The sequence below is a fragment of the Arachis stenosperma genome, chromosome 4 (genome assembly GCF_014773155.1).
Source record: "Arachis stenosperma cultivar V10309 chromosome 4, arast.V10309.gnm1.PFL2, whole genome shotgun sequence".
Lineage (NCBI taxonomy): Eukaryota > Viridiplantae > Streptophyta > Magnoliopsida > Fabales > Fabaceae > Arachis > Arachis stenosperma.
Genome location: NC_080380.1, coordinates 2,848,454 through 2,920,542, shown reverse-complemented (window position 1 = coordinate 2,920,542; position 72,089 = coordinate 2,848,454). Strand labels below are relative to the sequence as shown.

Here is a 72,089-nt window from a genome sequence, read left to right as displayed (position 1 = left end):
CCGGTCAAAAAAGGTCAAACTGGTGGTTAATCGGTGAATCGGCTGAACCGAACCGATTTTTTATAAGACCGGTTCACTCCTCCAAGTCAAAACGGCGCCGTTTACCAAAAAAAAAACAAAACAGCGCATAACACCTCCCACCCCACCCCTTTCTCTCTCTCACCCAGCGCATAACACCTCCCCCCACAATACCCTCACTCAGCAGAAGGTGAGAAAACCCTAATCTTCTCTTGGAATCGAAGAACAGCCACCACCCATAATTCTCTCTTCTCCTTGAAGAATAGCCACTTCCCACCATTCCACTTCAGAGCTAAAACTCATCGCCGAACCCTTCTCTCCCTCCTCTCTCTCTCTCGCCATCTCTGTCCGAGCTCTCTCTGTCGCTGCTCCTCGCCGTGGGTCGTCGCCGCTTCTCTGCTCCTCGCCGTGGGCCGTGGGTCGCCGCTTTTCTACTCCTCGCTGTGGGTCGTTGCTGCTTCTCCCCTCCTCCCCGTGCGTCGTTTCTGCTTCTCCCCTCCTCTTCGTTTCTGCTTCTCTGCTCCGCACTGTGTCTCGCCGTCGTTGCTTCTCTTCGCGTGGAGTTTCTAGTCTCTGCTACAACCCTCTCAGGTCTCAAGTCTCTTCTTCTCTGCTTCAAGCCTTCAACCCTCTCAGGTCCCAAGTTTCAGTCTCTAACTCTCCCTGATTCTATCTCCCTGACTCTATAACTTTGAAATTTGAAATTTATTCTGAACATGCATATGATGTATTATTGATGATTCTGCTGGATTTTTGAGATATTAATGTTTTGAATTTTTATTTGAATTCAGTCCGTTGATCTTGAATTAATTCTGCTGAGATTGAGTTATAAATTCAATTGTATAATTTATTTATTCTGCTGAGATTGATTTTTAAATCCAATATTTTATATTTGTTTTGGTGAATTGTTGTTTTGCTGTTATTGATTCAAAATCAAAACAGTGCCACAATTCTGCATTGAAATTACTATATGGCTTCCTATGATTTGGTTGAGTATGATTCTTAGGTTGGGTACCTGTTTTGGATGTTCTGAAGAGTGACTTGATTGATTTACAGAAGTTCACATATGGGGGAGTTAATTTTTTTAAAAATTTTATATTTAATTAAACCGGTTGAACCCCGGTTGAACCAATAAACTATTAAACCAGTTACTTAACCGGTTCAATGACCGGTCCGGTTCTCGCAATCTTGGTTTTTATTTGTTGTGCATCTGTTATACTGAGTTACATATTTTTTAAACACATCTATATTTGGATAATCCCTCAACTACCTTTAGTTATTTCATTGTTAGATCACACATAATATGCTCAACAACCTGTATCTATGATAAAATAGTGTTGAAGTTTCTGGTGTTTTCATGATAGGTTGAATGGTTGATCTAAATAGAGCAGGGCACCTTTGCTTGAGATAGTTTCCGAGCCTTATATAAAAACCGGTATTGAAGTAGTAGAGCATGCAACAGAAATACAGAGATTGGTTCGGTATTTGGGAGTGATCAATGGCAATATGTAAGAAGGATCTCTTCGTTTTGATCTCTTTGTTACATTATTATACTCCTTGCAATTGAAATAAATTTTGTGATCTTAGCCATCGTGATTTTTTTTTAAATAAATTGGTTTGGGGGTGCAAAGTGGAGGAGCAACTTGGATCCGTTGATTTCAAAGTATAAACATGATGGTATTCTTCATTTACCATCTAATTAAGTTTTATTTATTTTAAAAGATGACAGTCTATATTTACATAGACTTTTTATTCAAATTTTATGTTTTCTTAGAGTTTAAGGATAGACATGGGATGCACCCTATACATGTAATCAACTTATATGTTAACCATGCATTGGACATCAATTTATATAGTATTAATGATAATAGAGTTGAAGACTTAAATTCAGCTGAGTATGTTTTCTTATTTTAGTTCACTCTTTTTCTTTTAGAAAAACTTTCTCTATACTAACAGTTCGTGAGTGTCTTCAGTATCTAAATCTACTACCAGCAAAAGTACATAATTCAAGGTGTAAATTTCAATTCACTTCTTAATTATTTTACTAATGTCAATCTTAGTACATGTACTATCTAAATATCTTACTAGATATAGCAAATTTTTCTTCTCTATATAAGGATCTAATTAAATAAGAAGCTAATTAATTTTTTATTTCAATGCAGTCCCCCAAACATATATCACCAACGTAGAAAGTGCAAATGTATGGACCACTCGCAAATTAACTTTTTCATACTAAGCATAATATGTATTTGTGTGGACTTGGCATTTATACATATATTTTTTCCCTCTAATTTTGGTTAACTTAATTATGACTTGATGCCTAAAAGATTGAAAGTCTCAATATTTATTCTTAAGCTTTTGAATATCACAAATTGTATTGCAGGGTCAGCAGGCAGTACACTAAAATTTTGGGATTTAGAATCCTTTGAACTGATTGGATCTACTAAACAAGAGGTTTCTCATTTAGTGTCGTGTGAGTCATGGTGTTAGCAATAGCAATTATTGGTGGGTTTGAATTGTGCAGTTTCTCTCTTTTAAATGTTCTTATTGTGCATTATTTTCTTTTTTCAGGTTCACCCCATGATGTACAAGCACACATATAGTAGAGGTCATGGTTCTCTATGAATTTTGGTAGATATTTTTGCTTAATGTTTCTTTTATGGTTCCTTTTTTATATGTTAATTTTACTAAAATTATTTGAGATCTGATTTCTAACAACCAGAACTTACTAATAATAGAAATGGGCACATTACCAGACAGCAAAGTTGCAAAGGCTTCTCGATAGTGCAATATGAAGACAAGATCCATGGGTGTGAAGAATTCCACTAAGAAAACTATTAGAAGGAATCACAAATAAGTGGTAATTCGTTTTTCCAATTAATCTACTGATAGTTGTCATTTACTTATGGGGTTTTTCTTAGGCTTTAGTATGAGATTGGGTTCTATTTTGATGTGAAGTATTTCGAGCACATTGCTTGATAGTAAGTTTGATGATGTTGATAAGTTCCTTTCTGCATTCGCAAGGATTGATGAGAATGAACATTAAACCTATATCTACATTAATTTGAATAAACAAGTAAGTTTCCTAAGATTCCTTAGTGGTGTCACTTTGTGTATGTTCTATTATGTTGTCATTAATTATTCATTTTAATTATCCCTGTCTAAATATTTTATATCTGATTTGGTTAGTAACCATGGTACCAAGACTATAAATGTCCTCATGAAGGAACCGTAGATCATTCTAGATTATCAAGGGAAAAAAATGCATGAAGAAAATCTTTTGATATCTCATTCATACATAAGCAAGATTCTACTTTTTAAAGAGGAAAAGTAAACAGAACGAAGAACAAATAAAACACAGAATTTAACAGTTTTTAGTTTCTTTTTCCTCACTTGAGAGCAGATGCATGAAACAGGACATAGTTGAACTTATTAATAAAATTAACAGATCCTCCATTACCATTCAGTTTATTAATAAGATTTGAAGAATCACCAATGGGGCCACTATTTTATTTGTGGGTGAGTTCGTTCTGGTTTGTTTCCTTCTTAGACTAATGGTATGTATCAATTGCTTCGCAACATTAGTATTTTATATTCTTCTTTCAGTGGTTATGTTTTAGTTCGATGAGGTGGATTTAACTAGCGCAAAGTTTGAATATTTATGGTTTGTTGAGATGGTGAATTTGTCTCTCTGTCTTGAAAAATTTATATGTTTGGCAAATATATGCATTTAAACCATTTTTACAATTTTTCTTTCGAAAGTCTCTGTTCCTATAGAATTAAGATAGTTCTTTCTTAGACTTTTTCATTTATGAGAATCTATTGTTCTACATAATAAGAGTTTAGAAATCAACTATTTTGCATTGCGTGCATTGTGCATCCTGTTTTCTAGAAAAATAACTATTTATATTTCTTAAATGATTTAGGGCCATGAACTTCTCAAAAAACTTGCTTATGTGACTGATAAATTTGATAGGAAATCCCTCGAACAATTACGTGAGTAAGAAGATTCAGTACTTCGTTGTACTTAATGTTCTAGCTCTTTTTTTTCCTTTGTACTTAGTGTTCAATGCTTTTTTTCTTTTTCATTTTCGTTGATGTGCCTTCTCCTGCTTATTTGCTTTTCAAAGAGTTGGGTACTGATTTTTCTATATATTATGACTTATTTTTTTTTATTTGAGGGATATAATTTTGCTTTTAAAATATTGGGTTGCCATTGTTTGATTGAGTTCTTTGTTTGTTACAGAGGATTCTGCACCACAATTCCTAATGATTTTAGATTCAGAAAAATTAAGCTCTCTTTCCCATACATTTTTTTATCCACTTAGTCATTTATCAATTTATTCTATGGTTGAAATCATAATTGTGAATTTCTGACACCTGATAGTGGATTTTGTATACTTTATTCTCTAATTGGTTTCCTTTATATTAATGGTATGTATCAATTGCTTCACAACATTAGTATTTGGTATTCTTCTTTCAGTTGTTATGTTTTAGTTGGATGAGGTGGATCTGACTGGTGCAAAGTTTGAATATTTATGGTTTGGAGTGCATATTTTTTATTTTTTTTTTTAAAAATCATGAAGCTTTTTATTATTTGCTGCTTTAGCTTTCATTATTGTATATTCACGCTCAAACTACACAAACTATATCTTTTCCAGCTAATTTTTGTTGAGATAGTGAATTGTCTCTTATCTTGAAAAATTTATGTTTGGCAAATATATGTATTTAAACCATTTTTTCAATTTTTCTTTTGAAAGCCTCTATTCCTATAGAATTAAGATAGTTGTTTCTTAGACTCTTCCATTTATGTGAACCTATTATTCTACATAATAAAAATTTAAAGATCAACCATTTTGCATTGCGTGCAATGTGCATCCTGTTTTTTAAAAAAATAGCTATTCATATTTCTTAAATGATTGAGTTATAAAGTTTTCAAAAAACTTGCTTATGTGATATATAATATTCTATGCTCTTTTGAATGTCCATAATTGTATTTCTTTTATTATCATTATTATTTTGAATGCTGCTCTATTAATGTAATTTATAATTATACATGACTTTTGTGGTATTATGTAGTATATGAGGTTGGTCATTGGTGACAGTGCCGTTGCAATGTTAGACGATCTTAATAGTAGGAAATGGCTCTTCCTCTGTGATGTGTGTTATTATTATTATCTATGGGATGATGATTATTAACAAATTTTAGGGTCAAACATATGGGTCTATAATTGTAGACAGCATGTTTTTACATACTGACAACTTTATGTAAAGTAGTCCCTTCCAAAAGTAAAAATCAAAATCAAAATTAAGGGTATTAGTTTAGAATAATTATTCAAGGCAAAAGGTACAATCATAAATGTTGTTTGTAGACAAATTTAGTTGATTATGTATAATTTTAAAATTTATTTAATATGTAATTTTAGATATTTATATTTTTCTATAAATTTGTTACTTTTTTGTAGAAATTATTTTTGAATACTTATTCACTTTAGTTTACAATTTTCCTATCATGTATTTATGGTAATTAAACGATAATCTTAATCTTAATTTATATGTTTTTATAATTTTTTAAAAAATAAAATTAAATCATTTTATTCTTACGATCTAATTTAAAATATAAAATTTATATTTAATTAGTTAAACCCTAAACCCTAAACTTAACATATCCGTCCATTGCACGGGCACTTTGCTAGTATTATTAAAGGGCAATGCTATGAGAGTTAAGGTTCTTGAATCACACTCTTGATACTGAAATTGCTATCCATCTATGATGTCAGAATCCGGAATCTGTCGCTCAGACCAAAAAAAGAAAGAGCAATGCTATGATGTAGATAATCAGTTTTCTCTACACCAGCACCTGGAGAAGGTATGTAGAGGGTTCTCGTAATGAACACGTGGTAATCATAATAGTTAGACTTTGCAAAGGTTCCCCATAATACATGTAAAATATGATTTTCGTGGAGAACTCTTTTGGGTAACCAACATTTAATTACTCAATTTATTATTAATTATTAATTTTAATTTCTTAAATTATTATTAATTAATAATTATTTATATTTTATTTTTTAAAGATATAAAATTAATAATTATTAATTATAATTGTTTATATCTGACTTAATTGACTAGAAATTATTTATCTATATTTTTTTAGATTATATTTTTATACTATTAAAGATGTGAGATAAAAATTAATGATATAATTTAAAAAAGATAATGATAAAAAATGGCAAAAATAGCAATTTCTTTTATTTTTTTCTATTACGTATCATGTTTTTATTTATTTTTTATTATAGAGTTTAATTAACATATTTTTAAAATACTTGTTAAATTTTTAATATATTTATTTTATAATCATTTTATTTTATAATCATTAAATTAAAGTATTTAAGATATATGTTAGTGTTTTAATGGTTATCTGAAACGTTGATTTGTTTTTAACGTGAAGTTTAGATTCCTTAGTTTAGCAAGGATTTTAAGCAGATTTTTAGTAGAGTAGAACGTAAGTTATACCTGGGTTCCAGTGTATTTATAATAGAGCTGTTAACCACTTTTGTTGGAGTCATTCTATTTTTTCTGATAGATAATTATTTCTTTTATCTTGAAAATCTATTAAGATCTTTCTTCCAAGTGGTGTAGTGAACTTTTTGTCTTGTTGGGAAATGGATCCTCTTCATTTTTTTCATTGGAGACAATAAAGTGTGATCTTCTCACCTTTAATTCTATAAGTGGGACCAGAAATAAATAAGAGAGAGAACAATGAACGGTAAGATTAAACACTGGATACCATTTAGTTTCTTTTCCACGGGAACGGAGCGGATCCACTCTCATCTTGTTGAGTCTGATTTTTATTTATTGGACCAAAATATGAACAGTTAGTTAAAGTTAAAAACTTAAAATTCACGTATAATTGTCTGGATGTAAAATTATTAGATCATAATTTAATTAAATCTATCAAATTATTTAACGATTTTAAACTATCCATTTTATATAACAATAATTACATATAAGTCTTTGTCATTAGCTAAACCCATTATAAACAATAATCTTCATTTTTTACTAAAAAAATACTTTGCAATATAATTTTAGTACTTACATTAGGTCCATTTCATGGCACTTTCCTTTTTTTTTTTCAGGAACAATTACTTAACAGAAATAATATAATTATTATTATATAGGTTTTTCATAAAGCGGAAAGAGAAAACATTTTGAAAAAGTTCCCCTTTTTTTTTCCTTGAAGAGCAAAAGAAAGCAAGCATCGTTTGCCCATTGGAATTTTTTCGCTACATTTTCCAATATTTTCTTTTTCGCTTCAATCGTTTAATTCGTCACCTCCTCTTTTTGTTGTTGTTGTTGTATTACTTGTATGTAGTATTGTGTAATTTATTTATAAATGATCTTTTTATGTTAACAATTTTCTGTACTTGATTCATTATCTTTCTAATTAAGTATTTATTTGGCTCAGAGATCAAATAAATGTCAATTAAATGCTTAAATTCGCTTTTTTTTTTATGGGTATAAGACATGTCTTGAGATGATCCAAGATACCAGTTTATATCATGTTATAGATTGTATTGAAAATTTGAAATTGTTACATTTTTTGCTTATCTACTGACCAATTTATTCCTTAGGATCGCTGATTGTGATTCTAGCAAAAATTTTACATTTTTCACATTTTTTTTTTGAAAAATAAATACACCTGATTAAACAGGGCTATGTAGCCTCTTTTCTCAAATGTCATCTCATCTGAATATCTAATCTAATGGCCCTATGAGTTTATGACTCTACTCACTAGCTTATCTCCCTCGGCCCGCTCGCTATTTTAAACTCTTATTTTTATTCTATGATGGCCTCTTCTATGCCTTTAATTGAAATTGAATTAGAAATCGGATATGCAAATTTCACCTTTTCACTTTATGGATGCGCAATCCCATCCTCTTTGCATACAGGATATAAATTGAAAATGAGTTATGCAAACAAATAATAATTAATTTGGTAGATGATTTTTATTGGGTACATAGTTTTTTTTTCTCTAATTAAAAATATTAAAATAAACTACTAAAATTGTCTTTAATTTTTAAAGAGCACAACAAAAATAATTAGATCATTATTTAAAAAATACATTAAAAAATTAAACCAAAATTCGATCTCAATAATTTTTAATCTTTTTTAAAGTATTTTTTAATTAACAAAAAAATTGTAAAAAAAATTTATTTGGTGTGATCACTGAATTTTAAGCATAAAATGTGATTTTTTGAATCATATTTGTAAAAAACATATTAAAATAAATTTTACTTGTATAATTCTTTTTATCGTGGTTAAAATAAATTTTCTTTAATTAATTAATTTTATTAAATTTAAATTTTTATTCTTTTGACCCAATGATATTTGTAGAAAAACCAACAAAAACCATTTACAAACATACGCATAAAATCATACAATTTTATTTGATGGTAATCAGTGGCTAAAAAAAAGAGGATTGAATCTTAGCCCTTTTTTCGTTGAATATTGATTTCTGATTTTTCAAGGAACTTCAGGAGGTATTTCTGCTTTTTGGTCTCGTGTCGAGTTGAGAGACTTTTGTTTTGTCTCGTACCGAATTGAGAGATATTTTTGTTTTTGTCTCTTGATAAACAGAAACAGAGAAAGGAGTAGGGAAGAAGAATTAACACCAGATATATCCTGGTTCAGCCATTAGGTGCAATGTGGCCTACATCCAGTCTCCATCACAACAATGATGGAATTTCATTATGTTATCACAACATTACAAACACCAATTTTTTCCTAGGAACTATCCATTTCTATTTGGGACAAATCCAAATTCTACACCCAATCTGAATTTGACTAGGACTCAAAACTGCAAAGTGCTAACCCAACTTGTAAGGGAATCCCCACAGGATTATGGCACACAACAAAAAGATGTACAAAGAAATTCTGAGACATCTATAACTTTTCCTCTAATATTGATCACTGTCTTTTTTCTCTCACGGGCTTTTTCTTACAAACTTCACCATGTTTAACTTTTACCATGAGACTCAAACAGATAATACTAAGAAAAAAAAATAAAATGAACACCATTGAAGGAGAAGAACTCATAAAGCTTCAGGGTAGCTATGAGAACTATGTGCTTACTCTCTTTGATCTCAACCCTTGGCCGTTCACCCTTATTATAGAAGGGGAAGCTTCCAAGGTTGAAACCGGTTCAATCAAGCAACTTCTTCTCTAACCAAAAACAGCAGCGGTTCGGACAAAGAGAAGAGAGAGAAAAAACCAAAAATCAACATGCATGTATCTCTCTCAACCCTTTTCATTAAGGTCCTTCCATCTGAACCCTTGATCTTGTCTTTGGCTCCAAGAAAGAATTTGGAATCCTTGATGATCTTCTGACCCAGGACAGCTTCTTGTCTTCCATTTTTGCTTCTTCTTACGTGTAGCTCAGCGGCTATCTTCTTTCTTTGATGAACAAAAATAGAACTAAACTTCTTTACCTCAGATTTGCTTCTTCACCGAGGCAGATTTTTTTTTTCTTGGCATTAAAATCTTGAGGCCATCTTCCAAAATCTTTCCTTCTGAAGTAAAGATCTTCCTTTCTTTTTCATAGCTTTTTTTTCGTAAGCTTTTTCTGATAACTTCTACAATCTTCTTCTCTGATGGATGTGACCGAAAGACAAGAGAGAGGAGAGAGAAGAGAGAAGCTTTCAATGCACAATAAACTCAATTTAATTTTGAGTTTCGGTTACCAAGGAGTGCATTTAACCAAATTGAATTTTGAATTCCAATAATAACGGGAGTAAGTAACTCAGGCATGCTTTGAGAACCTTTGGGTTCCTTTCCTTGATCCTTCAATATTGGTCTATGGACTTGTGATATGGGCCACTTTCATTTCAACATAAAGCCACTTATGTTTAAATTAATTTTTGCACAAAGCTTAAATTCAAATAATAAGTTGGGCTTATGTTACTTCTCGCCCAATAGGAAATCTGCACAATAACAAATATATCAACCAAACAATTGAAAATAATTTAAGATTACATAAAATTAAAATTGCTGAGACTGAAAATTAATGTATTATGTATAAATATATGCTAACATGCTTCTTAATTCATTTTTTTGGTAATTATCAGTGTAAAAATAATTGAAATCAAATTAGTAAGAGATAAATTGCCAATAATAGGAATGCTTTATTTTTTTATTTATCTTTTTTTTATTTGTTACAACTCTTTCACTTTATTAGTATTCTTAAAAACTAATTTTCTTTTTTATTATGCAATTTCAATCTAAATATTGTGATTTCATTTATATATATATATATTGTCTAAACATAGAAAGAAACAAAGCAAACACTATCCTATATCCGAGCGGATGATTTGCTGGAGATCAGCACAAGGCTCAGATCAAATAACATGATTAGAGTTACTCTTGGCACCATATCTAGCCATCTAATCCGCAGCTCTATTTGCTTCTCGGGACACCCACTCAACGTGAACAAGCCAAGGACGAGATAAAATCTCATGAATCTTGTGAACCAAATCTGTTACTTCAGATGAATACCAACTTGTAAGCTCATGCATGATGGGCATCATGTCAAGGCAATCCGTTTCACATATAATATCCCTCAAACCGCAATCCCAAACTAAAACCAACCCCCTCCAAGCAGCAAATAATTCACATTTAATAATAGACCAGGGGGGAATGCTTCCAGAGCAGCCCGAGATCCAATCTCCCTTAGAATCTCTAATAATACACCCAAATCCCGCTAAATTTGAATCTAGATACAAGCTTGCATCACAATTGACTTTAAAACTATTGCCTACCGGTGGTTCCCAACGCAGGAAATTTCGGAGAGACCTAAAGGCATTGTTTCGATTCCTGTAAACCTGTAAGTCCTTGGCGGTAATTCTGGCCAAGGCAACAACCTTGTGATCTGTCAAAGGGTTGTCAGTAATGAATATGTCATTGCATCTTTGTTTCCATACCCACCAAAGCCCTAAACCAAAAGACGCCTCATTGTTAGCCAAGGCCTTCCAAAACCACTCTTCAAGAGCAGTACCTGCCGTCGAGTCCAGGATACTAGGATCCAACATATGCCAAATTGCCTTTGATCGTTCACAGTCTCTAAGACAATGCTCCATAGTCTCCTACGCCTTGTTACATCTCTTACACATATCTGAAAAAGCTAAATGCCGTTTGAATTGAAAGGTCTCAGTTGGTAGAGCATCATGTAAGCCAAGCCATATAGTAAATTTGAACTTCTCCGAAATGTTTGTATTCCACAACCAGTTTCAGTTACTATTGGCATTCCAATTTAATGTTTTCTCTAATAACCATCTATAACCATCCTTTGCACTATACTTTTTTGTTGCTGCAGGCCACCACTCCGACTGTGGCTCCAACTCAGTCGAACTAGGATATCTCGGACCACAAATAAACTGCTTAATCTCATGTGGAATAGGCGTGGTAAGACTATCAACCTCCCAAGACACCCCTTTTCACAAGTCAGCCACTATGAAATCTGATTCAGAAATATGTACATAAGGAACAAAGTTGCAAAGCTTACCAAAAGACTATTATTGATATTTATACTTTTATAGGCACTAAAACACATAAAACTCTCGAACTTTAAATTCCGCACAAAAAATTCAACAAAATACTAAATAAAAATATTTCTACAAATATAATTGGGTCAAAAGAATAAAAATTTTAAATATTATAAAATTCAATAATTACAAAAAATTTCTTATTTAACAATAATAAAAAAAACATCCAAGTGAAATTCAAATTTTAAAATATCATATGTATATAAAATTTTGATTTAATTTGATAATATTTGAAAATTTTATTAAATTTTAATAATTATTTTTAATTATGTCAATGAGTAGATTTTGAAGCCAATGAGCTATAATATTCAAATGGCATAGTCTCTTTATGCTCATTTAGAGGTTAGTCTCAAATTCTCAATCCTATCTTTGGTATAAAAAAATAGATTTTGAAAAAAAAATTATTTCAAATAGGGGATTAACCTAATGTCATCCACTCATCCTTAGCCAACATTTGTTACAACTTACAACACACTCTTCATAAGTTCTATCATCTGACACTGACTTGTTCTTCCTTATAAACTTCTTAATTTCACAACTTATGTAAGAATATATAAATTAGTCCTTGGAGGGAGAATACAAGAATAATACCCGTGTCTCTGTTGAGCCTAATGTATCCAAGCAAAAAAAGTTAAGATCACTAACTAAAGAAGTGAGAAAGCAAATATGTCTGACAGAACCTTTAATTATGGTGAATATATAAAATTCAATAATTATAGAAAATTTTTTATTTAACAATAATTAAAAAAATCAAAATGAAATTCAAATTTTAAAACACCATATATATATAATTTTAATTTAATTTGAGTTTCAATCCTATCTTTGATAAAAAAAAAAGAGTGAGAGAGTAGATTTTGAAAAAAAAAAAATTTCAAGAGGGGATTAATCTAATGTCATCCTTAGCCACCATTTTTTACGCCTCCATAAAACTCAACTAAATATAAACCTAATCTACAATGTTACAACACACTCTTCATAAGTTCTATCATTTGAGACTAACTTGTTCTTTCTTATAAACTTCTTCATTCAACAACTTATGTAAGAATATATAAATTAGTCCATGGAGGGAGAATACAAGAATAATACCGGTGTCTCTATTGAGCCTAATGTATCCAAGCAAAATAAATTAAGATCAGTGGTTAAAGAAGTGAGAAAGCAAATATGTCTGGCAGGACCTTTAATTATGGTGAACCTTCTTAATTTCGCCATTGAGCTTATTTCCGTAATGTTTGTGGGTCATGTCAGCGAGTTGGCTCTCTCCGGCGTTGTCATGGCCACCTTCTTTTCTTGGCATTGGTTTAGTTGTCAGTTCCTTTTATATCTCTTAACATTCTTTTTACGGTTTCACTAATCGAATTTTTCTCCTCTTCTTTTCCTTTATAATTTGAATTTATTAAAAAATATCAAATAAATATAATCCGAACTGAACCATCCCAATATTTTGTTCGGTGTTAGTTATGAAAATATTTCAACACCAAACCCGATTACTCCTCTTCATTGCATGGAAACTAGAAGCGATTACTAATTCATTGCCAACTGTTTCTATTGAATCGACTAACCTTGTGTTCAACTCTTTGTTGGTTTCATATAATGACAGATGGGAATGGCAAGTGGCTTGGATACCTTTTATGGCCAATTGTATGGAGTAGGACAGCATGGCATGTTAGGCGTACACGTTCAGAAAGCCATGCTTAATAAAATTTCTTAATGGTGAGGCTAAAATATTTTAATTTTAATACAAAAATTTCTAAATTTTGCTATTAAAATTTTTTAAGATTCTGAATTTGATAACCATTTTTGTACTTAATAGTTGAATTTTTAATTAATAAAATTTAATTAATACTTTCTTAAAATAATTGAATTGTCATTTATTTCATTTTGGTTTGTTTATTTCTTTGAAAAAAATTACATAAAATTAAAATTGCTAAGACTGAAAATTAATGTATTATGTTTAAATATATGTTAATGTGCTTCTTAATTCATTTTTTTTTTGTAATTATCAGTGTAAAAACAATTGAAATCAAATTAGTAAGAGAAAATTTTCCAATAATAGTAATACTTTATTTTTTCTATTTGTCTTTTTTTTTTAATTTTATTTGTCACAACTCTTTCACTTTATTAGTATTCTTAAAAACTAATTTTCTTTTTTATTATGCAATTTCAATCTAAATATTGTGATTTCATTTTAATATTATATTTAAAATAGACTATCATTGATATTTATACTTTTATAGGCACTAAAACACATAAAACTCTCGAACTTTAAATTCCATACAAAAAATTCAACAAAATACTAAATAAAAATATTTCTACAAATATAATTGGGTCAAAAGAATAAAATTTTTTAAATATTATAAAATTCAATAATTACAAAAAAAATTTATTTAACAATAATAAAAAAAACATCCAAATGAAATTGAAATTTTAAAACACAATATTTATATATGATTTTAATTTAATTCGAGTCTCAATCCTATCTTTGATAAAAAAAAGAGTAGATTTTGAAAAAAAATTATTTTAAATTGGGGATTAACCTAATGTCATCCTTAGCCACTATTTTTTATGCCTCCATAAAACTCAACTAAATATAAACCTAATCTATTGTGTTACAACACACTCTTCATAAGTTCTATCATCTGAGACTAACTTGTTCTTCCTTATAAACTTCTTAATTCCACAACTTATGCAAAAATAAGTTAAGATCAGTCATCAAAGAAGTGAGAAAGCAAATATGTCTGGCAGGACCTTTAATTATGGTGAACCTTCTTAATTTCGCCATTGAGCTTATTTCCGTAATGTTTGTGGGTCATGTCAGCGAGTTGGCTCTCTCCGGCGTTTCCATGGCCACCTCCTTTTCTTCTGTCACTGACATTGGTTTAATGGTCAGTTCCTTTTATATCTCTTAACACTCTTTTTACGGTTTCACTAATCGGATTTTTCTCCTCTTCTTTTCTTTTATAATTTGAATTTATTAAAAAATATCAAATAAATATTATCCGAACTGAACCATCCCAATATTTTGTTGGGTGTTAGTTATAAAAATATTTCAACACCAAACCCGATTACTCCCCTCCATGGCATGGAAACTAGAAGCGATTACTAATTCATTGCCAACTATTTCTATTGAATCGACTAACCTTGTGTTCAACACCTTGTTGGTTTCATATGATGACAGATGGGAATGGCAAGTGCCTTGGATACCTTTTGTGGCCAATCATATGAACCAGGACAGCATGGCATGTTAGGCGTACACGTTCAGAAAGTCATGCTTGTTCTTATCATCTTATGCGTACCATCTCTATTATTTGGGCAAACACAAAATCCATATTGATTTTATTTGGCCAAGATCACGAAATCTCCACAAAAGTAGGAAGATATGCTCAGTTAATCATTCCATACCTTTTTGCCTCTAGTGTTCTTCAGTGTCAGACTAGATTTCTACAGATACAGAACATTGGAGTTTCAATGATGCTCAGCTCTGGAGTAGCTACTGCACTGCATGCTGCTTTGTGTTGGGCGTTAGTGTTAAAATATGACTTAGGGAGTAGAGGAGCTGCCATATCAAATTGTATATCGTATTGGGTGAATGTGTTGATACTTGCGTTATATATTAAGTTTTCTCCAAAATGTTCACAAACTTGGACGGGTTTTCAGTGGAGGCATTCCATGACATTCCTTCTTTTTTGAAACTTGCTATTCCTTCTGCTGTTATGGTTTGGTAAGTTTCTACTAACTGTTGCTTTTCTCACCGTTATACTGTTCGAGATCCTCTACTAATGAGTTTTTGTTTGGTTCCCATTGTGCTGAGCAGCTTGGAACTGTGGTAGTTTGAATTGATGGTTCTCCTATCTGGTCGTCTTCCAAATCCAAAGTTGCAAACATCAGTGCTTTCTATTTGGTTAGTTCCACATTTGATGTAGTTCTCACAATTCTTAGCTATCAGCACTTTACATGTTATTGTGGATATTATTATTTGCACCTATATTAATTAATGTTACAGTGTGAATACAGCATTAACTATTTGGATGATCCCGTTTGAATTAAGTGGAGCTATAAGGTAACTTAATTACTGTTACGTGCTTATGAATATTTAGAATTCTGTGACAACAAATGTCGAGATCAAAGTAACAATTGTAATTGCATAATTGTTTGTTTGTGTTACAGTACTCGTGTATCTAACAAACTTGGAGCTGGTAATCCTTGGTCTGCACGTTTAGCAGTGCGTGTAGTGGTAGTAGCAGCCATTATTGAGGGTATCCTGATTGCAACATTGATGATAATGATACGCAACGTTTGGGGCCATGTTTACAGTAACAACGTACAAGTGGTTCGACAGGTGGAATTTATGCTGTCAACCACTTATTCAAACTCTAAGTTTGACAAACGTCAATTCAAACAAACACTAAATCACCTATGCAGGTGCTTTGTTTACTAATAACATTAATGGCTTCTACCACAGCCTGAATCGCGTTCCAAGTTTCCTACTCATATTCAATCATCTTAAACCTTCTTCTTTGATTACACTAACTAATATTTATTTACTTCAATAGTGTTCTCCATTATTAATTTTCTGTAAAACCATCTCTTTTAAATTTGGTGTAAATTTAAATTACAATAACTTAAAAAAGACTTACAAATATTTTACATACACCAAGCTTCAAAATATTATAATTCTTAAAATCACTTGAAATTTATTATAAACTCTTTTTCATTTCCTTCAAGTTTTTCGAGAAAAAAAAAACATGTCTATATAAAAGATAAAGTTGTACATAAGGATATGGGTTTCATTAAAATATGTAGTGTTTGATCATTAAAATATGGAGTAGTTTTTCGGTGGACTGAGCAATAATTCGGACTTTTTTTTTGTAGTATGAGTTTGTATTAAAATATTTTTTTAGTGAAATGTGGGTGTAGTGTAGCCCATGTTACAAAGTCCCAAAAAAATTTTCATAAAAAAAAAAAACAGTCATTAAATAGTTGGTCCAACTAAACCAACTTGAACCGGTCTACAAATACATTAAATTTTGGGTTAAAACTTGCATTTTCAACAATTGTTGTACGGATGTCATCTCAACCCTTCATTTGGAATCTTATTTTATGGTCCTTCAAAGTCTTGAAAATACTTTTCCTACCAAAGACATTATCTTGTTTCGAAGAGAAAACCATTTATCATTTAAAAGTTTATGTGGCTGGTTAGTATTTTTTTAGAGCCCCTCTATTTAATTTGCACTCATTTAAAAGATAGGCAAAAAAAGAAAGAAAGAGCCGCTCTATATAAGTTTCACTCACTTCTCTTCCGTTCTCACACCATCTCTTTCTTTTTCTTAGACTCTTCATCATTCATTTCATAATAAAAAAGAAAAAATATTAGGATCTTCAAAATGCACGTATTAATACTGAAGTGGTTTTTTCTAATCATCTTCTTAGGCACATTAACAATTTTCGTTTTAAGATCTAAATTTCATAGGCTAGGAATAGTTTTACAAAATACTAAAACACAATATCATGATCATGTTGTTAACATGTCTTGCACTCAAATATTAGACCATTTCAATTATAAACCCGAAAGTTACATCACTTTTCAACAAAGATATGTGATAGATTTTAAGAATTGGGATGGTTCTAAATCGGGGACATCCATTTTTTTTATGGTTTAATGACAAAGCTTCTTTTGAAGATGGAATCGACGTGGCCGGATTTCTCAAAGACAACACTCTTTGTTTCGGTGCTCTTCTTTTATACATTGAGGTAGAAAAGAAGAGCCCAATTAATTATTATCTCAATGTATAAAAGAAGAGCACCGAAACAAAGAACGTTGTCTTTGAGAAATCTAGCTGCGATTCGCCATTAAACCATATAAAAATGGGTGCCTTCGATTTAGAACCATCAAAATTCTTAAAATCTATCACATATTTTTATTGAGATGTGATATAACTTTTGGGTTTATAATTGAAATTGTCTAATTTTTGAATGTAAGACATGTTAACAATATGATCATGATACTGTATTTTAAAATTTTGCAAAACTATTCCAAACCTAGGAAATTTAGATCCTAACACATAAATTGTTAATGTGTCTAAGATGATTGAAAAAAACCACTTAAATATTAATGCGTGCATTTTGAAGATCCTAATATCTTTTCTTTTTTCTTATCAAATGAAGGATGAAGAGCCTAAAGAAAATAGATGTATAGAAAAACTGAGAGATGGTGCGAGAAGTGAAGAGAAGTGGCTGAAACTTATATAGTTATATGATTATAATAGTTATATGATTATAAGTTCCATTCTTTCTTTCTTTCTTTTTTTTGTCTATCTTTCAAATGCGTGCAAATTAAATGAAGAGCTCTTAAAAAGGAAATGATACTAAGCAGCCAGCAAGTTAAATGATAAATGGTCTTTTTAGGTAATCAGCCAATGCCATCTGCAATAATTTTATGGCAGAATTTTGGTTCACAGCCATCTGCAATAAAAAACTACGTGTTTCTCACACTGAAATTATGTAAATATATATAAGAAGAACACAACAAAAGAAAGTGTTTCCCCGATCAACCTTAATGCTTGAGCAACTTCCTTCATCAGATCCTTATCAGCAGGGACCCTCCCTTTTAGCACCATTTTTATTTTATCTTTTGGTCATCTACTCTGTAAAGAATACACAGAAGATTACCAACTTCATAATATACAGTTATGAAAACAGAAAGCCAATAATAAGGAAAATTAAATGATACAAAAAATTGATTTACATCTTTCTATGTTTCTTCTTGTGATTCTCCAACTCTGCTTTCTTAAAAGATAGCTTCACTCTGTTCTCTGAATCAGCAACCATGATATCCTTCTCCCGATTGACATCCTTAATCTTTTGTTCAATACTATATATAGCTCACTTTGCTTTTGACGTATATTTACTTCAAATTCTCTCAGATAGTGGGTTTGTCTTCCTCTCGACATCTATTCACTGCAAGCATCACTTCATAAAACTTGCTGGTGTCTAAAATTAAGGTAATGAGCTACTGAACAGTTCAAACAACAGGCTAAACTCACCAAATTTCTTTCTCTTTCATCAATGTGAGAAATGTTTACATTGGAAATTTGAAGTTCGAGTGAATCACGCTCATTTTCTGTTTCCTCAATGCGTCTAACAATGCCATTCTGCATATATAACAAAATCTTAATATCATAAACGAGTTGGCATCTGACCATGCATTTAAATGTCAAAGATTGATCTCTGATTTAGCGCTTTTTTGAGCCTCAGTATTTTTCCATCGGTTATTGCCATTCATGTAGCAGTCCCATGCCATCTTGAGTTTATTGTCATTTGTTTTCTGCACAAAAGAATCCAAAAATATAAAATAAGATACTCAATTCACCATAATTTAGAAGCTCCAGGAATATTTTAGAATATCTGATGTTACTGACATCTTCAACATTGATGATGTTTTATAAGTGTTGAAATATTGAAAATGATTTAGAAGCTTTGTCAATCAAGAGAAGCACATCAAATTAAAAAAATCAATTCATTAGTGAATAACTGAACAGACAGAATAAAGTACAAAAAAAACTAGGATAACATTTCCTGCTAACAAAAGCACCAAGGAAAAATACACGTCGTGCACCTAAGCATGCCATTCTCTCTGTACATCCAGCAAAGAAATCCGTTATAATAGTTGCTAGCCAAGTATGACAATGAAGCCAACAAGATCAATTAACTAACCAGCATCAATTATTCTCTCAAATTCTGTCATTTCTATCAAAACATTATCATAAGTACCTAAAAGCAAAGATGTAATTAGCGAAGGAGGACAGAAAACACACCTTTTTATCTTGGAGGTCCTTCTCAAGATCTAAAGCCCTTGATTTTAAATGATTGACGGTCAGGTTGGTAGCAACCTCATCAGTGAAGGGTGACTCTGGAAGAGGCCCTAAATTATGCTCCGCAAAAAGATTTTTAATACACAAATCACGGTCATTCTTCAACGACATGTGAGCCTGTAGTTCAAAGTAGAGAAAATTACAATAATGTTCCACACAACCGGATAGCTGTGTAAACACAACTTTTCATCAATTATTTACTCCAGCTTCAGTTTGAAGCTTGCTGATCTCCCAGATGGAATCATTGATAGTCTGCTTAAGGAAAGAACTTTTAGTGTCAATGTCATTCAATTCTCTCTCCAATTTGCTTATTTTTGTTTGTAAAATTCCAATCCTTTCTTCAAACTTTGTCTTCCATTCCATCAACTCTTCATCAGTGTCTAATCAATGTAAGAACCAGAAGTATAAAAAAACTTACTGTGAAGTAAACTAGTGGGCAATAGATAAAAAAGCACATAGAAATATAGAATGAAACTAAAACTAGATGAAAACTAAGAGGAAATGGTAACACATATACAACAATGGCCAGCACCTTCATTATCCTCGGTAAGAGCTGCATATTGTTTCTGTTGTTCCCCAAACAGAGTGCTTCTTTGAGCAGTTTTAGTTGAGATTTGGTCCTGCAGCTTTCGCAAAACTTTCAGTGTTTTCTCTGCATGATGTATTTTATCATCATCCACATCTTTAATGCTTCCTTCCAACTCCTGTAACTGACATTTTAGAGATTCTGTACTCTCCTGATCTTGGGCAATGCTTTCACGAAGCTGTAAGAAGATAAAAGAAAATAGTTATAATCAGATTTTTTTTTTCTTTCTTTTACTTTTTTGGGAAACTGTGGTCTATTTTATATTTATAGTAGTCAAAATGGCAGAACTTCTCTACATTTCTGTTTGAAGACACATGGAAAAGAAGACAACAGCACTGCCTGGAGAGATGAATGCCCTCCAAACAATAATACATCGTTGCAGCAACTGAGCAGCACATGAATGCAAGAACTCAGAAGAATTAAAATTGTTTTTTTTGTGTCTTACATTTATGATCCAAAAAAATAGGGAGAATAACGCAGTTTATGTCCAAGATCATCAGAAAAAATTAAAAAAATAAAATAAAATAAAATAAAATAAAAAAAGAAAAAGGGAAGACAATTTGCAAATTTTCATCTGCAGAGATGTCAAATTTTAGAAAAGGAAAGTGACCTTATAAGCTGCATCTTTCAATGTTTGAAGATTCTCAAGTTTAAGCTTGAAAGTCTTTATCTCTTGAGCTTGTTCCTTGTGAAGCTTCTTTATAACCTCCAGTGCCTTTGTATATCTGCTCAGTAATATTAATATGTTATCAACTCTAAGTCACAAACACTAGCATTTCCTTGAATTGTTTTATGTAAAGTACCGCATCAGTTTCTGCAAACTCAACCTAACATGGCTCAATAAGGAATGTGTGTGTGTGTGTTTGTCCCTTTTTTTTTTTTTGTGGTCAAGCAGAGTCCTCTGCACATGTAATGGAGTATTATCAGCTATGTGATTTAAACCATAGATGATTGAAGGTTGCTTCATACTTATGATAGTAAGATTCTTCTGAGGCAATTTTACAATGTAGCGACAGCTGATTTCATGTACTACCTACTTGAGCAACATGGAAGACAACTTGAATTTCATAATGATGAGAAATTTGGTAATTTGGGTGGGCAGAATGCATTGACCAAACACAATATGTAAAAGACAAGTTAAACGAATTATACAAAGCTCACAAAAGTTGAAAATCCAAAGTAGATCTGTGATGTGTAACCCTTTTCATACAAAAGATTAATAAAAGAGGAATTGTATAGTAACACAAATGATACCGAGTTGCAGAAAAGATGTCGTCAAACTTTTTCTTCAATGTGGAAGGATCCTGCAGTGGCCAATTCGCTTCATCTTGATGAACAAATATAACATTTTCTAAAATGGCCTTAGAAACACCCATGAGCGCAGGAATTTCCTTATCCATGTCTGCACATCTATAGCTAAGGCAAACTTTCTGACAAAGCAAACCAAGTAAGTCAAGTTAATACGACAAGCAAAAAAAGAGACAATTTGGCAATCACAAGCCAGAAGCAAACCCTAGATTCAAACTATATTACGTTAATAAAGTAAACCAAAACACTTAGTCTCTCATTCATTGGATTAATAAAACACTTTCATTAACCTACTTCCTATACTGGTTATAAACACAACATATTGCTTTTGTATTGTTTCCACATCTCAACATTTTCACAATACCGTTAAAACTAACGTTGAAATCAAGAAAATGGAACCTATCTTGTGGTTGAAGTTGAAGAATAAAGTTGACAATGTATCTCCCCATTATGAGGATTAATAGTTTGAAGTACACTCTCAATTGCCTTGTATTCCATCTTCGACGCCTTTTGTGTGAGCTGAAAGGACCTTATGCAAACCACGTCTTTTCCCGCTGCTGTCTTAAATCGGAGGTTAATCTGGTCCTTCGTTTCAGTTTCACCAGCAACCTTCCAAAACAAGTTCCAAAATACTAATCAATTAGTAGTAGCCATAGCAGTATCCTTATGTTTTGTAAAATATAACGAGTCAACTTAACATGATCCTAAATCCCTAAGTGATAAGTATACTACAACAAGTCTTAAGAGAGGAACCTTGGGGTCATGAATGAAACTGTGACCAGACCTTGCATTAGGAGGCAACTCGCCAGTGCAAGAAAGCTTCAAGCACTCGATGATTGTCTGCATAAAACGAATGAAAATGGCGTATTATAGTAAGAAGTTAGGGTTATGAAAAAGAAAAAGAGAAAAGGGAGGGAATGAAAATCGTACGGTTTTTCCAGCACCGTTGGGGCCAACGATTAGGGTTAACTGGTTAAGGGTCTGAAGAAGGTGATGATGTTCTTGTTCTCTGGGTCGAAGCTCCGAATGCCTTTGATCAGCATCTTATCAACGATACTCATGGTTAAGAGTTAGAGAGCGGGGAAATGGCCGGCACTCAAAACAAAAGCAAAGTAATAACTAAGGTTCAGAAAGCGGTGGGGCTTCGAACCGCTCTCGCAACGGTTCAATCGGTTCAACCGTTAAAATGTGATTTAATTAGAATAGTTAAATTATAATAAAATAATATATAATATTTATAACAATATATAATAGCAAAATCTATTTTGGTGTCTAATTTTTTTCCAATTTTACCTTTTTTAATAATCTATCCCACTATATGTCAGTTATTCTACGTTAAAAACTTTTACTATTTCATCTTTTCTCTTATTACATACAATCACGTTCTCTCTTATCTCATTAATTCACATCCACGGAACTTCAATCATTATCTTTTACCTCCCTTACTATCTATCATCTCATATTATTGTTACTGCATAATCAAAAAAACATTTTTTTAATCCATCTTCTCTTGCATCTTTCTTATTTCACTTGAATATACTGTAAAACCTAATATAATTTACCTGAAAAAAGTTAAGTACTTTTTTTTATTTTATAATCATTTTATATTTTGAGATTCAAAATTTTGTATTTTTTTTTATTCGAGGCTTATTTTTATGTTTTATTTTAGTTTTATTAATAAAAAAATATTAATATTAGTTTTAATATTTAACCTTTAGGATAAATAAAAAGATGAGATTTTTTATATAAATTAGATGATTGAAAAACTATTTATTATAAAAAAAGTTAAGTCTATTTCTTGGCTATAGAAATATATATAATTCACTCTTGGATTTAATCAAAATAAATATATGTTTATTTAATTTTTTAAATTTTACATCAATTATTAAAATCATGATGATATAATAGATGTACTCCAATAAAAAATAAAAAACGGTAAAAATGGTAAGAAAGAGAATTAAAAACGGAGGAAGAAAGAGAGAACAAGCTAATATAAGAATGGTGGTGAAGCATATGTAGATAGATAATGGTAAGAAAAAGAAACAATGAAACTAAAAATTAAAAATTAAAAATTCTAAAAGAATAATAAAACTAAAGATAATTTAAAATGTTGAATATAAAATTATAAGAAATAAAATTTTTTTAGCTATTAAAATTATGCGAAAGAAATAGTGATTTAAATATAAATTTTTATAAATTTATATCTTCATTGTTATACATAGTAACAATGTAATAATTTTAGTATTATATCTAAATTAATTTAAATCCAATTATTCTATATATTTAAAAAATTAAATAACTTATAAATTTTTTTATTTTTTATTTTATACAAAACTTTTGAATCCTCGATATCTTAAATTTTTTTTAAAATGATAAAATATGACTTATCAAGTAAGTATGAAAATAATTTTTTAACAAATCTTTAACAACTCAAAAGTTAATATAGTGGATATGTATGAATCAAAGTGATAAAGAAAAATGAGAGCTGCGATAATAATATGGTGATAATTGATTGTAATTGGGGTTAATAGAAGAAGAAAATAAGGAAGGACAATAAAACAAGGCAACATAATAATGGCGGTGAGACAATAATAATTATACAATGATAAGAAAAAATAATAATGTATAATATGATGAGATGATATAATCAAAATAAAAATTAATAATTTTAAAATAATAATGAAATTTAAGATAATTAAAAATGTTTAATATAAAATTAAAAAAATAATTTTTATCTATTAGAATTGTATATTTTCTAAAAGAATGTTTTGAATATGAATATAATAAATTTATAAATTTATTTCAAATTAAATAAGATTAAGAAAATAAGTAAATTTAATATATAAATAACTAATTTGTAAATAATATTAATAAATTTTTATCTTAATTTTGTTACACATACTAATAACATAATTTTTTTTATTTTTTTAATTTAAATTTATTTATCTTATACTTTTTACATATATTAAATAATTTAAAATATTTTATTTGTTCATAATTTATTTTTTAATTATTGATATTAAATTTATAATTTTAAAAACAAAAATATAAAAATATTTTTTAACCCAATAAAAAAACAATTCAACAAGCACTCGCTAATAAAATTATAAATAAAATACAAAAATATGAATATATTTTAGTATAAATTTTAAAAGGAGAGTTATGTAGTGACCAAGAATGTGGTGTATAAGAGTGGCCAAAGGTTGATTGACCTATGAAAAAAAGACAGCTGGCAACATGATTGACTGTTTTTACTGATGATAATCATTAATGATGCGATTAGTCAGGGTGTAGTTTCCCAGATGGGCCCAAACTGCAGGAACCGGAGCCCCAACCATAAGACCCGATCCGGCGAAAGAAGAACGCCTCGATCTCCGCTATGCGACCGAGCATCCTCGCCAGTTTCAATCCCGCCACTGCTGCCTTCGGCTGTTTGCTTCTTCACCGTCGGCGCCTTCTCCTGGATCTTTATCGGCGATGCCTTTGTTCCGCCTGAATCACCCACTCGATCTCGACTTGCTGGGAGCGCCAAGACAGAAGCTTGACGCCTTCTCCTTTGAGGTTCATCAGCGATTTTGGAGTCTGGTTGTTGCTCTCTGTTTTGTCAACGGTGCTAAACATCTCCATCATTTGTTGTAAATCTCATAGTTGTCCCGTCCTCTCCGACACCGAGGAATACCTCTTCTGCTCCTCTCAGGAACATAACTCTTGAACGCAGGTGACGATCGCTGTGGCTCCTCTCCGGCATGGCTTCCGCCGACGACTGCATGCCAGAAATCACCCATTGCCTTTCGCGACTTAGCCACCAACGACACATGGAACACTAGTTCATCCTCGATGATTCTCACTACTACTTTTTCAATATTGCATTTCTTCTCCATCCAATCGTGCTTTTAACTACCACAATCTTGCTGTCTTTGAAAGTTGGAAATTTACAGATTTGTCTCAATGATTTGTCTTATGTTTTAACTTGTTAATAACTATTATTTAAGGAAAATTCTGTAATGTTGAAGAAAGATTCCTCAACACATGCTGAAGCTTATGTGTCAAAAGATGAAGGAAAACGCGTGTCCGTCAAGAATGATGGCTTGGCCTGAACCGTTGCATTTGGTGCTGGCAACTGCAGCACTGTTGCTTTTCAGAAACTGTCTCAACTTGATAGATGTTTAGATAATCATTAAGAAAGGCTAATTAATTAAGTTTACAAAAGTAAATTTTTTTGGAATGTAATATTTGGTTTTTGGTGGAGTTGTGTTATTGGGCAGCTGGGCCTTGGAAGTTGGTTTTTTGGTGGGTTGTGGAAAGTGACAAAAACCCCATTTATATAATCATGGGCTCCGCAAAATATATGGAGGTTACATTATCCTAACAAAACTAATGGGCCTTAGTAGGAAAAAATAATGGAATTGAAATTCTTATGTGAAATAATTAAGTTTTAACTAATTTATTAATAATTATAAACACTAATTATGTGTATACTTAATTAATAATTTATATTATTATTTTAAACGATAGACAGGATTAAATAATTTAATTATCTATTGAAGAAAGTGAATAATTTATTCATGTTTAACTTATTAATAATTATAACAATTAATTTTTATAAATAGGTATATCTTTATTTAATAAAAAATTTATATTAATGATTTATATTCATTATTTAAGTAATAATTAATATACATAATTATACTATATCAAAATTAAATATTTTTGTTAGTGTTAAGTTAAATTATAGTTAATAAAATTTATTTACATAATAAAGTTAAGTTAAATATTTTTGTAAACGGATGAAAGTTGAACTTTATTAGTGGAATAATCATGCTAATACGTTTTTCGCAAAGATGCTATTTGTGTAGCTACATTATCCTGATTACTAAGATTGAATTATTCTACCTTCGGATGCATTCAAGTTACTTACTTTTCAAAAGCTATAAATTAGTAAACCAACTAGAGATACGGTTGGAGTTTAGGATTGATGAGAAAGGGTTTATGGTAGAGAGTTGGACAAACATGGTTAAACTTTGACGGTGTACGATTTAGGAGTTATATTTTAGAGTTAGTAGGTTTTGTAAGTTACATTTTGAAATTTATAGTTTACATTAAGGTTGTGAGAACCGGACCGGTCAATAAACCGGTGAGATCACTAGTTCAATATGTAACACCCTAATACTTTTAAACTTTGTTAAGCTTTATTGGATTATATTTAGTAGCTGATATTCAAAATCTTGCGAAAATTTTCTTTTAAAACAAATGTGAAATATTTATATAAAATAATTTATAAATAAAAATATTGAATAATTAGTTTTTATTAGAATAGTTACTAGTTGAAAAATATAAGTGGATTTGAAAATACTAACATGAAAAATCGGTGTGCTAAACTATGAAGGCACAACAATGACAAGCTTTACTCATACCAAATAAAAAGGAAACATCATAGTTACAATTGCAATCAGTCAATAAGCATAAAATAAGACACATAGGAAATCCTAATTCCCTTATTTTGTTTAACTATGGCTAAAACAATCACATATTCTTCCTTCCTAAGGTAAACGCTTAATGTTTTGTATCTACGTCCTCGACAGCTTGCTCCCACTAGTGCACCTGTCTTTTCACCTCAACTGTATTGCTTCATACTGCATCGTTCCTAAAGATGGTACGGAGAGAGGGGTGAGAAACAAAAGTTTCTCAGTAGTTTATCTATATGACGTCATCGTATCCATCCACAGCCACTCCGAGTTTTAAAATAAAAACAGTGATAATGCAATGTTATTCAATTATTATTTTCAAAAGTCCTTGTTAGTCGAAGTGGTGTGACTTTTAGATGCTTCTCATTTACTTATGCTATGACATGTGCGATGCATACAAAATGCCTATAGCGTTAAAACATTTAAATGTATCTAAACTCATAAACCTTTGTTTAATGTTCTCATAGGCCACAAAGCAAGACAAAATAAATAATAAATAAGAGAAGAATACTAACATTGGCATAAATAAGTCAAGTAGAATAGATCTAAATAAAAATAAAGATCTTAAACAATATCATCCATCAAATAAAAAGGAACTTTGGATAAAAGAAAGATCTTTGAATGCAATAATAAACATAATCATAAATAAATAAAAAGATAAAAGAAGAACAATCATGATCACACTTTTCATTGTACTTTTCATTACTTTTTCTCGTGGCTTTTATGGAAGGTATTGAGCTCAAACCGGTATAAAAATGGGAGTCCCTTTCTGTTCCGAGGGTTACCTGAAACTATAGGTTGATCTCGGACGAAATCTTCTGTACTGGTCGGTGCTGACGTGTCCGGCTGGTGGGAGACGGCCGGAGCGGTCGTATCCGACTTGTTGACTGGCAGCACTGCTGATCCTTCGTCACCGGAGGGGGGGTACCTGCAAGAGACTCCGATGCTTAAGTTAGCATGGGTATTAAACAGGTTTTTAGTAGAATCAGAGTATGAGTTATATCTGGGTGCTCCAGTGTATTTATAATGGTGAGAAGTGACCTTTATCTTATCTTATCTTATCTTTGGGTGAGGTCAGCTTATCTTCAACGGAACCGCCCTTCTCTCTGTGGGCTTGGGCTGCCTTTGGATTGAGCAGTTTGTTCCTTAAGTTGGGCCCTTTTTGGGCTTTCCTGTCGATTTGGCCGACCTCTTTTGTAAAGAGGTCGAATAGTCTGACCTGAAGAGGTCGGTCGCTTTGTCTCTAATCATCCCAGGTCGGACAGCTCGACCCAGGGTGAGGGTATGAACACCTTCCCTTACCAAAGGTTCTTATCCCAAATGTTTTGGCGATCACCTTCCCTTACCAAAGGATCATCTCGATTGATCACCCTCCCTTACCGAGGGATCACCTCGATATCTTGTCTTTGGGAGTCACCTTTCCTTACCGAAGGATCATTCCCTCAGTTTAATTTACAATCAAGGTTATTTAGACATACACAAGAAGGAAGTCATATCAACAAATATATATTATTATATAAAATTGATGGGATAGTCCCCTTCCCTTACCGAAGGTTCTTATCCCAAAGGTTTGCCGATCACCTTCCCTTACCGAAGGATCATCTCGATTATCTTGTCTTTGGGGGTCACCTTCCCTTACCAAAGGATCATTCCCTCAGTTCTTTAATGCACATGAGATTGTTATTATAATGCATAACGTGTATGAATAAAAGAGACATTATATCATGATGTGCAATGCTAACATATATATTCAAAAACAGTTAAGATATGACATATAAAAATTAGCACAAAACCCCCTACCTCGAGTGAAGTTCCGCTAGGTATTCCGATGCAAATAGATGCGGTTTGTTAGTGAAGAGAAACTTGTTTTATGGCTAGACTTTGTGTATACTAGAATGTTTTTTATAGAAAAAGGGAATAGAATGAGAAAGGAAGGATCAAATAGCTCTCAGGTATGTGCAGATTATGTTAGGAGGCATTTAGGTGAAATCTTCAATTTGGATCGTCACTTTGTGAGTCCTATAACTTTTTCTACATTTGGAATTTGGAATTAGCTATTAGAGACAAATTTATAGAGAATTGAATTATATTTAAAACAAATCTTAAACGAAGTTAATCAGATAACCACAACTTGAGATATTTCTGAAATACTGTTAGTATATCAGGCTGGCTGATAAGAGCGCGATTTTCTACTCTGAATTTGTAACCGATTTATCTACCTAATTTAATTTGAATTTGATTTTATACTGAACTTAAGGAATAGAGCTTGTATTCTTATCTTTTCATATAACTATATATCATTCAAATCTAATAAATATAGAATTAATTATAACTATATTTTAAAAGGTTGTTTGTTGTCGGTTGGAGATTTACTACCACTAGTGCTTTCATATTTTTAAATTTTAAATTCAAATCATAAATCATTACTACTTTAATTAATTAATTAGTTATTAAAAATGAATTGATTCAAAAAGTTAGGATGTTACACAATGGTTCACTGGTTCGACCAGAGTTTAACCGTGATTCGACCGGAGTTCAACCGGGGTACAACTGGTTTAATTAAATATTAAATAAAATTATTAAAAAATCTATATATAATTTTGAATATATAAATTCAATAATTTCTACCTTAATAAAATTCAAAATTTCACAATTTCACATCATAAATTATCCATAATTTAATATTAAAAGTTCACAAACAACTTCAATCATCAATGTTCATAGCAAAAAAACAACCATATCCCCAAGGCATGACCCAAATTGTTTTCATTTACACAACAACATGCAACGATCATATCAATCAAAATCAAAGTTTTATTACTCAACGTGAAGCATAGTTCACTTGAGTTGCAACTATTCATAACTAAATATGCATTAACAAACATGTTGAATAATGTGAAACGCATGTGAAGGATCATCAGGAACAATAATGATAATAATAATCATAAGGAGCAGCATGTAAAGAGGATCAAAAAAGGGTTAAAAAGAACAAGGTCAGCTACTATTAGAATTAGACCAATAATTAATGTTCCAATTTGCACCCAGGTCAAAAGTAGGGCTTTGCCACCTCTTTTTCCACTCAAGAAAAAAAGATTAGAGAGGTAAAAAAATAAAAAAAAAAATTCAGAGTACTCATAAGTTTGTTTAGTTTGATCCTCCTTATTAGTCCTCAGAGTTCTTCTCAAATAAATTTTCTTAGAATGTAAATTCTGACTTTTGTATAATCATATGGAATGTGCATTCCCTTGTGATGTCACTATCCCAACGCATCCGCTTTATGTCTTCCCCATCTAATCTAGCGACATCTTCATATTCACCCAAATCCTCGTCTGCCACATCCTGACACCCATGTCCTCCGGGTTCGATTCCACATCAGCCTCGTTGTCAGTACCCAGGAGCTCACCATTCCCATCACTTAAAGACACCTCCATCTACAAGTAACTAATATACAATTAACTTCTACATCAAAACTATACTAATAACAACTTCCACTTACAACTATTCAAACTATATATTAATTGGTCTCCTCAAACGTAATAATTTTTAAGTAACACTCTTTCCTTCATTCCGCCATCTCAAATGTTCTCTCCAACAAGTAGTTCAATGTGTCTTTAGCTGTGTGCAACTTTAGCACAACATCATGTACTTCATGAAAGAATTCTAATATAACAAGATTAATAAATAATTATTCATAATTTTATGCTACATTATTTTCTATTTTTTCTACTAGTTTTCTTTTAACACATACCCAACTGAAGAAAAGCTCAAAATGAAGCTATTAAATACAATCTTCTAAAACATTTTACCCAACAAATAAATAGCCCCGTTCATAACAAGAACAATCTTTAGTTTGGCTCCCACACATCACGCAAGTCTCAGTCGAGTTTAATAAGAGTTTACTCATTATTATCATTCTCGTAACACACTCTGTCCCAACACTTTAATTTAACACAACTATCATGTCATTTGTTAGTATAGTATTAGCCCAGAACTTATTCTCATGATGATAATCCAAATTAAAGATTCACTATATTATGTTTAATTAACCCAGAACTTATTCATATGCACTCAAGTTACTAAGTTTGTAAAGGCTAGAAATGATAAAATCAACCAGAGATACCATTAATGCATTACATCAAACACGTTGGGTGCAGTGAAATTAAACATAATAATGGAGTTCACAGCTTAGTATCAACATCATAGACATGACAACATAACTCTTGTACACTTTAATTCAGTCTATGCAAAAAATCCAAATAACTGCCAAATAAAAAAGTTTACCTTTTGTAATAGAAATCAGAAGTTGCAGAGGTTGAAGGAGAGTATTGGTGTTGTGTGGGTGTATTGTCTGCTGGCGTTTTTCGGGGACTCACACAGGCGACATAAGATCAGTTCGCTGGCCAGGTGGAACGCGAGGTCTGGTCCTAGATGTTTATTGCAGACCGATGTGGCTTCTGAAGGAACGCGAACTAAAAATCGAAGGGTGAACGGCAGGTGAACGCTTCTTGGTTAACGCCAAGCGAGGAGAGGACGGCGGAGATCGGGAACGAAGACGAACGCTGGTAGCATAAGCGAACTTGAACAGCAAAGAATCGGCGATTCCTGAACCTCGGCTGCAAAGACAGAGACGACGGACACCAAGTTCTACCAAGCAGCTGCGATTGATGACCCAACAGTGGTTCAACACTTGGAGCACGGCAGGAACCTACATTGATGGATGACCGGGGAACACTATCAATGCGCAGGAAGCTAAGGCTAGGGTTTTGGTATGGTACCAATTTGCTTTGCATCAGACGGGCAGGGAGAAGGGGGGAACTTCACAGATGACGGGTGTGGAGGGGTGCTGGACGGGTTACGTTCTCCTTTTTGTTTTTTTGGTTTTAAAAACATGGAGCCTTTTGCTCCTTTGTATCTGCACGCCCCAGGCCCACTCAATTTTTTCAGCAAACTAAAGCCTGAATATAAAAACCAAAAAATTATTATATTACATTATATTTATTTTCCACTTGCTTTAAGTTATTAATATTTCTTATCTTACCTGTTAACCACTTTGATTTTGACCAGTTATTCTGAGTCGTGGGATCCACATCTGTAATGGCTACCTGCAACCGCAACAGATGTTGAAGCAATGAATATTTTAGGTGGATGCGTGTTTCCACCATATTGAGACACACAGTATAAGCACCTGATGAGGAATCTATCCTTCAGCACCATAGCAGCCCCCATTATTTAAAGATCCAAAAATGTTAGCATGAATCATTAGCTGAGTTACTGTCATTTACTCATTTTACACCATCATTCATTTAAGTCAATCGCTGCCACATGTCCAATTTAGATTTGTTTCCCACCCTTAGCCACGGCTTAGCCACCCAACTATTTCAGCCACCAGAGACATCCGCGTTTTAAAAGGATATATGAATTAAAAGTATAATATTAACTAAAGTTTCATAATTTCATATAATACAATGTAAGATCAAATACAAAAGAAATTAAACCCTAGCAGAGAAAGAGTACATACTCCGTACTCAAGGAGAATGAGAGAAGGAGAGAGCGGGGGCGAGCGGTTGAGAGTGAAACACGGTGAGGAAGATGGCCATGCCATCGGAAGAGATAAGGGAGAGAGCGTGGGTGGGTGTGTATCCGGTGTTAAGGAGGGTTCTTCTCGAGAGGGGTTAGAAAAGCCATCCAAGGTCTCTTTTAGAGATAAAGTCATTGGTGCAGAAAAGTCTAAGGCCTTTGCATTAGTAGGGTCTTTATCTGGGGATGGTATCGCGACGGTGACAGGTAAGCAGTGTGATTCTCGCCCACCAAGTGTCAGTTTTACCAAGGAGGCAAAGAGCTGTCTAGCTGAACCTTATAAGGAAGCCATCGTGATCAAGGTGCTGGATAAGCATTATGGCTACACGGCTTTCATGCATAAGCTTCGGATAGTATGGCGCATCAAAGGAGGGTTTGATTTATTAGATGTGGGGTTTGGATATTTTTTGGTTAAATTTGATATTGATGCGGATCGTGAGAAAGTCATTCTCGGTAGCCCGTGGTTGATAGACGGTCACTATGTTGCAGTAAAGCCATGGGAGGTGGATTTTAGGCCATGCGAAAAATCCTTTGGATCAACGCTAGTATGGATTCGAGTCTCGAGACTTCCAATTTGGTGCTACCATGAACAAGCAATGCTGCGAATTGCTTCTGCAATAGGGGTTCTGGTGAAAGTAGATTTGGCCACTAAGCTTGCAGAAAGAGAAAAATATGCCCGAGCTTGTGTTCAAATTAATCTTGGGTTGCCTATAATCAAACATATTATAGTGGAGGTGTGACTCATGAAGTGGAGTACGAGAGTTTACAGTTGATTTGTGCTACTTGTGCACAGTATGGGCATGATAAATCGTTGTGCATGGAGAAGGAGTCCTTGGAAGGAAACAGAAATTTCTTTGGTGATGGAAAAAATAATGAAGCCCCAACACTAGTGCCACACAACATTCATGAGCTTCATAAAGAGGCTGAATCAGAAGCTCGTGATTTGGGTGAGAATTCCCGTAATTTGGGTGAGAAAATAGGAGTTGTTAAAGGGAAAGATGTGGTTACGAAATCATTGGCTCCTCATGTGCCTGATGGTCATGTTAATGAGGCATGCATGGATGATGGAGAGTGCTGGCAACAAGTGCTGCGTAAGGGAAAATTCACAATGGGCCAATCATCAGGTTTGAAGGACCAAGATGGAAAGCAGCACAAGTATGATTCGAGAAGGGTTCCAAGGCCCAATTCGCATGGTGATAGAGGCAAATCAATTGCCATTAGGATGTGGAAGCGAGAAAAAACATGAAATTGCGCCATCTCCATCGCGCAGAACTCCTACACGTCGTGGAATTTCTCTACGGAAGCATCATCGGCCTTCCTCCCTACAGAACTCGCTAGTTTATAAAAATGGTGGCACAACGGAGGAAACCTTAGTAGATGGAAGCATGGCAGGTGCAGTGTTAGGGGGTCCGAAGGTGGCAATTATTAAGGATCGGAGTGTGCCAGTACCGCAGGACAAACCACCTATTGAGGTTGGTGATTCTGTTTAGAGTTTATGTTCTTATTTATTCTGTCCCTTTTTTTATGGATAGTTTAAATATGATTGTTTGGAATATTAGGGGTGCTTCTAATAAGTTAGCCCGGGTGCATTGTAAGGAACTTGTTAGAAAATTTAGACCTGTTTTTTTTATTGTGGTTGAAACTCACTCCCCTTTTCAGCATTTAAAATTGTTTTGGGAAAGGTTGAGGTATCACTCTGTTGGTATAGTAGAAGCAGAGGGGCATAAGGGAGGTATTTGGTTTCTATCCTCTATGAAGGGTGTTTATTGTAAGTTCATTGATGCTTTTGATCAGGGTGTTACTGTTGAGGTTCAATTTGATAATTTAATTTGGAGGTGTAGTGGTATTTATGGCAGTCCTCAATTTAATAAAAGGGTTCTCCTTTGGAATTATCTTGTTGCACAATCCATGGTTTTTCAAGAACCTTGGATTGTTCTTGGTGATTTTAATGAAGTCAAATTTTTTCATGAATCTAAGGGCTGTCAATTTTCTCATCAAAGAGCAGACATGTTTGCTACTTCATTAGGGGATAGTGGTTTGTTTGATCTGAAGACTATTGGGAGGCGGTTTTCTTGGTACAAAAGGGTGAAAAATTATGTTGACGTGGCAAAAAAGCTTGATCGAGTCTGTATAAATAGTAGTTGGTTATCTATCTTTCCAGAGGCTTATGCAGAAGTTTTAAATAGGCTTCAGTCTGATCATTGTCCTGTTCTGGTGCGTTGTAAAGGTTGTCCTCAGCCTAAAGGGAATCGACCTTTCCGATTTCTTGCTGCTTGGGCTACTCATCCTGGGTATAGGGATATTGTAAATCAGTCATGGTGGTCTGGTAATAGAGGGATTCATGGCAAGCTTTCAGAAGTACAGAAGAATTCACTAGAGTTTAACTCGAAGGTATTTGGTAACATTTTTGTTAAGAAATGTGAATTAGAGCAGCAGATTAATTATTTACAAAAGCGCTTGGAAATGGTGGATAGTATTTATTTGCGTCAGAAAGAACAACAGTTACTTGATGATTATAATAATACTCTAGTACAAGAAGAGCTCCTATGGTTCCAAAAGTCCAGAGAGCAGTGGGTAAGATTCGGGGATAGGAATACAAGATTCTTTCATATTCAAACTCTTGCGCGAAGGAAGCATAATAAGATTCATGGCCTTTTTCTCAAGGATGGAGTGTGGGAAACTGATCCAGAGGTTCTGAGTCAAGAAGCAGAGTCTTTCTATAAAAGCTTATTCTGTCATTTGGATGATGTTGATTTGAGTTGCCTTGGTGATGTGCCTCTTCCTTCTCTGAATGAGGAAGCTTGCAATAATCTTACGGCACCAGTTACTATGGAGGAAGTCGGAACAACTGTTTTTCACATGAACTCTTTTAAAGCTCCAGGTCCTGATGGGTTTTAAGCTTTCTTCTTCAAAGAATATTGGGAGATCATTGGTCTTGATGTTTGGAAGATGGTTAAGCAGGCATTCTCCGGTGTTACTCTTGATCCGAGAATGTTGAAGACTTTACTGGTTCTTATTCCAAAGGTTGAATCACCGGTATCTATGAAAGATTTCAGGCCGATTAGTCTCTACAATGTAGTTTACAAGGTCATCACGAAGGTCCTTGTTAATAGGCTTCGTCCTCATCTTGCGGAGATTGTTGGCCCGCTTCAAGGAGGATTTATTCCGGGATGAGGAACTCCTGACAACATCATTATTGCTCAAGAAGTTCTCCACTTTATGAAGAAGACTAAATCAAAGAAAGGCACACTGGCCTTTAAGATTGATCTGGAGAAAGCTTATGACAGAGTTGACTGGAGGTTTTTAGCTCATACCCTTAAGAGCTTTGGTTTTTCTATTCCTACAATTAATTTAATTATGAATTGTGTCACTGCTTCTTCCTTATCTATTCTTTGGAATGGGAATCGTCTGAATGGCTTTACTCCTAGCTGAGGTCTTAGACAAGGAGATCCTATGTCACCCTATCTTTTTGTGTTGTGTATGGAGCGATTGTCATGCTTTATTAGTCATCAGGTTAATTTGGGCTTGTGGGAGCCGGTTGCTATTTCTAGAGGGGGATCAAGAATATCCAACTTAATGTTTGCAGATGACTTGCTTCTATTCTGTAAAGCTACAAAGAGACAAGTGCAAAATGTGATGTTGGTTTTAGAGACTTTTTGCAAAGCATCTGGGATGAAGATTAATGTGGAGTAGTCTAAAGCGCTTTGCTCCAAGAATGTCTCTGCAACAAGGAAAGAGGTTTTCACTGGGGTATCCTCTATCAAATTTGTCCAAGACTTGGGCAGGTATCTTGGAGTTACCCTTAGCCATTCTAGGGTGACTCGTTCAGCTTTCAATGATGTCCTGGATAAGATTCGGAGTAGGCTAGCAAGCTGGAAAGGGAGTTTACTCAATCGGGCTGGTAGACTCTGCTTGGTTAATTCTATTGCAATTGCTATTTCCACGTACCAGATGCAGGTCTCTATTTTTCCCAAAAGGAATCATTAGTAAATTGGAGTCTATGATGAGGAATTTTCTTTGGAAAGGACAAGTTGATGGAAGAGGATTGAATCTTGTTAGTTGAAAGGTACTGGTTACTCCAAAAAAATATGGAGGGATTAAAGATCCTTATTGTGTAAATATTGCTCTTCTTGGGAAGCTAGTTTGGAGTTTTTTCCAGCAGCCAAACAAGCTATGGATCCAATTGTTGGATGCCAAATACCGATCATCTCTATATGACTGTTTTAGTTATCCTAAGAACAAGGACTCTCCCATTTGGAGGTGTCTTTGCAAGGCTTGGGAAGTGTTGAAGGATGGGTTTGCTTGGTGTATTGGAGATTTGAACCAAAATTTTTGGTTTTCTAGCTGGAGGAGAGAAGGACGGTTATCTAATGAGATAGATTATGTTCACATTTCTGATTCGAATCTCCGGATACAGGATATTTGGTCGGTTGGTAGGTGGCATTTGGATACTCTTTATTCTCCTTTATCTCAAGATCTGAAAGGTAATATTCTCTCTTATAATCCAGATGAACAAGCAGGTCCGGAAGTGGGTTGGTATTGGTGTGGGTCTGTTGCCAAAGTCTATGACTCACGCAATGGTTACTTGTAGTTGTGTAAGCAGCTATTTGGTTGGGAGGAGCGAGAGAATTGGCTTTGGCTTTGGCGTCAGCTTGTTCCGGAAAAGCATAAGTTTTTGGCTTGGTTGTGTCTTAAGGAGGCTCTTCCTATTGCAAGTTTTCGCTTTAGAAGAGAGATGTCGTCATCGGATAGGTATCCAAGATGTCTTTCTAGCCAGGAATCGATTTTACATTGTATTCAGGATTGTCCAAAAGCTCAACTTGTCTGGCATAGGTTGGATATTTCTTGTCATCCTTTGGATTTGAAGAACTGGTTCTTGTATCATAGCAGAGAGCATCCGTTTAAGTTCTTTTCGGGACTTTGGTGGATATGGCGAGCAAGGAATAATGACATATTTAATCCTCATGAAACTTGGCCTCCGGAAAAAGTGATTTGTCTGGCATTGACTTCAGAAAATGAGCTTAGGAATATTTTTGAATTACAACGTATGTCCCTTCCCTCTACTCTAAATGGTTTTTGGACTCCCCATCCATTGGTACTTGTAAGATTAATTGTGATGCTAGTTATTTTGGTTCGGGTGATAGTGTTGGTTTTGCTTGTGTTATTAGAGATTATCATGGGAGTTGGCAAAGGGGATGTTTGGGAATGATTGAGAGTAATAGTATTCTTCAAGGAGAATTGTTTGCCATTTGGAGAGGATATCTCTTAGCTTGGGATGTGGGTCAACGAGATGTTATTTGTGAGACGGATTGTGTGGAAGCATTTAATCTTGTTACTCAAGATGGTTTTAGGTTTATTGATCCATTGGTGCTCAAAATAAGAGATATTATGCATTGGAATTGGCGTGTTGACTTTCGTTTGATTATGAGAGATGCAAACACAGTGGCAGATACTATGGCAAAGATGGCGATGAAGTTACAACTTTCACATGTGGAGCTTCTTTCACCTTGGGAGGAGTTTAAGAGTAGTCTTAAACGGGACTGTCCCTCTATTTAAGCAGTTCCTTATTTTGTTAGTTTTGTTTTTCTTTGTTTAGTTTATTTCAGTCACCAAAAAAATACAAAAGAAATTACTTTAGATTTTTTTTTTAGTTAGACATTTATTCATTTCAACTTCAGAAATAAATATAATGTTGAATTCGATTCATATTTGGACAACAAAAATAGAGAAAGGAATTTTTCACTGTGCCCTTATAGAGTTATAGCATTAATTGAAAAAACTTATTTATTTGGGGGCTTATATATTCCATTTTTTTAATGTGCCTCACAATTCGAAAGAATTCGTGGGGAGGGGTCATTTCAGTTCATTTTTCGATCTATAACAAATAGCTTCAAGAGATGATAGAATTAAGAATACCCACTAAAAAAACTAATACAATCCATAATGAAGTACCGGAAAATACAACATTTTTGTTACTTGACCAACCATCAGGAGAAGCAAATACAACCGGTACATTAATCAATAAAATTGATGAAGTAGCAATTAATGCAAAAACAGCCAAAGAAAAAAAGTGAACGGAAAGAAGAACGAGAAAGAAAGTGAACATTCATAAAAATTTGTCGGCTTGTGTTTGAGAATGGAGTTCCAATGGCTGAGAGAGCATTATATCAGGGGAGTTTTTTTTGCCTTTGAAGACCTTTAAATTTCTCTCTCCAGATCACCCAAAAACTGTTAGCTGCTATGGCTAAGTCGTTCTTCCTCTAAACCCGTTTTCGGGCATATGTCTAATCACAAGCCACACATATGCAATCGTAATAGTTAAGCTGCCATCGTATTGTTATTCAACTCTTTAGTTTTGCATTGTTCTAAAAACTTAAAAATGATTATTGCCCTGTTTAATCTACAATAGAATCACTACTACTAACTACTATTAATGCTGGCATCCCATGCATGCTCATTCTAAAATTGTCATGCCCATGCATAACTTACATTAGGATCACCTTAACTAAGTACTATTGAATGCAGCTTCCCATGTAGAGACATTCCATAAAATTGAAACATTTTGCTACAAATCAAATTAGAATTTTTTTTTAAAAAAACACATAACTTTCATATTAGTTATGCTTTGGTTAGCTAAAATAAAGTTCAACAAAAAAATAAAACAAACATATGAAGCAAATAAATAGAAAAAAAAATATAGAGAAATTAGGGATTGAATGGAAGTTGTAGCTAGTTAGATTTAGAGATATATTTATATTAACAGGGACTGAATGTGTCTATAGTTGAAATAGATACCATATTATGGGTCATTGGTGACAAACATAAACGGCGAAGATAAGTACATAGAGTTTATTTTAGAATTTTATGAAGTTATGTGATTTAAGGTTGCCAACAAAGGCTTTAAATAACATTAAAAAAGGAAAACAAATAGAACTTGGAGGCTGGATAATGTTGTAAAGATGAGGACAAACGGCAACAACCATGTGTGGTCCTTGAGAACATAAACAAGTATACACAAATAGAATAGGTGGAGCAATAGAACAAAACTCAGCTTCATTAGCCAGTATGAACAGGAAAAATATCATGGATGATTAGGAAATTGTAGAGGGATTCGTAGTCCAAGGGTCTGAGTACGGCACTGATCAGAAGACCTCTACAAGACACGACATTAAAATAGGGATATAGAGACATAAAATTGTGTTTGGCAGATGAGACATAGACAAAGATATTGTGTATTTATTATGACACGAAAGACATAAAAATAATAACAAGAGATACAACCTATTTTTTATTTATTTTATTATTCTTATTAATTTTTTATAATTATATTTTTCGTTTTAAAATTTTTTAATAAAAAATAAAATAAATTGAACTTTTATAATTTATTCTCTCTCACATCTCAAACAACAAATGAAGTTTCGCAGCAATTATTCATGTTATTGTATAAGACGGTAGTTTCAAGTGTTGAAAATGAAATTGTGGTACCTTGAATCTTAGTTATAAATAAAACAGAATTAATATAAGCTTTTAACACTGAGGATAGTTATAGAATGTCAATGCATGAGGACTACATTCAAAAGTACTTATTAGTGGTGATTCTAATTTAAGTTATTCATTTGAATAATCTTTATTCTTCCTTTAAAACATTGTAAAACAAAATTTCAAACAACAAAAAGAAGAAGGAAGGTATCTAAGGTTTGTAGCAATATATAAGAGTTTCGAAGATGGTATATTTTTCAGCTATTGAGATAGGATTTGTTTGGGTGAGTTTACAAAAAAAAAAGCATTATATCACTTGAAAACTCATTTCCATTCAATCAGGTATGTTATATGTCCGTTGAAAAATAATTAACGATCATCTCATCACATTCCAAGATTGATACACTTGCATTTACCAATTAGATATTACATACTCAATACACCTGAAATAAGCAACATATATTTTGACTCATAACTTACTAAAATGCTTCTTTAAACTCAAGACTCTACCCTGACCACTCTCTACTGACAAAGAAAACTTCAACAACTACTTATTCATACGAAACAGAATATGAAACTACTCATAAAGATCCTAATTCATGCTTAACAACACCAATTATATTTCTTAAAAATATTTGGCAGAAATAACACAAAATAGATGTTAAGTAGGGGAGGGTAATTATGCGTTAATGATGATAAGTAAAAAGTTGGCCGTTTCGAAAATGATGGAGTAACTATTTTTTGTAACGGTAGGCTATTTGTTGAGTTATTCAAAGTGAAAGAAAATGCTGAATTATTTGTTTTTGAAGGCTGGAATGAGTTGTTCTAAAATTTTGTTAATCAACAGGATTTGACTCTCGGCAAAAAATTAGAACTGAGAAAAAAACAGAATAAATATGCTTAGTGGTTTACCAAAAAAAAAGTATTGTGTGATATTAAAAAAAACAATGTATTTAGTGTTTTGGTTTACACCCAAATAGATATTTCAGTATAAAAGTAATGTAAGTTATATTTATTAGTACCGAATATAGTATGACAACGTTAATCTTTTGATGATTTCTCACGGCATTTTCCACTTCAATAGGTCAAAAACTAATACGTCGCAGTACTGATCTCTATTTAAGAGTTTGTTACTGGCTAATGGATTGCTGCATACACAAAGCGGGATTCGAACTCCTGATACTTGTTTAAGTGGGCTCTAAAATAATAAAATTGTAGTATTGTATTTCAGAATGATGTAGTGCCTTCAATGTTGGAAATGAATAAGCTGGGAAGTTATAAAAAAGGATTTGTGAATGTTTTAGATTTATTTAAAATGCAAGAATGAAAGTATAATAACCTAAAAGTTTTTAATTAAATAAATGAGTAGTTTTTTGTAGTTTAGGGGAAAAAATCGATACACTAGGATTTATGTTTTAGGCTTTAGGTTTTATGATTTACGATTTAGGCGGTGAATATTAGTTGTAGGGGGTTTAGTAATTAGTTGTGTTAGGGTTATTGATTAGGGTTTAAGTTTGAGGGTTTATGATTTATTAGTTAGGTTTTATAATTTATGGTGAGGGTTTAGTGTTTAAGGTGTATGGTTTAGGATTTAGGGTAGAAAGTTGGTGATTATAAAAAGGTTTAGTGTTTAGAGTTAAGGTTTGTGCGTAAGAATTTACGATTTATGATTTACAGTTTAAAATTTATGGTTTAGTGATTTAGATTTAAAATTTAGAGTGAATGTAATTGTTTTTTGAAATAATAAAAAATGAATCAAATTATTGTAAATATAAAATTTTTTAATTTAAAATGTAAATAGATATAAGTCAAATGAATGATATATTTTAATTTGATAACAACAAATTTACTCATGTTAAAAAACTTTTAATGGGAATATTTTAAATAACTTTAGTGATTTTTTATATTTTTTAATTTAAATATTTTATTTTTCGATAAACACATACAATGAAATAAGAAATTCAAACCTAAAAAATTGTTGTGCGAGCGATATTTATATCTTGTCTATTTTCGAAATATGTAGAAGTTGAATGAAAATTTGGATCCAAATATTTTAGAATTAATTTGGTGTGATTTCACCCGGTTTCGGATCGGGTAAGAATTTAAAAAATAGAATAAGTTATTATTTAGGGTCGGATCCGGATCAAAGCGAATTGAGTTTCATCCGACCCATGTGCATCGTAGGAGAACTTTAAATTAATTCTAATATTATGTTATATTAATTATAAGCTTATTATTCTGTTTTTAATCATATTTGTTGAATTAGAAAATAGATCAAAGAAGAATAAAATTAGAATTTATGAAAAAATTCAAGTTCAAATGTGGATATCAACTTCTCGATACACAAGTATGTTTTTTCTTTTTTATAAATAAGTGCATTATAATTTTTGACATAAAATTTATTAAGATTCAAACTTCACTTGATTCAGACTCGGTAGTGTGATTTCACCGGGTCTAAAACTGAATAAGAATCTCAAAAATAAATATAGTCATTATTTAGAGTCGAATCGGATCAAGACAAATCTGGTTTCATTTGGCCCTATGTGCACTACTAATTTTTCATAGGATATATAATTTGGATATATTTTTCATTGGGTATATAATTGAGTAAAAATATAGGTGGATGAGAAGAGGAGTAATTGGGAGGTCATTTTGAACTAATTTTAAAAAATTTTGACAAAAATTGGAGACCCCTTGGAGGTGTCTCCTTCACAAGGAGGGTTATTATTGTTATGATTGTTTTTTTTTATTATTGTTATGATTGTTTTTTTTTCGGTAATTTATTGTTATGATTGTTATTGTTTTTCTTCTTCTTCTGCTTCTTTAGGTCCATATTAGTTTTTGTTGGTATATAACATTGTTATCATATCTTATGGATCACAGAATATTCAGACCAAACCAAATAATAAAGCCCAAATAACATGTACCAAAAATATAGTAGCTAATTACACATTTTTTCTCTACACTATCGACTAAAGACCATTCTTTGGACCTCATTGTAAGTACCAAAATGATTCCAATTCCTCTCAAATGAATTGTTGATAGTCCAACTATGCGATACTCCATCATTTTTTAGTAGAAACGGTGGCTCTTTTGATCTTACCTTGTGCATACCGTATTAGCATAACATAGTTATTAGCTAATTGCTTGTTATTTTCATGTACTAAAAGTTAAATGTCTCCTCATAATTTAGTTCAAGAATATCATATTTATTACCTGTTAACTATTTTCACAAAATTTATGACTAATTCAATAAAAATTTCTTAAAAATAATTTTTATTTTTTAATATAAACAAATTTAATATAATTGTCATGTATTATTGTCAATTTAATATAAACAAGTATGTCCAGTCTTATTTTTAATATATATATAGAATGAATTTTAAAATAGTACATATTATTATTTATTAAAACAAAAAATATTTTAAATACATTATATAATTATAAAAGGCATTAAAAATAAATTGAAAAAACCGTTTTGTTTAACAAGAAGAGCAATGAATAAAAATTATATTTAAAGGAAAAAAATTATACTTTATACCTTTAACTCAGTTTTATATGAATCGTATATATCCTTTAAAAAATATGTACATATTATATATGTGATCTCTTAATATTTTTAGAGATTAATATTTAAAGTGGTCTTTAAACACATATAATTTAACTTAATTTTTTAAAGATTTAATGTTTAATTTTTTCTCTAATTAAAGATATATTTAAATATTAACAAAGTTAAACTTTCTGTTAACTTTTACTGACCTGAAGTATAAGATAAAAATCATCACTTTTACATTTTTGTGATATGTGATATTTAAGGATTGGACAACAAAGTTAATCACTTAATCTAATCTAATTCTCATGTATATTTTTCAAAAATTAAATAAAAATTTGGATAAAACACATATATAAACCAAACCAATACCAATATTATATAAATTATCTAAATAGACAAATGTTACATGAATATCTCAAACTATACTTTTATATAAATCGATTTAAATTAATTCAAATTATATAATATAGTAGTAAATCGAAATACGTTGATTCCAATTACATGGGAATATTGTTTGAAGTATAAATTGAATTGGTTAAATTCGAATTATACACTATAGTACTAAATCGAATCATTTTGATTCGAATTAGTATAAAATAGTGTAAATCGAATCAGCTTGATTCGATTATTACTTATATCAGATTATTGACATTTACTACTTTAAAGTTAATTATTTATTTATTCTATATTAATTTTAAAATATAAATATCAATAAAGAAGTACCTCATTTAGATTTAAATAAAATATCAAAAAAATCAAAACGAATAAGAATAGAAATCCAACTTTTGTGTTTTAGTTCAAATTTCAGAAAATCTACATTTTTATAAACTTATGAATTTAAAACAGAATATTAAACAATTTCTAAAAATTCATTAAAATTATCCTTTGACTTATTAGCATAGAAAAAATCATTACCGGGACTTTTGATATTGAAAAAAATTTAATATAAAATATAGCCCTCTAAGATAGCATAGAAGTTAAAACTTGAAATTTTTTTTAAGAGTCAAAAGTAACAACTAGTTATACATTATAAAATGACCAACTATATTTATACAATATATAATTTAACCAATTATATTTATACTGTATTTTATTTATTTTATTAGTCATTATAATCAATCATTTACGGTAACTGGTGATAGTTCATTGTGTGGTATACGTGTGGCTTTTATTCTTGATAATCAAACACAAAATTTTTATATCAATAATTATATAAATAAATAGGTGATTAGTATCAGCTGCTATATTTTAAAACAAAAATACATGTATATACTAAAAATAAATCATCAAATAAGATATTATATATATATATATATATTTATTGTTTAACTTATTTTTAATGTGTAATTTTTATTTTTTATTATGTATTTTATATTAATAACTGATTTAATAACTATTTTATACATATAATATAATTGATTTTAAAATAATATTATATTAAAATAAAATATATGATGAAATAAAAAATAGCTTCTAAATTCTAAATAATTGATTTATTCGGACAAACAATAATGTTATAGATCTCGATACCATTAGTAATAAGGTTATTATTATTGATAATATAAATTATAAAATTTAATACACATTCAAATGAATAATTAGATCATTGCATAAAAGGAAAAAAATATCATCACAAAATTATTTATTCTAAAAATTTAAAATAATAATATATTTAAATAGTTATATATGTAATATGTTGTTGTCTCATATAAGAAATTAAGTGTTCATTTGATTTGTATTTTTTAAATAATTTCTATATGAAAAAATAAAAAAGATAAAAATAAAAAATAAAAATAGTTATTTTTATTATTTTTTTATCTTTTCTTTTCACTAAAATCCTGAATAAAAAAAACAGGACACATACATCACATAGTTATTAATAATATAACAAATTTCAATTATTATTTTTATAACATTCTAGCAAGATTATTCTCTCAATGTATTGAAATATGCTTTGTGCACTAATTAAAAGAATAACTTAAAAATTTTATTGTGATCTAATAATAGAAAGTTGTGAAAATACAGAATGGGTAGTTACTACTATTTTTTTATGATAATTTAATCTTTGATAACTAGTCTTATTAGATTGATTAACTTTATTCATAATTCACTACGGCAGAGACAAAGAGTAGCGGCGGGTAAATAGCGGCCGTGCTCATAATTGCCATAAATTGAAAGGATTACGACAGAGGTGAGCGGCGGTCTAGTAGAAGGCACAAAACGGCCCTGGATAGCTGCTGGACAGTAAAAACCGCAACGAAATTGTGTTACAACACACTCTTCATAAGTTCTATCATCTGAGACTAACTTGTTCTTCCTTATAAATTTCTTAATTCCACAACTCATGTAAGAATATATAAATTAGTCCATGGAGGGAGAATACAAGAATAATATCCATGTCTCTGTTGAGCCTAATGTATCCAAGCAAAATAAGTTAAGATCAGTGGTTAAAGAAGTGAGAAAGCAAATATGTCTGGCAGGACCTTTAACTATGGTGAATCTTCTTAATTTCGCCATTGAACTTATTTCCATAATGTTTGTGGGTCATGTCAGCGAGTTGGCTCTCTCCGGCGTTTCCATGGCCACCTCCTTTTCTTCTGTCACTGGCATTGGTTTAGTGGTCAGTTCTTTTTATATTTCTTAACACTCTTTTTACGGTTTCACTAATTGGATTTTTCTCCTCTTTTTTTCCTTTGTAATTTGGATTTATTAAAAAATATCAAATAAATATAATCCGAACTGAGCTATCCCTATATTTTATTCGGTGTTAGTTATGAAAATATTTCAACACCAACCCGATTACTCCCCTCCATGGCATGAAAACTAGAAGCGATTACTAATTCATTGCCAACTGTTTCTATTGAATCGACTAACCTTGTGTTCATCTCCTTGTTGGTTTCATATAATGATGGGAATGGCATGTTAGGCATACACGTTCAGAAAGTCATGCTTAATAAAATTTCTTAATGGTGACGCTAAAATATTTTAATTTTAATACAAAAATTTCTTAATTTTGCTATTGAAATTTTTTAAGATTATGAATTTGATGATCGTTTTTATACTTAATAGTTGAACTTTTAATTAATAAAATTTAATTAATTCTTTCTTAAAATAATTAAATTGTAATTTATTTCATTTTGGTTTGTTTATTTCTTTGAAAAAAATTACATAAAATTAAAATTGCTGAGACTGAAAATTAATGTATTATGTTTAAATATATGCTAATGCTCTTTTTAATTCGTGTTTTTTTTTTTGTAATTATCAATATAAAAATAATTGAAATCAAATTAGTAAGAGAAAATTTACCAATAATAGTAATGCTTTATTTTTTCTATTTATCTTTTTTATTAATTTTATTTGTCACAACTCTTTCACTTTATTAGTATTCTTAAAAACTAATTTTCTTTTTTATTATGCAATTTCAATCTAAATATTGTGAGTTCATTTTAATATTATATTTAAAATAGACTATTATTGATATTTATACTTTTATAGGCACTAAAACAAATAAAACTCTCAAACTTTAAATTCCGCACAAAAAATACAACAAAATACTAAATAAAAATATGTTTACAAATATAATTGGGTCAAAAGAATAAAAATTTTTAAATATTATAAAATTTAATAATTACAGAAAAATTTTTATTTAACAATAATAAAAAAACATCCAAAAGAAATTTAAATTTTAAAACACAATATGTATATATAATTTTAATTAATTCGAGTCTCAATCCTATCTTTGATAAAAAAAAAAGAGAGTAAATTTTGAAAAAAAAAAAGTTTCAAACAGGGAATTAACCTAATGTCATCCTTAGCCACCATTTTTTATGCCTCTATAAAACTCAACTAAATATAAACCTAATCTATTGTGTTACAACACACCCTTCATAAGTTCTATTATCTGAGACTAACTTGTTCTTCTTTATAAACTTCTTCATTCCACAACTTATGTAAGAATATATAAATTAGTCTATGGAGGGAGAATACAAGAATAATACCCGTGTCTCTGTTGAGCCTAATGTATCCAAGTAAAATAAGTTAAGATCAGTGGTTAAAGAAGTGAGAAAGCAAATATGTCTGGCAGGACCTTTAATTATGGTGAATCTTCTTAATTTTGCCATTGAGCTTATTTCCATAATGTTTCTGGGTCATGTCAGCGAGTTGGCTCTCTCTAGCGTTTCCATGGCCATCTCTTTTTCTTCTGTCACTGGCATTGGTTTAGTGGTCAGTTTCTTTTATATCTCTTAATACTCTTTTTACGGTTTCACTAATCAGATTTTTCTCCTCTTCTTTTTTTTATAATTTGAATTTATTAAAAATTATCAAATAAATATAATCTGAACTGAACCATCCCAATATTTTGTTCGGTGTTAGTTAAGAAAATATTTCAACACCAAACCTAATTACTCCCCTCCATGGCATGAAAACTAGAACCGATTACTAATTCATTGTCAACTGTTTCTATTGAATCGACTAACCTTGTGTTCAACTCCTTGTTGGTTTCATATAATGACAAATGGGAATGGCAAGTGCCTTGGATACCTTTTATGGCCAATCATATGGAACAGGACAGCATGGCATGTTAGGCGTACACGTTCAGAAAGCCATGCTTAATAAAATTTCTTAATGGTGAGCCTAAATATTTTAATTTTAATACAAAAATTTCTTAATTTTGCTATTGAAATTTTTTAAGATTCTGAATTTAATAACCGTTTTTATACTTAATAGTTAAATTTTTAATTAATAAAATTTAATTAATACTTTCTTAAAATAATTGAATTGTCAATTATTTCATTTTGGGTTGTTTATTTCTTCAAAAAAAAATTACATAAAATCAAAATTGCTGGGATTGAAAATTAATGTATCATGTTTAAATATATGCTAATGTGTTTCTTAATTCGTTTTTTTTGTAATTATGAGTGTAAAAACAATTAAAATCAAATTAGTAAGAGAAAATTTGCCAATAATAGTAATACTTTATTTTTTTATTTATCTTTTTTTTTTAAGTTTATTTGTCACAACTCTTTCACTTTATTTGTATTCTTAAAAACTAATTTTTTTTTATTATGCAATTTCAATCTAAATATTGTGATTTCATTTCAATATTATATTTAAAACAGACTATTATTGATATTTATACTTTTATAGGTACTAAAACACATAAAACCCTCGAACTTTAAATTTCATACAACAAAATACTAAATAAAAATATTTCTACAAATATAATTGGGTCAAAAGAATAAAATTTTTTAAATATTATAAAATTCAATAATTACAAAAAAATTTTATTTAACAATAATAAAAAAAATCCAAATGAAATTGAAATTTTAAAACACAATATGTATATATAATTTTAATTTAATTCGAGTCTCAATCCTATCTTTGATAAAAAAAATAGTAGATTTTGAAAAAAATTTATTTTAAATAGGGAATTAACCTAATGTCATTCTTAGCCACTATTTTTTATGCCTCCATAAAACTCAACTAAATATAAACCTAGTCTATTGTGTTACAACATACTCTTCATCAGTTCTATTATCTGAGACTAACTTGTTCTTCCTTATAAACTTCTTAATTCCACAACTTATTCAAAAATATATAAATTAGTCCATGGAGGGAGAATACAAGAATAATACCCATGTCTCTATTGAGCCTAATGTATCCAAGCAAAATAAATTAAGATCGTGGTTAAAGAAGTGAGAAAGCAAATATGTCTGGCAGAACCTTTAATCATGGTGAATCTTCTTAATTTCGCCATTGAGCTTATTTCCATAATGTTTGTGGGTCATGTCAGCGAGTTGGCTCTCTGTGGAGTTTCCATGGCCAACCCCTTTTCTTCTGTCACTGGCATTGGTTTAGTGATCAGTTCCTTTTATATCTCTTAACACTCTTTTTACGGTTTTACTAATCGGATTTTTCTCCTCTTCTTTTCCTTTATAATTTGAATTTATTAAAAAATATCAAATAAATATAATTCGAACTGAACCATCCCAATATTTTGTTTGGTGATAGTCATGAAAATATTTCAACACCAAATCCGATTACTCCCTTCCATGGCATGGAAACTACAAGCGATTACTAATTCATTACCAACTGTTTCTATTGAATCGACTAACCTTGTATTCAACTCCTTGTTGGTTTCATATAATGACAGATGGGAATTGCAGATGCCTTGGATACCTTTTATGACCAATCATATGGAGTAAGACAGCATGGCATGTTAGGCGTACACGTTCAGAAAGCCATGCTTAATAAAATTTCTTAATGGTGACGCTAAAATATTTTAATTTTAATACAAAAATTTTTTAATTTTGCTATTGAAATTTTTTAAGATTTTGAATTTGATAACCATTTTTATACTTAATAGTTGAATTTTAATTAATAAAATTTAATTAATACTTTCTTAAAATAATTGAATTGTCATTTATTTCATTTTGTTTTGTTTATTTCTTTGAAAAAAATTACATAAAATTAAAATTGCTGAGACTGAAAATTAATGTATTATGTTTAAATATATGCTAACGTGCTTTTTAATTCGTTTTTTTTTTGTAATTATCAGTGTAAAAATAATTGAAATCAAATTAGTAAGAAAAAATTTGTCAGTAATAGTAATGCTTTATTTTTTTCTATTTATCTTTTTTTAATTTTTTTTGTCACAACTCTTTCACTTTATTAGTATTCTTAAAAACTAATTTTCTTTTTTATTATGCAATTTCAATCTAAATATTGTGATTACATTTTAATATTATATTTAAAATAGACTATTATTGATATTTATACTTTTATAGACACTAAAACACATAAAACTCTCGAACTTTAAATTCCGCACAAAAAATTCAATAAAATACTAAATAAAAATATTTCTACAAATATAATTGGGTCAAAAGAATAAAATTTTTTAAATATTATAAAAATCAATAATTACAGAAACTTTTTTATTTAACAATAATAAAAAAATATCCAAATGAAATTCAAATTTTAAAACACAATATGTATATATAATTTTAATTTAATTTGAGCCTTATTCCTATCTTTGATATAAAAAAAAAAAAAGAAGAAGAAGAGAGTAGATTTTGAAAAAAAATTATTTCAAACAGGGGATTAACCTAATGTCATTCTTAGCTACTATTTTTTATGCCTCCATAAAACTCAACTAAATATAAACCTAATCTATTGTGTTACAACACACTCTTCATAAGCTCGATCATCTGAGACTAACTTGTTCTTCTTTATAAACTTCTTAATTCCACAACCTATGTAAGAATATATAAATTAGTCCATGGAGGTAGAATACAAGACTAATACCCGTGACTCTGTTGAGCCTAATGTATCCAAGAAAAATAAGTTAAGATTAGTGGTTAAAGAAGTGAGAAAGCAAATATGTCTGGCAGTATCTTTAATTATAGTGAATCTTCTTAATTTCGCCATTGAGCTTATTTCCATAATGTTTGTGGATCATGCCAGTGAGTTGGCTCTCTCCGGCGTTTCCATGGCCTCCTCCTTTTCTTCTGTCACTGGCATTGGTTTAGTAGTCGGCTCCTTTTATATCTGTTAACACTCTTTTTAGGGTTTCACTAATCGGATTTTTCTCCTCTTCTTTTTCTTTATAATTTGAATTTATTAAAAAATATCAAATAAATGTAATCCAAACTGAACCATCCCAATATTTTGTTCGGTGTTAGTTATGAAAATATTTCAACACCAAATTACTCCCCTCCATGGCATGGAAACTAGAAGCGATTACTAATTCATTGCCAACTGTTTCTATTGAATCGACTAACTTTGTGTTCAACTCCTTGTTGGACGGGCTGCAGGGTGTTGTTTCAGGAATTGTCAGAGGATGCAGTTGGCAAAAAATGGGTACTTTTATTAACTTAGGGTCATATTATGTAGTTGGAGTTTCGTCAACTATTGTGTTAGCTTTCGCCTTACATCTTGAAGTAAAGGTATGTAAATACCAAATTGAAATCTATTGTTTTTATTTGTGGACGGTCTTAATTATTTTAGATTGAGATATGCCCGATACATAAAAAGGTAAGTTAATTATATTATATAGTGTGTTTTAATAAGTATTGTATCATTTAAAAATTAATTAAATAATATATAAATTAATGTTAAATTTAAATTATTTTATATTAAAAATATTTTATAGAATATTTATTTAATAATTTGTATATAATTTTATATAATTATTTAATTAAAATATAATATAAATTAAAATATAATTTATTATTTAAAAAATTTGAATATCTATTTTTAAAAAAAGACATAGATTTTTTATATTAGAGTTATGCAAAATTATATCTTCATTTGTTGCTTTTATTTTTATATTTATTTTAGTTGTCATATTTTGTCTTTTCATATGGTATTTTTTGAGTTGTAAACAATTAAAAAATATTTTAAAAATAAATGAGAATAAAAATACCAAAAGTATAAATTAGTTTTATAATTATGATAGATTTGAATATACCTATTAAAAAGATGTGTCAAATTTAAACTTATTTGGGTTTAAAAAAATGAACGAGAATAAAAAATATTTAAAATATAAATATAAATTATGAATTAATTTTATAATCATAATATATTTAAATATATTTAGTAAGAAAATACGATAAATTTAAATTTATTTGCAAAAATTTTTACTAATTAGTACGAGAGATTAAGAAAGAAAGAGTAGCATAGTTTTATAGTATGCATAAAAAGATTAAATAATGTAGTAGTAAGACTATTAATATGTTTAAGTTGTCAAATTTTAATATTTGTAACTAAAAGTTTTTATAATTATTATTATAATATTTTTAATGTATATTTATTGTATTTAATTGATATTTTATATTTTAATTAAATAATTGTAGTTAAGATTTTTTTTTATTTTTTCTTAAAAGATAATTAGTTAATTTTTAGGTAAGTAAAATTACTAATATAAAATTATTAAAAAAATATAATTTAAATATAATATAAAAAAATTTAAATATCAATTTTTATATAATAAGAATAAATATTCTACAGGACTCTGGCTTGGAATTATATGTGCCCTTGTCGTTCAAGTATTTGGTCTAATAATCATAACTGTTCGGATTGATTGGAAGAAAGAGGTGTCTACTCTTTTGTCTTTTTAGTTTTTCTTTCAAATTTTAGTTTTGCGTATTAATTACTGAAATGGTTAAATTTGTTTCTTTTTGTAGGTAAGGATAACTAGCGAAAGAGTTAATAATTTAGGACAGACAAATATTGAAAGAGTTAATAATTCATTTATCTAAAAGTTTGAGTTTATAGTATGTTACTTTTTTTTTTAGTTTTTTTCATGTAAGTAATTTTGTGTAAGTGATAATTTTAAACATACATTTATTTATCGATTTATATAAAAATTGAGTTTATAGCATATTATTTTTTTTATTTATATAAGACGAGATTCAAACTCTCGATATTTATTTAAGTAAATTACTGATCTAACTACTAGATTAATACAACTTGATTGCAATATAAAAATAATAAAATTCACATAAAAAAAAACAAAAATTTTTATCATGTTAGTCAATTAAATTTAATATCTGTTATTACTCAATTAAATTAAAAAATAACGGTTATATATAATTAACTTTTACATAAAATTATAATAATAACAATTTTTTAGTTACAAATACTCAAAATATATATTATTAGACCTACTTAATCATATTATTAATTTTTTTTAGAAAAGGGGTTAATATGAATACCCCAAACAGAACAAACAAAACAAGGCTAATCAGCTCTTCTTAGGTTTGGTTTGATAAAATTTTTTGAAGAGGTGGTTGTGTTTTTTAAAAACTCAAGTTTTTCATTTTATATTTGGTAAATAAAAAGACCATATGCTTGTGTTTGCAGATTTTAAAAGATTAGTGTATTTTGAAAGCACCTAAGATAAAACTTTTTAAAATTGGCTTGTACTTTTCAAAATTTAAAAGTCTAATATAACCTCATATATTAACTAATTTTTAAATTTAATGCTTGCATTTATGTTTATTATAATATTTTTAAATTCTAAAAACTATTTTACCAAATGCAATTATTATTACTTGTGTTTATTAAAAACTACTTTTAATTTGATTTACCAAATATAAATATTACAATTTTTTATTTTTTTTTAAAATTAACTCTACTCTTAGAAAATAAAAAATTTAGCGAGCCTTATTCTAAGAGTTCCACGAGAATCAGAAAGTAGAGCATGTGTAACATCAGAAGGTGGCCTCTCAAACAAATGAAGACCTATGGGGAGCTCCTGACCTTTTTTAGCCAAGGTGTCGGCTACAACATTAGCTTCTCTAAGAATATGGATCCACTCCACCTTCTGAAGACGTCTCTCCAAGATTGCTATGTCTTCCAACAGTGGTTTGCACAGATGAGAGGCTGGACACCCATCTTTAATAAACTTAATGGAAAGACCAAGAATAAGATTCAACAATAAGGTGTTGGAAATTATGTGTATTAGCAATCTGAAGGCCTTCAACAATCTCCCAAAGCTCGGCATGAGTGATGGAACAACTTTTCAAATTACACAAAAATCCAACAATATATCTGCCCAAGTAATTTCGGAACACCCCCACAGGCCGCACTATTATTGGAGGAGAGGAAAGAACAATCCACATTAAGCTTCACACAATCTTGGTGGAAAGACCTAACATATGAGCTGTCCGGAGCTTCTTGTAGCAGAATTTCGTTTGAAGTTATTTTTCAATGCAGTTTGAATGTCTTCAAACCGAGCTTGAATAGTACTAACAGTTGCAACGGGGAGAAAACTCTTTTCTTCAAAGATGAGGAGATTTCTATATATATAGTACCACAAAGAAGAAGCTGCAACACTAAGTCGGCAATTCCAATCACTCTTCGCTGAGAGATTACTAATGAGTCAATCTCTAAGCATTGAGGTTGTAAAAGTTTTGAACAAACTGATGCGGATGAAGTAGATTCCATACTTGTTCGTTATTGTGGGATCTCGAGTGCTCGGTGGATCGGATGGTGATGAAAAGGTTAGAGAGGGAAACCCTGGGTTGATCTGGAGCGGGCGTTTGAGGTGTGCTCAGTGAGTTGATGGTGCCGGAGGAGAGGAGGATGAGGGGTGGCCTCCTGCAAGGACACTCCGACGGTCAAGTTAGTGTCCGTACGAGGGGATGGCCAAATTAGGTAAGATATGACGTACCTTGGGGGGAGAGCTGTCATCTTCCCTTATATATTGTGCAGGGCGGGCTTATGGATGACCTAGCCCACTGGCCAAGGAGCTTCTATGAGCTGTCCTAGTCCACGTGAGAGGAACAGGTCGTTCCGGACTTCAGGTCGGGGACTCGGGGGGTGGCCCTGACGATTGGATTTTTGACGGTTTAGAATTTCACTAATGAAATCTCGTTGTAAAGTATAGTTTCTAAACCAACAATAATCCTCTCATGCAAAAATTTGTTTGTCACAAGTACAAACCCCTAAAATCTATAAACCGAAGTATTTAAACCTCGGGTCGTTCTCCCTAGGAATTACAATAAAGTGTCTTGTTATTGGTTGTGAGTTGTTTTGGGGTTTTGATATGAAGCATGAAAGATAAATGGCAAGAAAGTAAACTAAGGCCTAAAAAGGTCTTGGCAAGGGTTGGTGGTCAAGGATCTCTATCCTAATCACTAACCACAATATGAGAATTGGCAAGGATTAATCTCATTAAATCATCCTCTAACTAGTAGTAAAGGAAAGTCAAATGAGCTATATCAATCCTAGTCCATAAGTCCTAACTCTCCACTAATTCAATTAGTGAGAACTAGAGTTAATGGCTCCCAATCATCAATCACTTGGACATTAGTAACTCAAGAGGTCCTAAGTTACCTTTCCAAGCCAAGAGTATAAAATCCTACTCTAAAATCCAACCAAGCATTTTATCAAACACTTGGAAGGCATAAAAGGAAAGCATAGTAAAATTGCAAGAAAAGTAAATCTACACTACTCAATTGCAAGGAATTAAACAACAACAAATCAAATGAACACAATTATTATGAAGTACCTTGATTGAATTGAAAGAGAGTAGAAGAAACAAAAGTAGATCTACAACAAAACACAAGAACAACATAAAAGGAAATTGCAACAAAAGAATGGAAGAAAGATGAATGTAACTACAAGGAATTGAGAGATAGAGGTAGAAGAAAGCAAAGATTAAAACCTAGATCTAAGAACTAAACTTAATCCTAATCCTAATTCTAGAGAGAAGTGAGAGCTTCTCTCTCTAGAAACTAACTCTAACTACTAAACTAAACTAATTGGTAACTAACTTCTAAGAGTATGAGAGTATATTGATTCCCCTTCAATCCTTGGCTTAAATAGCATCAAAAATGAGTTGGATTGGGCCCACAAGGCTTCTAAAATCGCTGGCCACATGTTGCATTAAGTGGGTCATGTGCCACCATCGGCGCGTCCGCGTACCGTGCGCGTGCGCGCCCCTATGCGCGGTGCAACTATAGTAAATCTTATATTGTTTCGAAGCCCCGGATATTAGCTTTCCAACCCAACTGGAACCGCATCATTTGGACCTCTGTAGCTCAAGTTATGGTCTTTTAAGTGCGAAGAGGTCGGCTTGACAGCTTTCCGGTTCTTTCATTTCTTCATGAGTTCTCCAACTTTTCATGCTTCTTTCTTCATTCCCTTGATCCAATCTTTGCCTTCTAAATCTGAAATCACTTAGCAAACATATCAAGGCATCTAATGGAATCAAGGAGAATTAAATTTAGCTATTTTAAGACCTAAAAAGCATGTTTTCACTCTTAAGCACAATTAAAGGAGAATATACAAAACCATGCTATTTCATTGAATAAATGTGGGTAAAAGGTGATAAAATCCCCTAAATTCAGTACAAGATAAACCATCAAATTGGGGTTTGTCAACCTCCCCACACTTAAACCAAGCATGTCCTCATGCTTAAGCCAAGAGAAAGCAAAGGGATCAACATTTATTCAATGAAAATTACTAAATGCAATCTACCTATATGCAACTATCTACATGAATGCAATTGCTTGGTCAAAATAAATTAATTCCCAAGAAGCATATATAAGCACAAGGGCAAAAGGTATTAACAACCATGCCAAACCACAATTGAATTGAGCTATTAAATATTTTTACAAACTTGCATGAAAGGAGATGATCATTGGTGGAAACATGTAATTGAGCATCAAACCCTTACCGGATGTATTTGCACTCTATTCGCTCAAGTGTTTAGGGTTGATTCACTCAATTCTTCCCTAATCATGCTTTCCAAGATTTGTTCTTCTTCTAACAATCAACAAATATTTCATGCATGCATACATATATCATGAGGTCTTTTCTTTAGGTTGTAATGGGGCTAGGGTCAAGGTAGGATGCATATTTGGTTAAGTGAATTTGAAATATGAATCTTTGATAAGCTTAAACTTCCCACCTAACCTATGACATCCTATACAATTAAATTCCAACCTAACTACCCATTTTTCACTCTTTCACATACTCATGTATTTCTTTTTAATTTCACAACACCTATGCATTGATTTTATTGGACTATACTTTGATTTGGGGCATTTTGTCCCTTTTTTATTCCTTTCTTTTTTTTTTCTTATTTTTCTTTCTTTTTTTCTATATATTTTTTTTCTTTTCCATATTATTTTTTTTCTTTTTCTTTTGTTTTTCTCATTTTTTTTCTATATACAAGAATCTCAATGCATAAGATTTTACAATTGATCAATACATGAGCATGTACCCAATTTCTAATAATTTCAATAAAAATACAAAACTACCATTTTATTCACCCAATGTCCCAAGGTTCCCACACTTGAATGATACTCACACACACTAGCCTAAGCTAATCAAAGATCCAAATAAGGACATTTATTGTTTTTCGCTTTAAGGCTTGTAATGTGCTGAATTAAGAACAAAGTGGGTTAATCGTAGGCTCAAATTTGGCTAACAAAGGAAGATAAAAGGTAAGGCTATTTGGGTAAGTGAGCTAATGAAACAATGGCCTCAATCATATAAATGCATGTATAGACAAAATAATGGACATAAAGAATCAAACAAATCAAAGATTACAATCATAGGAAGAGAATAATGCACACAAGAAGGAAGAATAAGTGGTTATAAGATGTAACCACACCATTAGGCTCAAATCTCACAAGCTTGTGTTCTTAGCTCAAAACATGATCCACAATATATATAATTCAAGCAAGTTCTATGAAAAGTTTTTACTCAAATCAATTAAGGTGCCCTATAGATAGAAATCTTGAAAAATTCATTATTTTGACTAAGCTTGTTGTGTATATATATATGCAATAAGAATCCTAAAAACCTAAAATGAAATGCAAAAGTGTTGGGATTAGAAACTTGTCACCCAAAATCGCCGAACGGTCGGACGACCTCCCCACACTTAAAAGTTTGCACCGTCCTCGGTGCACGCAAAGGAGAGCAAGGGGGACGGGTTGCTACAATTGATGAGCTCCTTCAAAAGGTTGTGCGGATGACTTGTTTGTTGCCCCCTTTAAAAGCTTTTCCTTTCTCCCTCCTTGGTGGCCAACCTAAAAGGATAGAAAAGGAAAGGAATATTAAGCCTATGACAAAGATATCAAAGCAAATAGAACATAGGCGGGGGTTAATGCCAAATAAGAGTAAGGTTCTCACTACATGTTAGCTACGCATGTAGGTGAGAAAACAATGTAAGCTAAGGCATATCATTAAGCTCGATGCAAGAGTAAAGTTAAAGCATGAAGAGTGTATTGAGCATCAAGTTCAAATGAAAAGAAGTGGGTCATGAAAGACAATATGAGGTCATATCAATGCACAAAGACACAAGAGTCATACAAGATGAAGCATTGATTTAAAAGTTTCATCACCCAACAATATCAAACAAATCAAGAGGCACCAAAACAATGCAAGAATTTCTCAACAATTGAGTGTAAGAATCCAACACCATTATTGAAATGACACTTAGAAAAAAAAATCGAAAACATGCTATAAAAACAAAATGAAAATGGGGAGAGTAGAAGTATGCGAATGTAGTGAACAAAAGAAAATGGAAGATGAGGAAAAAAAACTCTTTTTTTTTTTTTTACCGACGCGTGCGCGTCATGCACGCCTACGCGTCGATGTGCATATTGGTTGAAGGACGCGTACGCGCCAGGTGCGCGCACGCGTGCATCGAGTTAGGCCGAAGGCATAATGTCGGCCCAAGTCTGGCACAAATCTCGGGTAAAAGTACCGGGGTGCAGATTGTGCAATCGACGCGCGCGCGCACAGTGTGCGTGCGCGTGCATTGCCAATTTAAGATCATGTGCGCGTACGCGCCAGGTGCGCGCACGCGTGCATAGACTTGTGCCTTAGGCCCAATGTTCGCACAGTGCAGGCCTAACTCTCGGGTTTTTGGCCGGAGGTGAAATTTTGCATCCACGCGTACGCGTACAGTGCGCGTCCGCGTGGGTGGTTGAAAAATGCTCAGGTGCGCGTACGCGTTATGTGCGCGCACGCGTGGATGGTGTTCTGTTTTTCAAAAAATATTTTTTCTAAGTTCTTACACCAATCCAAGCCTTTCAATCCTCCAAACAGCTACCAAAACGCCCTAGAACCTTATTCAACATACTATACTACTAACTAAACTTGATAAAACAATAAAAACAAGAAATTAAACTAATTCTACCAATATTTACAAAAGATAAAAATGAAAATGAGAATCTACCTATAATGGCAACTCAATTCACTTATTAACAAACTAAAAGAGTATGGAAAGAGTTTACCATGGTGGGGTGTCTCCCACCTAACACTTTTATTTATTGTCCTTAAGTTGGACTTATGGGGAGCTTCTTATCAAGGTGGCTTGTGCTTGTATTCATCTTGGAACTCCCACCAATGCTTGGTTCTCCATTGTGCCCCAAGATTTCTCATGGATTGAGCCAAGTGTTGATGGAGTTCTTCACAAGCTTGGGGCTCCCAAAGTTGATCCTCTTCTTGTGATCCGGGGTCCCACACTTTGTTTTCACACCCGTCTTGAGGTTGATCATCATTATTAGTCCAACCGGGTGGTGAGTAAGGTGAATTCTCTATGAAGTGCCCAACAATCCTTCTAGACCCATCTATTTGAGCACTACTCCATCCTTTATATCTCATGTTTGATGCATCAACCATAATGAGCCTTGATTTGCAACGCCCACCACAAAACTTTTTCCGCTTACGCTTCATCCCGCAAACTTCCCTAAGTTGGCCATCCGTTTCAAGCAAACCATATTCAAGTGGGATAATAAAACTAATAGAAATGAATTTCACCCACTCAAATGAAGGTGTAGATGGCAACCTAGGCAAAGATGCTTCCAAAGATCTTGACAAAGCATAGCCAACCCTCGTTCTTCTATTTCTAGGGACTTCCACCTCTTCACAAGATCTCTTAATCTCAATCCTTTGTTTAACAATTTTATCTAAACCTTTTCCTTTACTCAAATCATAATAGGGAGGGTGAGAAAAATTTACCTCCTCAACGCTTTCAAATCCAACCGGAGAAGGTTCTTCATGCTCAAAGGATTCTTCACCACTAAGACTTGATGCTTGATCTTCATCACCAAGGGAACTCAATTCTTTCTTTATCCCATCCAAGTCTTCATATGGAGTATGCCTTGGAAGGTGTGCACTTTCCTCCCTAGCATCAATTTCAATCATCTTGGAGGGGTTTTCTTCAACTCTATGTTCCCATGGAGGCTCCGCATCTCCTAAGTCTTCTACCACTTCTTCCTTGTCTTCAATAATTAAAGCTTCCTCCAATTGTTCCAATACAAAGCAACTTCCCTCATTTTCCACCGGAGTTTCCAATCTCTCCTTCATGCTATGTTCTTCATTTGATTCTCCACATGTAGCCGTGGGAGTTCCTTGAGTGTTCAAGCATTGGGAGGCTAATTGATTTGTTACTGCATCCAAGGCGGCCATGAAATTTTGCACATCCCTTTGCATCTCTTCTTGCCCTTGAACAAGAACACCAAGGGTTTCATCCATTAGAGATTGGGGTGGTTGGAAGGATTCATCATTTTGGGGGAAGGGTTCATAGTAGGAAGGTGGTTTTTCTTGGTAGAGTTGTGGTGGTTCAATGTTTTCCATTCTTTCCACTTGTTGCATAACACACTCCATGGTTGCTTGAAATTGATCCAATGCTTCCTTGAGATGATCCCTTGACTCTTGTTCCTCTTGGATAATATGATTAGGATCATGTGGCTCTTGGATCAATGGATATGAGTATTCTTCCATGAGAGGTTGTGGTGGAAAGTAGTATTCATCTTGTGGTTGAAAATTTTTGTATATTGGAGGTGGTTCATCTTGGTAATAATATGGAGGAGGTGGCTCTTGAAAATATTGATGTTGGAATGGTGGTGGCTCTATATGTGGTTCATATGGCTCATATGGTTGTTGGTAGGATGGGTATGTATTAGGGTCATACGAAGGTGGTTGGTAAAAATAGGCTTGTGAGTATGGTTGAGGCTCATGTTGAGGATATGAATCATAGGCATATGGTGGTGGTTCTTGAAAGTCACAAGGAGATTCACCATAGCCATTTGATTGGTATGCATCATGGAATGGCTCTTCTTCATAGTTCATTGGTGGAGGTTGTTGCCAAGAAGATTGATCATATGCATATGACTCCTCCCACCTTTGGTTATCCCATTCTTGATACACATCTTCATTATAGTCCTCATTTCCTACAACATTTTGATAACCAAACTCATAGCCAAGGTGAGAATTCATGATAGCAAGAGCAAATAAGAAACAAAAATTAATAAGAAATAATGAAACAAAATACTAAGACTAGCAAAAACTAACAAGCAATCAAAAAATCAAGCTATTCACAATATTCACATATATACAATAACCAATAACACAACACCATTGCAATTCCCCGGCAACGGTGCCATTTTGACGATTGGATTTTTGACGGTTTAGAATTTCACTAATGAAATCTCGTTGTAAAGTATAGTTTCTAAACCAACAATAATCCTCTCATGCAAAAATTTGTTTGTCACAAGTACAAACCCCTAAAATCTATAAACCGAAGTATTTAAACCTCGGGTCGTTATCCCTAGGAATTACAATAAAGTGTCTTGTTATTGGTTGTGAGTTGTTTTGGGGTTTTGATATGAAGCATGAAAGATAAATGGCAAGAAAGTAAACTAAGGCCTAAAAAGGTCTTGGCAAGGGTTGGTGGTCAAGGATCTCTATCCTAATCACTAACCACAATATGAGAATTGGCAAGGATTAATCTCATTAAATCATCCTCTAACTAGTAGTAAAGGAAAGTCAAATGAGCTATATCAATCCTAGTCCATAAGTCCTAACTCTCCACTAATTCAATTAGTGAGAACTAGAGTTAATGGCTCCCAATCATCAATCACTTGGACATTAGTAACTCAAGAGGTCCTAAGTTACCTTTCCAAGCCAAGAGTATAAAATCCTACTCTAAAATCCAACCAAGCATTTTATCAAACACTTGGAAGGCATAAAAGGAAAGCATAGTAAAATTGCAAGAAAAGTAAATCTACACTACTCAATTGCAAGGAATTAAACAACAACAAATCAAATGAACACAATTATTATGAAGTACCTTGATTGAATTGAAAGAGAGTAGAAGAAACAAAAGTAGATCTACAACAAACACAAGAACAACATAAAAGGAAATTGCAACAAAAGAATGGAAGAAAGATGAATGTAACTACAAGGAATTGAGAGATAGAGGTAGAAGAAAGCAAAGATTAAAACCTAGATCTAAGAACTAAACTTAATCCTAATCCTAATTCTAGAGAGAAGTGAGAGCTTCTCTCTCTAGAAACTAACTCTAACTACTAAACTAAACTAATTGGTAACTAACTTCTAAGAGTATGAGAGTATATTGATTCCCCTTCAATCCTTGGCTTAAATAGCATCAGAAATGAGTTGGATTGGGCCCACAAGGCTTCTAAAATCGCTGGCCACATGTTGCATTAAGTGGGTCATGTGCCACCATCGGCGCGTCCGCGTACCGTGCGCGTGCGCGCCCCTATGCGCGGTGCAACTATAGTAAATATTATATCGTTTCGAAGCCCAGGATATTAGCTTTCCAACCCAACTGGAACCGCATCATTTGGACCTCTGTAGCTCAAGTTATGGTCTTTTAAGTGCGAAGAGGTCGGCTTGACAGCTTTCCGGTTCTTTCATTTCTTCATGAGTTCTCCAACTTTTCATGCTTCTTTCTTCATTCCCTTGATCCAATCTTTGCCTTCTAAATCTGAAATCACTTAGCAAACATATCAAGGCATCTAATGGAATCAAGGAGAATTAAATTTAGCTATTTTAAGACCTAAAAAGCATGTTTTCACTCTTAAGCACAATTAAAGGAGAATATACAAAACCATGCTATTTCATTGAATAAATGTGGGTAAAAGGTGATAAAATCCCCTAAATTCAGTACAAGATAAACCGTCAAATTGGGGTTTGTCAGGCCCCAATGATACCGACCCGACTGGTGACCTGGGTTGTACGGAGTGTAAACCGGGCGTGCCCCAGGTCGGGTGTTGGAAATCGACCCGTCGGACTCTTCCTATCGTGAGGGATGGCGCCCCAACCCGACGATTAGTTGGGCTGGACTCTGGTCCGTAACAGTGCCCCCAACGCGCCAGCCTTGAGGTTTGGGGCTCGTGGCTGGGCGCATTTGTCCTACTCGCCGAGATGGGATGTGCTCTTCTTCTCAGGAGCTCGTTGATAGCGTTTCATGTTTCTCACGCGTGGTCATCTCGTCTCTGACGCTGCCTCCTTGGCGTCTGCGCTGGACATTAAATGCCCATCATTTCGTGATTTGAAATTTGTGTAAAATGACAGGTATGCCCCTGCCTTTTGGCGCTTCTTCCTTGACGGTTACACTCTTCGCCCCCTTTTTTATTTTCACAACCTCCTCATTTCCCCATTCTTCTTTTTTCCCTCTTCTGTTTCCTTGAACTGCTGCTGTTTCTACTCTCTTCTTTTGCTGCTGCTTCAATTCCGTTCGCGCTTCCAGATTTCTTTCTTTCTTTCAGATTCCTTCCTCAACTTTTGCATTTTCCTGGTACATTGTTTATGGTTTTCATTGCTTTTTGGTTTTCTTTTGGCATTCCTTTTGTGCTTTTTCCGTGTGTTTTTTCCTATGCATGCCTGGATTTTTGTTTGCTTTTGCTGCTTCTTCTTTTAGAGAGGGTGCCACTGGGTTTTTCTTAGGTTTTGCTTGAGTTATGGGTTAGTGTAGGGTACCTATGGGGTGGTTTAGGGAGTTGTAGTTTGTTTATACTGCTTTTAGGGTTCCCGACCTCCCGTTCTAACTAAGTGGTGCCCCGACTGTAGGTATGGCTGACCGCCCTGTGCTCCCGAACATGGCTCAACGGCCGCTAGCCAATTTTGTCGATCACTACGCCTGGGTTACTTCCGATGTGAAGAACACCCCTTCTAAGGTCACCTATGAGAGCCTCCAGGATCTTCGCCAGGCCGGGCTCTTGTGCGGAGGAGGACCCGAGGAGGCATTGTACCAGGTTTACGTCCCTGCCGATCGGGAGCGTGTTTGTCAAAAGAACCTGGCCTCCCCTCGAGTTGTTGATTGGTTGTGGGTTTATAAACCCATGTTCACAACCTTGGGAGTTCGCCTTCCCTTCTCTTCCTTTGTCATGGGTTTGCTAAATAGGTGCGATGTTGCTCCGTCGCAGCTGCACCCGAATAGCTGGGCTGCTATTCGGTGTTTTAAAATGGTCTGTGAATATATGGAGATCTCGGTATCTGTAACCTTGCGAAGTGGATCTATCGTAGTCTTCTCTGTGCTGCTGCTATCGCTAAGAAGGTGGAGCCTATCTTGGGAGATATTCATTCTATGGAAGGGAAGCTTCGGAACTCCCAGAAGGATTTGACTGATTCGAGGTCCCCAGAGGAGTCTCTGAAGAAGAAGTTATCTGAGCAGGAGGAGAAGGCCAAGGAAATCAATAGGTTGGTGGAGCAGGACATCACCTTGATGAAGGATTTGAACACTTCCCGTGGTGAGACCGCTGCTGCCGAGAAGAAGATCAAAGACTTGGAGGAAAAGCTGAAACTGGTGGAGAGCTCGGCAACGGCTGCCAGTCAGGAAGCAGCCGCTCTGAAGAAGAAAAATAAGGAGATTGCTAAGGGGGCCCGGGAGGCCGTGAAGCTGACTGAGGTGGGGATTAAGCTTCAGGTTGTTGTGCTAGCTCCCGACCTCGACCTTTCTCAAGTGGGCGCTCTCAAGACTGTTGAGGACGAGAAGATTGTTGACATCCTCAAGCCTTGAGATGGATTCTTCTTCTTTTCAGCTTTTATACTCCTTGCCTTTGTTCTTGTAATTTTGCTTTTTGCTTTTGGGCCTTTTAAGGCGCCTTTGATTGTAATGAATATTTTGATACTTCGTTTTAATTAAGCTGTTTTATGATAATTGTTCGCTTGCTCGGGCCGTCGTGGCTTTTGCCTACTTTATTGATTTTGCTTATCCGGGCCATCGTGGCCTTTTAATTAAGCCGTTTTATGATAATTGTTCACTTGCTCGGGCCGTCGTGGCCTTTTGATTTACCGCTTTTATGGTATTTACCGTTTTAATCGCTTGTTGCTTTTTTACATTTGGGTCCCTTTGGTTCCCGGGGTGATCAGTCCCGGGTTTCCGTTAGATCGACCGCTTGTAGTTTTTGTTGTTTCGTCGTATTTGGCGAAAATCTTGCACAAGACAGAGTTGTTATATATGTATATGTAGAACTTAAAATAAAGGGGTAATGTGATACATAATTAAGGAAAATAGAAACGAAGGAAAATGGAAAAAATTAAAGTGGATGTGAAGGGGTCGTCAGCCCGTCAGGTCGCTTTTTCCTATGAGTAAAATCTTTTTAGGTTTGCCATGTTCCATGTCCTTGGCACCTCGCTTCCATCTAGCTTTTCTAGCTTATATTCGCCCTTTCCGAGGACTTCTCTGACCCTGTAAGGTCTTTCCCAATTTTCGTCCAACTTGCCTTCTCCCGGGGTTGGCGGCCCTATGTCGTTACGTCGTAAGACCAGGTTGCCTTCCCCGAGGCTTCTCCTTAGCACTTTGCCATTGTATCTTAGGGCTATCCTTTGCTTGATTGCTGTCTCTATCAGGTGTGCCATCTGTCTTGTTTCGTCAACTAGGTCTTTCTCGATTGCCTCGTTTCCTCCCCCCAAGAAGTAATCTTGGACTCGGCTCCCCTATTTCGACTGGGATGACCGTGTCAACCCCGTATGTGAGTCGAAATAGGGTTTCGCCGGTAGATGACTGGGGAGAGGTTCTGTAAGACGATAAGACTGAGGCTAGCTCGTCTATCCATGAGCCCTTCTTCCCTTCGAGTCATTTTTTTAGCTTTTTTAGGATAACTTTGTTGGCTGCTTCTACCTGTTTGTTGCTTTGAGGGTGCTCGACTGAGGAGAACCTTTGCTTGATCCCTAGTCCTGAGAGGAATTCTTTAAATTTCTTGTCAGTGAATTGTGCCCCATTATCTGATATGACAAGACTCTAGGATTCCGAACCTGGTGACCACTTGCCTTCACATGAATTTTTGACAATTTACTGAGGATATGCTGGCTAGTGATTATGCCTCTACCCATTGTAGTAGTCTATAGCTACTATCAAGTATTTCACTTGTCCTGGCCTGGGTGGGAATGACCCTAAGATGTCGACTCCCCATTGGGCGAAAGGTCGGGGTGCCATCATCAAACTAAGTTCCTCAGGTGGAGCTTTGTGGAAGTTGGCATTTTCTTGGCATTTCTTGCATTTCCTGACGAATCCCTGAGCGTCCGACATCATCGTGGGCCAGTAATACCCTGCTCGGATGATCTTCCTTGCCGGCGACCTTCCTCTAATAATGGTGACCACAACACCCCTCATGGACTTCGCTTAGGATGTAGTCCGTCTGGTCGGGACGTGGGCATTTGAGCAAGGGTTGGTGGAGCCCTCGCTTGTACAACTGCTCTTGTATGATCACATATTTGGGGGCTTCCCTCCTGGTGGCTTGTGCTTCCTTCTCGTCTTGGGGTATTTCGCCGTGTTCCAGGTATCAGAAGATAGGGTCTATCCATCAGGTAGGGCTTGGGGTCTGGGTTGCACATAAGATGATTGCTGGTTTAGTTGCCAGTCCTTGGATTAGAGACATGTTCCCTGTCCCAGGCTTGGTGCTCACTAGCTTGGAGAGGAGGTCTGCTCGGGCGTTCCTTTCCCTAGGAACATGCTGGATTATGACTTCCTCGAAGTTTTTGCACAACTCTTTTACCTTTTCTAGGTATTTTTGTAGTAGTGTGTCTTTGGCCTAGTAGCTGCCGTTTATCTGGGATGTGACGATCTGGGAGTCACTACTAACTTCTACCCTGGATGCTCTAACTTCTTTAGCTAGGATTAGCCCTCCTATCAGTGCTTCATATTCTGCCTGGTTATTGGAGACGGAAAAATCGAACTTGATCGACTGCTCGTAAGCTATGGTGGACGAAATTGTGATTCTTAATTAATGACTCTTTGGCATGTGCCAAAAAGAACTAACTCAACTAACTGATTACTTTCTTTTCACAATTCCGTTCAACTAACCAGCAAGTGCACTGGGTCGTCCAAGTAATACCTTACGTGAGTAAGGGTCGATCCCACGGAGATTATTGGCTTGAAGCAATCAATACTTATTTTATTTGTCTTAGTCAGGATGCCAATAAGGTTAATTGGATTTTACTTGTAAAAAGCCAAACTACTTAAATTGTAAGTTGGAATAATAAAGAATACTAGCGTTACTTGTTGTGCAGTAATGGAGAATATGTTGGAGTTTTGGAGATGCTTTGTCCTTTGACTTCAACTCTTCCTTGAAATCCTCTTCTCACACGCAGATTCCTTCCATGGCAAGCTCTATGTAGGGTGTCACCGTTGTCAGTGGCTACTTCCCATCCTCTCAGTGAAAACGTTCCTATGCTCTGTCACAGCACGGCTAATCATCTGTCGGTTCTCAATCAGGTTGGAATAGAATCCATTGATTCTTTTGCGTCTGTCACTAACGCCCAGCCCTCAGGAGTTTGAAGCACGTCACAGTCATTCAATCCCAGAATCCTACTCGGAATACCACAGACAAGGTTTAGACTTTCCGGATTCTCATGAATGCCGCCATCAATCCGGCCTATACCACGAAGATTCTGTTGGGGAATCTAAGAGATATTCATTCAGTCTGATGTAGAACGGAGGTGGTTGTCAGGCACACGTTCATAGATTGAGGAAGGTGATGAGTGTCACGGATCATCACCTTCTTCACAATTAAGCGCGAATAAACATCTTAGATAAGAACAAGCGTGTTTGAATGGAAAACAAAGGAATTGTATTAAATCATCGAGACGCTGCAGAGCTCCTCACCCCCAACAATGGAGTTTAAAGACTCATGCCGTCACAAAGTATGTAATTCAGATCTGAAAATGTCATGAGGTACAAGATAAGTCTGTAAAAGTTGTTTAAATAGTAAACTAGCAACCTAGGTTTACAGAAAATGAATAAACTAAGATAATTGGTGCAGAAATCCACTTCTGGGGCCCACTTGGTGTGTGCTGGGGCTGAGACTAAAGCTTTCCACGTGTAAAGACCTTTCTTGGCGTCAAACTCCAGATTATGACGTGTTTTGGGCGTTCAACTCCGGATCATGACGTTTTTCTGGCGTTTAACTCCAGACAGCAGCATGAACTTGGCGTTTAACGCCAAGTTACGTCGTCTATCCTTGCGCAAAGTATGGACTATTATATATTGCTGGAAAGCCCTGGATGTCTACTTTCCAACGCCGTTGAGAGCGCGCCAATTGGATTCTTGTAGCTCCAGAAAATCTATTTCGAGTGCAGGGAGGTCAGGATCCAACAGCATCAGCAGTCCTTTTTCAGCCTAAGTCAGATTTTTGCTCAACTCCCTCAATTTCAGCCAGAAAATACCTGAAACCACAGAAAAATACACACACTCATAGTAAAGTCCAGAAATATGATTTTTGCCTAAAAACTAATAATATTTAACTAAAAACTAATTAAAACATGCTAAAATCTACATGAAATTACCCCCAAAAAGCGTATAAAATATCCGCTCATCACAACACCAAACTTAAACTGTTGCTTGTCCTCAAGCAACTAGATAAATAAAATAGGATTTAGCAGAAAGTAAGAAGTAATAATATTTTAGAGTTTTAAATGAAGCTCATATTCTTATTAGATGAGCGGGGCTTGTAGCTTTTTGTTTCTGAACAGTTTTGGCATCCCCCTGTATCTTTAAATTTTCAGGATAATTGGCATCCTTAGGAACTTAGAATTCAGATAGTATTATTGACTCTCCTAGTGTAGTATGTTGATTCTTGAACACAGTTATTTTATGAGTCTTGGCTGTGGCCCTAAGCACTTTGTTTTCCAGTATTACCACCAGATACATAAATGCCACAGACACATAACTGGGTGAACCTTTTCAGATTGTGACTTAGCTTTGCTAAAGTCCCCAGTTAGTGGTGTCCAGAGCTCTTAAGCACACTCTTTTGCTTTGGATCACGACTTTAACCACTCAGTCTCAAGCTTGTAACTTGGACCTGCATGCCACAAGCATATGGTTAGGGACAGCTTGGTTTAGCCGCTTAGGCCTGGATTTTATTTCCTTGGGCCCTCCTATCCATTGATGCTCAAAGCCTTGGATCCCTTTTTTACTCTTGGCTAGTACTCATGGCTTGTTTTTTTTTTTTTTTTTGAACTGCTTTTTCTTGCTTCAAGAATCAATTTCATGATTTTTCAGATCATCAATAATATTTTTCGTGTTCCTCATCCTTTCAGGAGCCAATATTCATCAAATTCAAGGTACAATTTATGCACTGTTCAAGCATTCATTCAGAGAACAAAAAGTATTGCCACCACATATAATTAATTATAGTCTTTATTACTAAGAACTCATAAATATAGATTACTTCTTTATTCTTCAAAAATTCTACTACTTTATTCATGCCTGATGATGAGAAAAATAAATTACAGCTTAATTGGAAATAAAATCAAAATAGACATACTAATTACTACTACTACTATATCTCTTAAGGTAAATTTCTAAAATAATACTATCACAGAGTTAAAGCTGGAATTAGAACTTAACAACCTGTATTTTGGGAAGTGGATGTTCCTCTAGTCTGTGGGGTGCCTTCAAGAATTAATTTCTGACGCTTCAGCTCCCTTAAGTTCACATCCTTGCTCTTCCTGTTCTCTTAGGTGCCATGATCTTAATGAGTTTTAGCTCAGTGATCATGGCAAATCACACCAAACTTAGAGGTTTGCTTGTCCTCAAGCAAAAGAAAGGAAAGGAGAGGAGTAGATGAAAGGCATTTTCAAATAAAGATAAGATGAGTTGAAAAAGATATGAGAAGAAATTAAAAATATTTGAAAAAAAATTGGATTGGACAAAGATTTGGGCTTATGAATTAAGATATATTTGATATTTTTGAAAAAGGGATTTTAGAAATTAGTGTTTCTAGAAATTAGGATTAAAAATTTTAGAATTGAAGGATGACATTTTGAAACATGTTTATGCAAGAAATCATGAATTGAAACATAAAAATTTAGAAAAATTATGAAGAAAAACGAATTGTACCTCCTCCCATCATCCTGGCGTTGAACGCCCACATGGTGCATGTTTTGGGCGTTCAACGCCCAAATGTAGCTTCTCCTGGGCGTTCAACGCCCATAAGGTGCATCTTTCTGGCGTTTAACGCCCAGAAGATGCTCCTTTCTGGTGTTTAACGCCCAGATGGCTACCCTTACTGGCGTTAAACGCCCAGTGGGTGCTTCTTTTGGGCGTTTGACGCCAAAAGTGTTTCTTACTGACTTTTTCACGCCAGTAAGCTTCCAATTTCCTGTATAACTCTGTGAATCCAACCAATTACTATTTTACCTTGAAGAGATTTGGACCTATACCTGTAAAAAAAGAAAATTTATATAATTAGTAAATATACTTTATAAATGGCTGGGTTGCCTCCCAGCAAGCGCTTCTTTAATGTCATTAGCTTGACTATCACTGAGTTTTTTTTTTTACTCGAGTCTCAGCTTTGAGCAGTCTTGCTCAAAATTGCCCTCAAGATAATGTTTGACTCTTTGTCCATTAACAATGAACTTTTTGTTAGAGTCATTATCCTGAAGCTCTATGTATCCATATGGTGATACGTTTGTAATGACATATGGACCTCTCCACCGGGATTTTAATTTCCCAGGGAATAATTTGAGCCTAGAATTAAATAGCAGAACTTTCTGCCCCGGCTCAAAGACTCTGGATGACAATTTCTTATCATGCCATCTTTTCGCTTTCTCTTTGTAAATCTTTGCATTTTCGAAAGCATTGAGTCTAAATTCCTCTAGCTCATTTAGCTGGAGTAATCGTTTTTCTCCGGCTAACTTGGCATCAAGGTTTAGGAATCTGGTTGCCCAATAGGCCTTGTGTTCCAGTTCCACTGGCAAGTGACATGCCTTTCCATACACAAGCTGGTATGGAGAGGTCCCTATAGGGGTCTTGAATGCTGTTCTGTATGCCCACAGAGCATCATCCAAGCTTCTTGCCCAATCCCTTCTACGGTTAATTACAGTCCGTTCCAGGATTCTTTTGAGCTCTCTATTTGAGACTTCAGCTTGCCCATTAGTTTGTGGATGATATGGAGTAGCTACCCTGTGGCTAACTCCATAACGAACCAGAGCAGCATAAAGCTGTTTATTGCAGAAATGAGTGCCCCCATCACTGATTAACACTCTAGGGATACCAAATCTGCTGAAGATATGTTTCTGGAGGAATTTCAACACTGTTTTAGTGTCATTAGTGGGTGTTGCAATAGCCTCCACCCATTTGGATACATAATCCACTGCCACCAGAATATAAGTGTTTGAGTATGATGGTGGGAAAGGTCCCATGAAGTCAATACCCCATACGTCAAACAACTCAATCTCCAAGATTCCTTGTTGAGGCATGGCGTAACTGTGAGGTAGGTTGCCTGATCTTTGGCAACTGTCACAATTAAGCACAAATGCTCGGGAATCTTTATAGAGAGTAGGCCAGTAGAAGCCACTTTGGAGGACTCTTGTGGCTGTTCGCTCACTTCCAAAATGTCCTCCATACTGTGATCCATGGCAATGCCAAAGGATCTTCTGTGCTTCTTCTTTAGGCACACATCTACGGATTACTCCGTCTGCACATCTCTTAAAGAGATATGGCTCATCCCAAAGATAATACTTTGCATCCGTGATCAGCTTCTTTATTTGCTGTCTACTGTACTCTTTGGGTATAAATCTCACTGCCTTGTAGTTTGCAATGTCTGCAAACCATGGCACTTCCTGGATGGCAAAGAGTTGCTCATCTGGAAAGGTTTCAGAAATCTCAGTGAGAGGGAGGGACGCTCCTTCTACTGGTTCTATTCGGGACAGGTGATCTGCTACTTGATTTTCTGTCCCTTTTCTGTCTCTTATTTCTATATCAAACTCTTGCAGAAGCAACACCCATCTGATGAGTCTGGGTTTTGAATCCTGCTTTGTGAGTAGATATTTAAGAGCAGCATGATCAGTGTACACAATCACTTTTGATCCTACTAAATAAGATCTGAATTTGTCAATGGCGTAAACCACTGCAAGTAGCTC

General features: G+C 33.3%; 3 pseudogenes; 2 read left to right on the top strand and 1 right to left on the bottom strand.

Annotated features, from left to right (window-relative positions):
- The first annotated feature begins 12,675 nt into the window (after positions 1 to 12,675).
- On the top strand, positions 12,676 to 52,711 carry LOC130973975 (protein DETOXIFICATION 16-like; annotated as a pseudogene).
- Positions 17,994 to 22,486, bottom strand: LOC130976949 (DNA repair protein RAD50-like; annotated as a pseudogene).
- Positions 32,377 to 37,975, top strand: LOC130976668 (uncharacterized; annotated as a pseudogene).
- Positions 52,712 to 72,089: the final 19,378 nt, after the last annotated feature.